Genomic DNA, 72,089 nt, shown 5'->3' with positions numbered 1-72,089 from the left:
TTAATATTTATCTGCATTTAATACCTCTTTTCTAATTTAAGCTCTCAAGCAGCAATTAAGGTAGCTGATGAAATGGACGACCCAATATCAGACTAACTTTCCTTTTAAGCCCAGAAAGTGTCCAGTGTGGTGAATATAAGCTGATAGCACTGTCAGCTGCAGTAACTGGCAAGGCTCTGGTCAGGAGCCCTGGTCACTGAGGATGTGGTGCCGTTGTGCAGCTGACCACACTCCTCCACAGCTTCGGCCAAGGACATCGCAGAAGTTTTTGGGCTGGGGCTTTGTGGAGCACAGAAGTAGCTGGGAGCCATGTACCAAGCCTAAACTTCTACTGCTGTAGGAGCTTTGCTTTGCTTCTGACACCTCGGGGTGCATCCAGGCCTGCTTTCAACTTGCTTCATTCAGAAGTGAGTGGTGAAGGCACTTCCCAGGGAGCACAGGTCATGCTGAGAAGGGAGCTGAATGCTGCCCTTGCCTCCTCTGAATCAGTCACCTCCTTGCTGGCAGCATGGTTATAAAATTTTGGCTTCCCCACAGAGGGGGGCTGTTCACTCTGCACTCTCCTGGGTGTTCATCACCATCCTGAATTGGACTCAGTAGCTGCAGAGAGGAGCAGGGCTCTAGATGCACCTGGCTGCAGCGTGCCTCCTGTCACCAAGCCCTGCACCTCCCTTGTTCACAATAGATACACCTGCTTATACTTGTGCTCTTGCATTTTCAACCCATAGCTATGCCTTGCTGTTTTGAGTAAAGTGATTACAGGGAGTTTGTTTAGCACTCCAAAAATAAAGTAAAAGTGAATATTGGTACGTTTAAAAGGTGCACTGGACAGTTTGAGTTGGGACAGCAAATGGTTGGCCCAATTTAAGCAGATTTCTTGCTACAATTATTTCATGAAGGTAAATTTAATTTGTTGTGTGAAATGGCTAAAAGATTATAGGGACCATTTAACAATTGTGTACAATCCCAGCAGATAAGTAGAACAGAGAGAGAGCTTTTCAAATCTCAAGGAATCATGGCATGCAACAATGGTAATTTGACACAGAGCTTACACAATACATTTCATTTTTTCTTTACTGGACAATAATTGAAAACTGACATAGCCCCTTAAATAAACCAGTGACAGCTGGGAAAATCAGCAGATTGGCCCTTTGTGCCTGTTTGTAGTAGATTTTGGCAGCAAGATAGTTGATGTAGTCTCTATAGGACACAGCTATTATATTTTCCAGATGTGCTTGACCTTTATCTTGGATAAAAAAGCATCTTGCCATAGAAACTATCAATTTATGTACTCTTAGCCCAAGTCATCGGCTCCTTTAAGATGCTGAAAAACCCCTCTTGTGATGGTGGTGCTTCCACTGACATTCAGTACAGACATCTAACTTGTGAGTGCCTAGATTTTTCAAATGTGAGTACTTATTTTAGATCAATGAACCTGTAGAACCTCTAATATGAAGAAGATCTATAACAGGGTAAGGGTTGTTCAGTGCTTGCAGAAGGACATTTGGGAGGTCCTTCCTTTGCTAGCTGCTCACCCTGGATGAAAGTAGAAAGAAAATGACAATGGCTTCTTCACAGGTTGCATTATTATTTATTTATGTGTGATGCTACCATTGTCTTTAGTTCTTTGGGGAAACCACATCAAACACAGGGAAGAGCTAAGCTGCAGACAGCTTAGTGCTCACCTGCCAGGCAGTGCAGAAGAGCACAGGCCACCTCATACCCTCTGATCAAGGGGACAATGGCACACCTGTGGCAATGTTAACTGTCCTGCTGGCAAAACCCCAGAGCCAGGAAAGGAAAAAAGAAGCCTCTGGCTGTAAATGCACTTGAGTCAAAGGAGGAGTTAAAGTATGTTAATTTGATTCAAATTTTGTGTCAAAAACTACAGCAGCACTCAGAGTGACACAAGAGGAGAGTGAATGTCAGACATCAGCGCTCAAAAGGAAGAGAAAAGGGGACATATTGGAGCAGAGGAAAATAGGGAAAACAGATTGTGGGATGAGAGGGAACCTGTGGGAGCCCTGGGCTTGGCTTGGAGGCACAGAGGAGAGGTTGAGAGCATCACATCATCTTGAAAAGAGGACTTGTTTTGATGGAAAACAAAGCAAGATGATGTGAAGTGTGTTGTACTTGCTGTCACATACTCAAGCCGCTGGGCTAGTAGTTGAAGAGTGTGACTACCTGCCTGCCAGTGGTTTTATAGCACCTGCTAACCCTATGGTGACTGAATTTCTTGCTTTTCTATTTCATATATGTCAGGCATGAGAACTCCTTAAACAAAACACAGGTTCAGTACAGGAATCCTGCTGACACACACTCAGAGGGATCTGTGCTCTGGTCAGTGCATCTCAGAAAACCTCAGTGCAGCATTGCAAACCTTCTGTAATGCCCTTTCCATCACATGATGTGATTTCTTGGTTCCCTGTGACTAGGCAGGCTCATGGGTGTGCTTATCACCTGCTCTGAGGCTTAGTGCTCCACCTCATTATGTGACTTTGCATGCAAAAGCCTTATATTAGCAATTTAGGGGTTTGAAGTGGGGTGTGACAGGATGGATTAAAGTTCCAGCAGAAGAAACCTTGCTGCAAGAAAGACTAGAGCCAAGCTGCATGGGCCTGTGGCTCACCAGTATGGACCACTGACAATTGGATGGAGACCACTCTGCCCTCTACATTGCTGTGGGGGAGGAGATGAGCTTACAGAAAGATGGGAGTATGCAAGTGATGAAGGGAAGAGAGAAGAAAGGGGCTGAACAACATTCTCTCATGTCCACATTTCACCTGGATGTAAAACCTTTGAGATCCTGTGACACAGCTGCAAGGCAGTTTCGAAGGAGTAGGAGGATTCTGGAACATAGTTTCTAGAGTAGCATGTAGCACTGTTTCTGCAGCTGATCTTCTGAGGAATTTTTTGTGGGAAATTAGAAAAGAAACAAACCCACAGTAACTGCTCAAATTGGATCTAAATTGAGCACAGATTAAAAAAAATCTTGATTTTCAGCCTTTTTTTCTGTCTTCTGGCTCTTCTACTGAATCAAAAATGCCAGCTGGCAACAGACGGATGGCACTTTCTGAGATGTGATTTCCTGGAGATAGGAATATTTTTAATAGGCAAGGCAGGACTTTGTTTCATCATATGGAGCCTCTGGTGTAATGTTGTTAGGGACACTGCTTAGTTTTGCAAAGTGGCAGCTCTAAACACAGCTTTCTTCCTGGTTCTGCAGAGCTTCCTGCAAAGGACATATTCTGCCTATAAATCCCTGTTGAGGAAGATGTCATGGTACACGTGCAAATTCATCCACATTTGGGCCTTAAGTCCCTTCACAGCACCTTTAAATCTTGAGGCAAAACAAGGGAGACAGTAAAGCGATATGGAAGAATGTATTTCATCAAAATGACCAAAATGTTGAAATAGCAAAAAGACAAAAAAGGAATTGGACTGGTAGGAGGAGGAAACAGCTGCGCCAGTTGTTACTTTGCTGTGTAAACAATTTAAAACAATTATAAATATGCTTCTGGTCATACTCTGTTGTAAATAAAAAGGTTTTTCATGTACGCTCTTCCTCTGCTTTCAGCTCTTGAGCCACGGGCTGCCTTGGCAGTTTGGTGAGCTGTGTTTGTGGAGTGACGCAGATGTTTCAGCTGGAGCCCGTGCAGATGCTCTGCTTGTCTGCACTGCTGGGGCAGGGCAGGTGCTGTCACACCCCAGGGCTGGGGAGCTGGGTTCAGGCCATGCCTTACACCTAGGCTTGGTGCCAGGCTGGAGCACAGCCCATCCTCTCAGTGCTCCCCTCGTGACCTCCAAAATGCTGCTCAGGTTTGACCCATACCTGTGATCTTCGACAGAATCAATCAGTTGTACTCAGACACCTGGTGGCATTTCAAGACAAAGCAACAAGAAATTTCCCAAACTGTAAGTCCAGGGGACTCACCAGCATGGCCTGCCCTATGCTATGGCCCAGCTGGGGGACACTTTGGTGGGGCTGTTTCCCTGGGTCTTCTGCCTGCGGGCTCCTGTGGCACCGGGTCAGGCAGCGCACACCCCTGGCGCTGTGGAGGCAGCTCCCCATGCACAGGGCACTGCCTGCTGCTGCTTCTCTCAGCTTCATGAGCTGAAACTCCCTGGCTCAGAGACCACTGCTTACTGCGGAGTATTCACAATTGGGTTTGGGTTTTTTTGGTGTGTTTAACCCCTGACTTACTTGCTGTGCCATAGACACACACCATAACCTGCATGAGACATGGCAGAGTTTGCATAGGTCACAAATTCAAGGAATGGATTTAGGCAGAGTTTGGCTTTGAAGTGTGGAAACAGTACAACGAAATAATTTAGAACACATTTTATTGCCTCAGTAATCAGAGAGGGTGTATGTGTTGACATGGAGTTTGCATGAAACCTTCAAGCTTTTCTAACCATTTATAGTTTACATAGCTATATGTTAATCCACAGCCAACCTATAGCTCTCAATAGCCTCATAGCAACCACAGATCAACAAATGATTTCCCTGGGCTCTTAGGCATACCACTGCCATTAGGTCCTCTGATTTTTAATTAAGAAGAAATGCCTCTAAACATCTTGAGGTAATTAAAGCGGTAATATCTTCTTTAAGATGCATTTGATAAAATAACAGGAATTCCCCTATGCGGCTCAAAAATATAGCTGAAACTTCATTACAAAAATTAGATTTACCAAATTATTTTTTTAGTATGAACCTAAAATGTAAAGTATGCTCACAGTTCTGCTGTAATTCTTGAATGTAATAAAAGAATTCCCTCTCCCACATTTTACAGTGTAACTCCTGATATAATGATCTTATTAACTTTTATTATGATTCTAATTAATATGCCATATTACAAATAGCTCCTTATTATCTCTTTGCCATTCATTACGCTCTCATAAGGAGATGATTACTGTGATAATATTATGACTCTTAAAAATTTATACATGCTGACCTACATTTAAACATTTATTTTTGGCCGAATTCTGAGAGAAAATAGCACCCAGAAAGAGAATGATTTTCATAATCTTGCTTAAAATTATTTCTGCTTCTGAACACTCCCATGGGTTGAGTTTTGTAAATAATTGTGTGTCTGTGTGTATATGAAATCTGTATCTGGAAATGTTGCAACATGCTGCAGTGAACCAGTGCATTTTAGAAGTTTTTAGAAAATAATATTATTCCAGGTGTTGCCTAGATACATATGGAAGCAAAAAAATAACTGAACAAAAATTTTAGCAGATGTAATTACTTAAAGCAGTGGTTTAAGGAGAGATTTCCAATGTGGATGAAAGCTCACCATCAGCCAGCCTTGTTCTTATGTCCAAACTGTCTCTAGACTTTAAAACTCTTGAGTTCTCTGTAAAAACTATTGACTTCCCTCTTAAAGAGTCAAACATACTTAAGAAGTATGTACCCATTATTTCTTTTTCTCTGTCCTTGGAAAATGCACCTCTGTCCTTATGATTTCCATGCCAATATGAGACATTATTTGTACTTAGCACAGGACTTGGCACTGTCCCTTGTTTTCTTTGTCAATCCACTGACTTCATTCCTACATTAAATGTAAATCCTTGCTCTTCATTCAGAATTCATCATAGTGCAATCCTAATTTTGAAATCTTTTATTTGCTGATAGGATATTTACTCCAGACTCCATGATGCCATTCTGGATGCTGAGCACTGGCTACCATTTTCCACATAAAGCTTCTTTTCCAAATTAGGAAAGCCTCAGAAAATTTTGGCTAAAAAAGGCAAATGAAGCTTTGAGATTGCTAGCACATATAGTGCTAGCCAGTACTGACATATTGATTTGTTCAAAGTGCATAATTTCTTGTCTTCTCTGTAAGTTGCAGTGTTTTGGAGATCTGTTTGTGTACAGCACTTAGGATGGTGGGACCCTGGGCTGTGATTTACTCTCTCATTCTTTACAAGTCCACCAAGAACCTACAAAAACATGACAAAGTATTAGATTTCTAAAACAAGATCTATGCCTGCCTGTTCCAAGAAGTTAATTACAATTTAACATTGGGTCTGTATTGAAGAAAATATGAGATTTCAGGACTAACACAGCTACTATTAATCTTGTTTTGAGGAACAGCACTTGACCATATGACACTTGAGTTTCTTCAGTTCCTATGATGTGGGAACATCTCTAAGTGAGTCTTTATTGGACCTGCTAATTGTTTATTTGGTTGCATCCCTGAATGGGAATTTGAATACACATGAGGGAATGTCTCTGCTAGTTCAGAGGTGAAGTGATGGTTCTGAGTAGTGGTGAGACACACCTCACTGCTAATGATGATGCCACCATATTCCTCCCCACTAAAACAATCTGCAATCAATCATGTTGCAGACTGACCTTCTAAGGAATGTGCCTTTCTGAAGAAGTTTTTTGCTTTCTACCTAATTAAAGCAAAATACAGCAAAATTATATTTGTTTTGACGTACATTTTTCTCCACTTCGGAGCAGCCTATAATACTGAAATTGCTCCAAATTTAAGCACCTCTTTGACATGCTAAACATTGAGTTTGTTCAGTTTCCTGTTGTACCACACCTTCCTCTGGCTTTGAATTCAGTATTTTGGCTCCTTTCTGTTACTTTGTGCCCTGTAAGGAAAGCAGGAGTTTGGCATATGGTTTCTGCAAGCACAGATGAATACTCACACACAATATAGTTTCCATTTTCCAGGCAGGCTGGCATTTGGAGCTGGCTGTTTTTAACAGGACTGGACAAGAATCAATTCTCTGATCACATTAAGGTTATAATGATCTTGCATTTTCTTACTCTTCCCATGACACTCCTGGGTCATTTAGAAAAAAATTCAATTCTCTCCCAAATAGATCAGAGAGAAAAGCGCTCACCTTCCCTCAGCTCTGTCTGGCCTAGGATGACAAAAATCTCTCCTTACCCCTACATTTTTGAAGAAGATGATGCACACTTGGGTCAGCAAAACCAATCTGGTTTAAATGTATTAAGCATTTCAGATTATATATGTTCTCACCTAATTTACCAGTCCACCAATTCTACACATTTTAATAGAAGAGGTCTTAAAATTATTTCCAGCTCCCAGAGGAAAATAATAAGCAGTGGCAGGTCTAGGATTATCCTTAACAACATGCCTAAAGCACAGAGAATGATTTCTCCACTGATTCTTCCTGAGTGTGTTTGCTGATAGACAGAATGCTGATCTTTTTCATCTCAGTGTCATATGACACTAAATATGGTGTGTTAGGGGTAAATGTGTATGTTGCATGTCACATATATGCAAAAAGCAGAGTTTGAGAATAAAACTCTGGAATGAAATCAGGTTTGTCTGAAAAACTGTATTTTCTGTAAAATTCTTGAGTGATATTTTTTGTATTGCTATATGCTAATTGTTTTATTAACTTAATTCCCCTTCATTAGTTTGTTTTTCGTAGAATCAAGTTTGTCACTTTTCATCCTTTTAAAATATTGGTAGAACAGCTAACTCTAGCTTGGTGGAATTTCTTTGATACTCTTAAATATAAGATAAATGCCTGTGCTTAGGCCAGTCAAGTCTTCACCATCTTTTGTTACATGGCTCTGCTGATTTTAGTGCTTACCATAGTATGTGTTGCTTAACAGCTTTCTGGGTTACTGAGGGATTGGAAAGTATTTCATCACATCTCAGAGATAAGAACACAAATACAGTGCAGAACCACTTGTTGAATACTACTTCTGCCTCTTTATAAACCATTTTGTTGCTGAAGCTTATATTTTTGCCATAGGAAATTATCACTGTGTATACATTTTTGTTTTGATCCTTACAGTTTACAAAAAAACCCCAAAACACTGTTAAAAGAGGTTTCATTCTCAGGCAATGGTTACCCATTGCTTGTGGACGGGCTGCCCCAAAAGCCCTGTGGAGTGGGAAGGAGGTGGTAAGTGCAGTATATGCTCTACAACACAGTGGCAGTATGGTGGCTTTCCTCTGGATGCTCTGGAAGCTGTCCTGGCCCATGGATCATGTGGAAAGCATGAGTGATGTTCCAGTCACAGCCACAGGACAAACTCCAGATCCATGCTGGTCCTTCCACAGGTTGTTTTCTAACTCCTGGCTATCATTCCATGGCAAATATGCTGCCCTTCTAAAAAAACCTGACGTTATGAATTGAGGCATTTTTTTCTATCCAAGAACATGTAGTTTAAAAATATACTTTGCTTAAAATGAGGAATAACACTGAATATTTTAAAAGTTTACAAAAATAAGTATTTAGCAAAGGTCTGAGTAGAGAGAAGATGACAAGTGAAATGAGTTGGGAAGGGCAGGAGTATGGAAGAACATGGGCAGGTGAAGGCAGCTAATGCCCAGTGATGCTGGGTCTTTGGAGACTGATGCAAATCTCAGATTCTCTACACTAAGGCTGACCAAACAAAAAAAGTAAAAATGTGGAAATTGCCTTCAGGAAATACACTGGGAATTCTTCTAGCTATGCACTAACTAGTCTATTATTTGACCAAAACACTGAAGAAACTCCTGATGGAACTTGAATTTATTAAAGAGGGATTCATGCTGAGGCAGTGCTGAACAATCACAACCAGGCAGCAAACATTTGAGAAAAAAACAAGGCAAGGTTGTCAGCAGAACTGCTGTCCTCAGCATTTACCTCTCTCTTTGCCTTAAAAGAAACTGATGTGAAATGCTCTGCTTGTATCTCACAAACCTGTGACTTGACTTGCTTGGAGAAGAAGGAAGCTTTGTGCTCCTGTTGCCAGTGCCAGTGCTGTGTGCAGCCCGCTGTGATCCAGCTGACCCCACCTGGCTCAGATTAGACCATCACATGGATGTCTCATGCAGCCAGCTCCCCTCGGTCTGCGGTGCTCCTCAGGCCATTGAACCGAGCTAAAATGATCTCACTGTGATCTCAGGCTAATGAGAAGTGGGAATAACAAAACCCTTGAGGCCTGTGAAGGTGTGGTGCCAGCAGAAGACACGCTGTGATGTCCATATGGCTGGAACAGAGAGACAGAGTGGTCACAGGGGCTGGTGTGAAATCACCACTCGCGTTTGAAAACACATTAAGTCAGTAAAGAAAATATAAGAACAAAGGCAAACAGAATAGGATCCCTGCAGACTGTGTGATAAATCATTAACTACAGTGGCGAGGAGGCTTTCAGACAGAAATAGCAGCATATCAGTTTACTTATTCCTGCAGAAAACAAGCACCTCTGAATCCACATCCACAGAAATGAAGATGTAAAGCATGGCAGGGCTTCCACCTGACCCACAAAGCATTTCTCCCGAAACTACCACTCCTAAAAAGGTGATGTGAAATATTCATGTATTTCTCTTGCCACAAAGGAGGCTGAGGCCTGTGCATTCAGTGTTCTAGCACACATAAACAATTTCAGTCTTTCTGTTAAAACCTTTTTGCTTTGAGTCACTTCAACAGTAGTATTTCACCACAGAAGACATACTTGGTTTGAACTACCCTGGGCAGGGAGGTGGTTTGACAGTCACAAAGCAGAAAAGTGCCACTCTCCAGGAGAACAGCAGGGTACAGGGCCCTTGGGAAGCAGTCTTAAGGCTCTTTCAGGCCTACTTGGATTCAGCTTTCTGATGCCTTCCAGTGGCAGCTTAAAAGGATGGATCCCTGAGGCCAAATTATTTTGGACTGAAGCTATTTGACTGACTTTGACCCAGCTCCCCAACCAAGATAAAATGACACATCCAACTTTATTTGGCATTTGAAGCAGGAGGGAAATGACTTCTCTGTTCTGCCAGAGGCCTCTTTTATTTAATGTTCCACAAAGAGGAAGAAACTGCATATAATAATGACATCTTGTGGTAGTTGTTGAATTATTGCCCTATGATTTAGTAGATAATTGGATGCCAAATTTCATGACATCTCTCTCTTTCCATGCTGCAGCTCTGCAAGTTCAAAGTAACGAATTCTCCTGCTCTGAGAAGCTGGATGTAGAAGACCTCTGGAACCTTTGGCTGTTGACTTCAGAGGAAATTTTTCTCATTTGATTACACAGATGTGGCTAAAAATACAGGTCAGAAATTCATAGTCATACCTGATTAAAGAATCTGATCACAGTTACCCAGGTATTCATACAGAGAACACTACTTTTGATAATATTGAGTGCAGAGTGGCTCTGGCTCATAGAATGAGCCTGCCTTTGCTGCACCACGGCTTTGTGCTGGGTGTCAGAGTAAAGAGTGACAGCCTTTGCTGCAGCATGCAAAGCCTGGCAGCTGCTGAACACCTGCACTGAGCTTGCAAACAGCCCTGGTGAGCAGCCACCAGCACCCAGTGGCTGGGGATGCAGGAGTTTTAAAGAGTAATACCCAAGGCCCCACAGTGCTTCTACTCATGTCAGCTTTGGTGCTCAGGTCTGTAACTCCTGCCATCAACCAGGTGTCCAAGGGTCTCATGAAGCTCTAAGCTTACTGCAGGCTGTGTGACATTTCATATTTAGGGTCCATAACCCTGCTATTTAACTGAGTATCCCACTTTGCCTGATCTTAATCATGTCCTTGCTGGTGCAGCCTCTGCTGTGCTTGCTCTAGTTGAATTTAGAAGCTTTTCAGAACAAACAGCACTTTTTCCTGCCAGTTTGTACAGTCCTTATCAGAGAGAGACACAGCTTGTATCAGAGAGTTTGGCTGTTGCCAGAATAGTCATAATAAATAAGACTAGCAGGAAGGGCTAGGGATATATTTTTACAGGGCATCTGTTTATCTTGTCATGTGTTTGGTGAGTATACTTGTGGTTCACCAGGTCTCCAGGCCTCTGCTACTGTGACACAGTTTTGCTATCGTTTTTTTTTATTGAGATGAAGCTGGCTTAAGTTATACGCCAAACACCTTTGTGTTTTCTTCTGGGCTACCAAGGCCTCATAAACAGACTTACAGTTTATACACAAGATTTACACACAGCTGTTTCCCAGCTGTGGGGAAGGAGGGAAGAAAAGACTGAGTCACTTATGAAGAGCTCAGAGGTGATAGCAAAATCACACATATGGAATGCTGTTGATCAGCATTGATAGTGCAGAATGGGGACTGACAGATCAATGCTACTACATTTAATGAAGCATGGCATCTCTTGCCCACATGCCTTTTTCACTGCCAGAGTTCCTGGTGTTCACATTGGATACTGGGCATTACAAGCTCTGCCTCTTTCCTTCAGAGACACTGGTTGGATTCCCCATTGATATGGAAAATTCCTAAAGATAATCATGAGACACCATGACTCCATAACATCTAATGATAGGTGTTTAGCTGTATTGATCTATTTTTTTATTCCACAGGATGATGCCACCTATTGGACTTTATTAAAAGAGGCAAAACAGTTCAAAGAAAATAAATACTTTATACTGGGTTGTTTTTTTTAGCAAAGAAGGTTAAACTTTCCTACAGTTCAACTGCAAGAAAAAGAGCTTCTATTAGGACATCTTGAGTTAAGGTATGTCATAAGAAAAGAAGAAAGAAGAGAGGCAGAAAAACCACAGGCAACACTGACTATATCTCTGGTGAAGAAAAAGAAATTAAGGAAAAAATATACAGTTTAACAGGATAGCTTTTATTCATTTTTCTAATGGGACTATAAACAACAGCCATAGAATTTCAAACTTTTTGTTTGACTTTTTTTTTTTAAATTGAAGTGTGTTGAGGGTGATCATTTTTAATTGACCTTGAACTCGTGATGGTAAAACTATTAACACTTAAAACTGCTCTCAGTCTGGCTAAGAAGTTATCTTTACTAAAAGAACATCCCTTTCAACTAAAAGCTAACAGTTTGATTGTTTCCAATTTCCCACTTCTGAGCTAAGACAACACAAGGTGTGCCACTAATCAGAGCCATCTTTCCACACTGCCACGTTACTGTTTGGTTCCTCAGAACTGGGGCAGCCAGCAAACTCCCGAAGGCATCCTGTGCCTTCCAGGACAGACACCACAGGATGCCTTTGCTAACACTGAAACCATTGCCTGTCCTTACCTCTTCCTTCCTTGTCTTCTGACATGCAATACAGGTTGGTTCTCTGCAATGAGAGGACAGGGGAGCAGAGGGAAAGATGCTCCCCCAATGTTCTCTCACTATAATCATAGTTAATACAGGTTTTGACCAGCCTGTCCCAATTTCTTTTTGCCTTTATTAGCTTATTCATAATCCCTGGTAGCAAATGTATTTTTAATTATTTACCTTCTGTAATATGAAAGCAAAAACAAGAGACTGATTGGAATTTTTTTTAATATAAACTTTGCAAAGCAGTGATTAAAATAAATCTTTATTTTTTAAAATTTAATTGAGTAAATATATATTGTGTGCAGATGTGTTGCTCTTGATCTTGTCATTATTATGTTAACAGTCCCTCAGATCAAGTTGGACTTGATTTCAAAGTTATTTTAAAACTTGGCACCTCTCAATGAAAATCCCTTCCATTTTCAGCGTTCATATGGTCTCATTTCCTCCTGATGTTTGGAACAAGGTATCCATCTCAGGCCCATCCAGACACTTAAAAGCTGTTTGGTTTACAATCTTGACCTCAGCCTGCCTATAACAGGTTTATTCATGCAAAATTCTGCCCACCATGAAGGTCTGTTCAGAGCTTTGTTGCCTTGAAGGATTTCTCCCCACATATTTTTGTATAACTGCAAAATAATAATAAAAAAGGATTAATGCACAGAGAAGAAACAAAACTTCTGCAAGATAAATTGTTAAGTTAGCTTATTGGCTGAAATGAGATTTTGATTGAATTTCTAGATAACAAATGTGAATAATTATGTACAGGCAAGAATAAACAGAACAATAAGCACAAAATTTCAAAGCACTGTAAACATCAGATTTCTGTGTAAATCATTCAGACCAACCTTGGCATAGCAGCAGGAAACCAGAAACCTTTATTATCTCTGGTTTTCAACTTGACAGGAGTTCTACTATCAAAGGTAGAAATTTGGAAACAAGATTATATTAAGCCAATCTCTGTTCTGTCCAAACCTGAGGACTGTGTCTGAAAGCACTCTTGGACAGCTGCTGTTATCTTTGTTTGAACACACTTCTGGAAAGTAACAGAACTTCTTTCCCAGTGTGAACTGTTTGATTTGAGCATAATAAATTCTTCTCTCAAGAGCAGATTGCTTATTTGTCATTTTACCAATTTGCAATTCGTTTGTAGAAGAGTTAAAAAGAAGCAAATTTTGCAAAAGTAGAATTTTAACAACATTTGTTAATTCATAATTAACAAAAGCTTAAAACTTTAAATAACTTTATAGAAAAATCAGGAAAGAAAGAACATATTTTCAGCAGTAAGAGAGCACAGAGTTAACAAAATAATAATGTAGTATAAAAGCAGCCAGTGAGGTAAAATGAAATGCCATTTTTCTTCATCAAAAGATGCTGTGGTCCTAAATATCTAGGATGACTTAAATAAATATTAAAATATAATATTTTTATATTAAATATATTTTACCTTGATTACATGGGCTAATGTTAACTACTTATTCCATTCTAATTTTGATTAAATATTGTCTAACAAGTTTTAATTAATCCTGAAATAAATGTGGCAATGCCTTCACAGACTTAGGCTGAGATTGTAAAAACTTTTATGGAGAAATTATCCACACCATCAAAGTTCCTTTTACAGAGAATCTGAATTCTTCTTTAGGGCTTAAATCTGCCAATAAAAATAATTTGAAACCTTTCCTCAGCTCCAATTATGATCTGTGGCTTACGGTGCAAGGCACTCCACTGCAGCACAACCCAACTTATCCTGAATTAAATTCACCTTTTTGTTATACATGGATAATCTAATCTTTATAATACCATAATTTTTACTAAAATGTTTGCCTTGGTTCTTAGAAGGTGCAAAGTAGCAATGAATAGAGGATTGAACACAGACAGTCAGGAGACAATGATCTTTAATAAGTATTTTGAGTGAGGGATTGGCAGCCTTTTTTGAATTTCAGTTGAAAATATTTACACAAGTTGAAAATCCCAGACTTACAGGCAGTTCAGGAAACCTTCCTGAATTCTACAGAACACGGGTTGAATAGCACTGATTAAAATTATTTTCTCAATGATTAGATGAATTTATAAAAAAATTAAGTACATGAGGCAGTGTTTAGATTCCTACATGCATTTCTCACATATTATACTCCTAATATTAGTATCTAATATTAACAAGTCTCTATGGCTTTTGCATTTGCAAGAGCTAAGAGGTACCCAAGGGGGAGCCAGCCAAATCCATCATGACAGCTTTATCAGCTACTGCTAAGAAATCTCCAGGTGACTGCTAGAGAGGGGATACTATTCTAGGAATGGATCACTGAGTAATTGTACCATATTTTATATTTCTGCCTCTAGCATCTGCTTACAGCTTCTTTTAGGGACAGAAAAATGTGTTAAAATGGGCTTTTGGCCAATACAGATACTCTTAACATTCTAACAAACTATGCTCTTTTCTGAAGAGTTACTTTTGGAACTTCCCTGCCATGACCTCTTGCATTAATTTAATCCTAAAAAAACCTATAGAAATGGAAACAAAGTTTCCAGTGATGATTACAGCCCCCTACGAGATGGCTGGATAGGTAGAGGCAGCCTTTCCTGCCTCATTTGTAAAGGCTGTGCCAACAAAGTAATCATTGTGTTAGGTCAGCTTAGAAACATCTGCTCTGCCCTCTGTATTGCCAGATCACCATGGGAACCAGGGGCAACTTCAGACAAGAATTCACATGAAATACCAAAAACCACCAAGTCTGATGCAGCATTCCTGTCAAACATCCTGGCAGGCTCCCCAGGCTCCAGGGATTGTCTGCAGCATCCATCCACAGCAACCCAAACTACTGTACTGTCACACTGGTCTCTACAGAACAATTATCCCACAGCTCAGCCCTGATGAATAGGTTTGGCTCAGTAAGCAAGAATTTTGGTTTGCTGAGATTTTGGAAAAAAGACAGATCTTGAAATATGTCAAAAAAAAGGGAGGGACCAGGAGCTGCTGTAGCCAACTCCATGGTGCACCTACATCCTGAGTCCTGCTTGTAGGCCTGGTTACGCCACTTCAGAGAGGATACGGCAGAAGCAGAAAATACACAGAGAAGGAAAGCAAGGTCTGTCAGAGGAATGAAAAGGCTCCCACAGATGGTAAATGGATATGAACTGGGACTAGGAAGTATTTTCTAACAGTACTCATAATTAAATCGTAGACATGATGGTGTGATATAAGCCAAATAGTTGAATTTGAAAATGGATGGGAAAAAACGGAGAATAGACACATCTGTGGCTACTAAACAGAATGATACAAACAGAACCTATGGCATGAGACATCTCTTAAACTGCCAACAGCTGAGATATCAGGAAAAGAAAACCTCACTATTTCATTTGTTTCCCAGTGTTCTCTTTGGCCATCCATCCCTGTCAGCCACAGAGAATTCTGTGAACTGAATCCATTATGGCCCTTCCTAAGCTCTTAACTCTAGCTTTGTGTAAGTACACCAAAAAATTTCTCTCCGCCCTTTCCCAGTTCAGTGCACAGATGCCCACAACAGCAAACTAGAGCAATACTATACAAGTTTCCCATTGAAGCTTATCTCCAGAAAAAGTTCATTTTCTGCTGACATCAATTTAACTCTGGTAGTATTTTCCACTGAAAAATTGTCTTTCTTCTCTTCTGTACTTGTGAAATGTCTTGACTATGTTAAGGCTAATTACAGGCAATAATCTTCTTCATGATTAAAGTTACAAAATTTACAATGGGTTTTCTTACCTCTCCACTTGCTTTACCAATGGTAGAGTTGAGAATGAAGTCAGAAGGAGCAAAGACATCAACCAAGGCAACTGCATCATCTTTCAACTGTTTAAAGCCAAAAGACATACATTTGACAACTTCTGTAATTGTCTAAGGCTGAACTACAGAGCAGCATAAAATTATTTTCATAAAGTAGCAGCTTTGATAATTTAAGAGAAATCCACAATAAGTAGCCTAGTTTTGATTTTTTTCCACTCCAGGGTAACTGACAAAAGAGACTGCATTTCAGATGTCTTCCTCCTTTACCTAGGGGGTTTTAAACACATTTAAACAATATGGTGCAACGCATATATTTTTGGACATTAAAAACATAATGACCAGATTCTTCTTTGAAATTTTGCTGACCTACAAAGAATATGTTGCAGATTGGAAAGCCTTTGTGCTAAGAAGAAAGAAAAAAAATCACACACTAACTCAACAATTAAATAAAAAGAACTGGATTGAAACATTTCACTGGCTTTCCAATGAAGATTGCAAGGCCACAAATGCTATGGTGTTATTTGGTAGGACATATTGTTTTCCACTTGTTGATAAATACATTAATACTAGGTTCAGGGTCAATGAGTTGCTAAACTTCACAGAAAATTATTCAGAAACCATTACTGTAATATCCTGCTAATTTATCCCACGAAGTACAGAATAATCTGATGACAATAAGCAATAGATCTCTTTTTTAGTGTTTATATACTATATATTTAATCACAATAAACAGGCTTACCCTGTAACAGAGCTTCAGAATAGCATCCTGAATAAATTTCCCAGGTTGTTCACCTGAAGCATAGCCACCTTAAAAATATTCAGAGAAGCTTATACGAGTTAAGATTACACTGATAAAAACTTTTTTCCAAGTTCATGAGTTCAGTAGTCAAGACTAAGTAGCTGCACGTGTGTAATTGAATTGACAGTTTTTCATTAATGAGCTAACTGCAAAACTCTTGATCTAAGCTATGTAGAGCCTTTTGCAGTGATGAGCAACACTACAGTGTCTTGTCTATCCCTCATCCTCTCACACAAGCACTGGATCACAGCAAAGCCTGTGATCTCTCCATCATCTCTGAGGTAAGAGAGAGACTTTTGGGTTAATTTTTTACTGCAGATTCCTGCTCCTGAAAATCTGGTCGAGAATGATTGTTTTGTATTAAACAAGAAGTAAGAAAATGCTGTAACAGAAATCGTCACTAGGATTCCCTGCCCCATCCAGGGAATACTTCTTGTACTTTTCATAAAAGTGACACACACAGCACATTCAGGGAGCTGATCTCACCTTGGTAGAGCACAGCCAGGTGTTTACTCAAGGACCAGAGCCCGTAGAGAGCACTGAGATCCCTAAGCACTGGCTGCAGAGCTGCTGGGACACTGGGATCGTGAGTGTAGTCGTGGTAGCGCTGCAAGGCTGTCTGCTCAATGAAAGCAATAGCCAGAGACCGACAGTAGTACACCTGAGGAGACAGGGAAGAAGAACACTGAGTAACAAAGCACAAAGAACCAGTCCTCAGCCTGTCCAGAATGGCATTGGTCTCGTGAAGTTAGTGGAGTTCTGCTGATTCAGGTGTGATGATCTAGTTTGAGAAATTCTAAAAGTAGGACAAAACACTTTCCACAATGTCTATGCAAAGGTTAGTTATGGAATGTCTCGTGAAATGCCTATTAGAAGTAAGATTGAATGCCTATTCCCAGTGTAATTTGGCAATTGCACCCAGGCTTTATGGGATCAAGAAGACAATTGTTTCTTAACAATTTTAGGACTGTTAAGAAACCTACAAGAATCTAGAAGGAAAAAGGTAGGTTTATATTTATTTAATATGATCCAGAGTTCTATAAAGAGGATAAAAATCTTCCTATTGAAAAATTATTACAGTCCCTTCAAATAATAAACAAAAATCTGATCATGTTAGCATGAGTGGATTCTGTTGATGGATTGCAATAGATTGCAGTATGTTTTGAAGGAACTATTCAACTAGTCCTAGTCAACTATCTGATGAGAAAGACAAGTCACTAGTTACTGTAAATGCAAAGTATATAGCCTTAAGTGATTGTATGTACTAACATAGGAACATTTCTCTACATTTATATGCTTCAGCTTTGCTATATGTGCTGCCATGGGATACACTGCTGACTGACAACATTCTAGCTGGTGAACAGCAGGGGAATATGATGCCATTGCTGTCCTGGCTGACTTGCTGCAATGATGTAACTCATGTTTGTTTTAAGTTTGTTTTGTTAAGGTTTGGGTGTTTAATTTTTTTAATGTAGAATTAGTGGATTAGTTTTAATTATTTTCCTTTAAATACTTGCAACATCCTTGCATTTAGATCCACTGCAGCCTGTAAAGAAGGCATATTCCAAAGATTACTGTCTCTCTCAACAGCAGCTGTCCAGTGGCACACTTATGTCCAAGCTCAGATACATATATGAACAGCAAAATACACATCCTCTGTTCTCTGTGCATTACAGAGGACTGCCCCCTTACTAGATGTTTTTTTGAGATATGCTAATTCCCTAGTCAGAATGAAATAAGTCTTAACATCACAAATGAAACATTAAGAATTATTTTCCTGTTGCTCTCCAATATAATTCTATTTTTCTCTTTTCCATTGCTTTCACTTCTGTATTGTTTTTATCAAGCTTCTCCCAAATCAAAGTAATGCAGGGATAGGCTAGGAATCTCTTTCAGATCCCCCACAGCATGAACAAATATTTTGTATTAGTCAACCACTGGGCTGACAGAAAAGTTTCTTCATGCCCAGAAAGTTTTAAATCAAATATGTACATGTCTTCAAAGCATAGCTTGTAAATAATTTTCAGATGTTTTTGAGGCATGACATTTAAAATAAAAAGTCCTGCTGTCCTGAGGATGAATTGTAGGGAGAAAAGAAAAACTAATGACCTAAAATATATCAACACATATCTCACAAGCAGCTGTGTGCCTGAACCACTCTGTATTTTAAATATAATAGATAAGACAATCTTCGTACTTCTGAGCTCACCATTCTAATGCATTGGCCCAAACACCAGCTTCACCAAAACCTGGCTAACTGAGAGGCAATCAGCCTGGAGTTTCTGGAAATTCCCATTGATTTGACCCTGAAGAATTTCTCTAATAAGCTGCTTCTAGGGTAAAAGCAGGAAAGATTTTCTCCCCTCTACCAGTGGTTTCACACATATCATCCATCCCCCGTTGAAGCCAGGCTGGCTCTAAGTGCAGAGTTGAATGTTGACTATCCCTTCCTGCTGTTTCTTAGCTTTGCAGATAAAGTAAATGACACTGACCATCTTCAGGGAACTGACCTTTCTCAGTGACAAATGACAAGTGCTCATTCCTTGGATGTGAGCCAATTTTTCTCATGGAGGTAGTAAAAGAATCTGGTGAGCTTGGGGATAAATACTGAAATTTGGAGTTAAGCCATTGCTAGCTGTTAAAACTCTCTAGTGAGAGAGTGGATCTGCTATATGTAAATAGTCAATGTTTCCTTTTCAGGTTCCAGTGCTGTCAGTCTGGTATCTTTCATGAGTACTTTGCACTACAGGAATTAGAGATGAAAAAGACCTATTAGGTCATCTAGTTTACCTACCTGCCAGAGCAAGATTCTTTCCTACACTATGTATTTGGCCACAAGTGCAGATGGAGAAGTAATAATCAGATGCTGCAGTGTATTTAATACTAACAGTTTTAGTCTTCAGAAGTTGTGCTATCAAAATTGCAGACATCACACAGCACATGCCTGAAACTTTTCTGAAGGGAAATATATCCTGAATATATCCTGGAAGGCTTCTGCTGATGTTAACTGTCCTCACGCTATCATGTTCTATGAAATGCACATGGTCAGGTATTAAGTTTTATTAGCTATTTGACTTGCTGCTTTACGGTTCAGGAAATTGTAGTTTACGACAAAAGAAGATAAAACTAATAGAAACTGAAAGACTTGGATGAAAAGAAATAAATAAAATAAGCAAGATTATTGAGTATTACCTGACAGTTGTTTTTTGCCTCAAAATCACTTTGTCCGGCCTGCTTCTCCTTATTCATTTTTAGGTCACTTTCTCGGAGCAGGTAGCAAACCAGCCATTTATAAGCTGCTAAAGGAACTATGGAAAAGAAAAAAGCAAAATTTTTAACATTCACAGTTATAATGCACGAAGTCACATGAAAATTCTGCTGCAGTCCCAGATTTTGTTACTTGAGATGAAAAGTGAAAGCATTAGTTAATCAATCCATTGACATGCCACTTTTTCCACTAATGTAGATACAATAAAAATCTGGGGATAACAGTCAGATTGTGAGGGTACAGTGAAGACTTAATCATGTCTGGCCATACTTCAAACTGACCCCAAGCTGGAAGACAAGGTGTATCCACAGCTCAGTTTAGACTTCTTACTTGAATAAATTTTTTAGGTTTTTTTTTTTTCATATGAAGACTCAGGCCTGCAAGGTACAAAGTCTCTTTTGAGAATACAAGAACAGAAGACAGTCCACAATTACAGAAAGCATGTGACTTGCAACATTGTTTTCACTGGTAGCTGGATGTAATCACATTTAAATTACCAGCTTTGTACATAATTTTGTCATATTTCTAAGAGCAGCCTAGAACTATTAAGATAAAAAGTTATTCAGCATGAAATCCTTGCAAGAATCCAGTTTGCTTGTTTCTTAGCTGAAGATTTAATGTAGAGCATACCTTAGGGTAGAGGGAGTGTTTACATAATACCTAAATTAAGGCATCTAGATTAACAGTCCTGTTTCTAACAGAATGGATCAAGAAAGAGAACCAGATTTTTTTTTTTAAACTATGGTCTGGTTCAGTAGGTATTATATGAGAGGAGAGAACATGTGTTGCTGCTCTCTCATTAGGTGTTGGCATTCTTTTTAACTTTTGTGTCCAAGGGCCAATCTGGGCTCAGTGATACATAAATGGGAACAGCATCTCATGTCATACTTGACTTAATTAGAGCAGAGTAAAGCAGGAAAACTACAAGGAATTCTTTTTCCATTATTACTTACTTTTCTCTGTATAACAAAAAGCATCTGTCAAATGCAGAAGAACTTCATGCCTTTTCAACATAGTTGTAAATACTTGTATGGTTTACTAAAAGAAGCTATTTTAGTGATAGAAGGTAGTGGCAATCAATCCTCTTAGAACTGGAAAACAGCAATACAGTGGTGAAAAACCCTAACTCAGAGGTGCTATTTTAAGGCAACAAAAGAGAAAAAATAGTATGTGATGCTAGCCTCCATTCCAGAAATGAATTTGGGAAAACAGAATGTATTTTGAAACGCAGACTATGTTCTTAGTAAATAAAAATGTATGCAATAAAAAAATGTCAAATATGATAAATATCTAATAAGCAGCAGAGGTTGAATCTCAGATCTCTGGATCCTTTCCATTGGAAAGGAATTTAAAATTCTAGAATCAGTTTAATAACAGCAGAAGCCTACCTGAGGAGTCCATGCAATCTTCCACACTAATGGCTGTGAATTTCCAGCCAAGAATATGATGGTAGTCTTGCAAAAAGTTTATTGTTCCCAAAGGGGATTCAAAAGGAGCTTTATCTGAAATACCACAGAAAATAAAAATGATTTATGAGAAAAGAAATCAGACTTTTTGGAACTAAAAGCCTATTACAAAGCCATGCATACACTTGACAGGCCAGATGCAATTAGACCATAATACTTATTTTATTATGGCCTGGTCCAGCCAAAAGAGGACTGGTAGACAAGTGTGGAAAAACTTGACATCATGGCCTATAATTATTCCCCAACTGCTGAGTTTTAATGCTCTGTAAGATGCTAGTGAAACTCATTGCTGGAAAACTGAAACAAAATCTAGAGAACTACAAGATGTGGTGATGGATATTGCTACCAAGTCAGGTGACAAGAATTGTTCCAAGTACAATAAACAGACTTATGATGACTTTACCAATACAGAGTCACAGAACCATAGAATGGCTTGGGCTCGAAGGGACCTTCAATGTCATCTTGTTCTAACCCTCCCATCCTGGACAAGGACACCTTCCACTAGACCAGGTTGCTCCAAGCCCTGGCCTTAAACAGTTCCAGGGATGGGGCATCCATAATTTCTCTAGCCAGCCTGTGCCAGTGTCTCAGCACCCTTGCAGAGAAGAATTTCTTCCTAACATCTAATCTAAATCTCTCATCTTTTAGTTTAAAACCACTCCCCTTTGGCTCATGATTATCTGCCCATGTAAAAAGCAGCTCTCCATCTTTTTTATAAGTACTGGAAGGCCACAATGAACCTTCTCTTCTCAAGGCTGAAGATACCCAACTCTCTCTGTGTCTTCACAGCAGAGGTGTTCCAGGCCTCTGAGCATCTTGCTGGCCTCCTCTGGACCCCCTCTAACAGGTCCCCATCTTTCTTTTGCTTAGGACCTCAGACCTGGATGCAGTGCTGAGGTAATTCAGTTGAACTAAACTGCACTTCTCAGGGAGTAAGATATGGCTCAACCTGATTAGGGATGGCAAAACATCTAGCTAGCTGCTGCAAGACAGGAGAAAGAATATTTCTTGCAGCAAATATTTCTGTATTGTGAATGTACCATATGATGGAGTCTGAAGCACGCTATTTATGCCCCACAAAATTATTAAATGACTGTCAATTGCTTTCAGTATGAAATTACCTCCTAATTCCATTAGCTACACACTGTTAGGTCCAGTAAGATTCCACAAGGAAAACATACCTTTTATGCAATTCATCCAGCTTAATAAGTAGTTGCTGGTTTGCTGGAGCAGGACGTTGTTATCTCCCTCATATGTGCAGTTTGGATCATTGTCATTTCGGATTTCACCCAGACGATTCACTTAAGAAGAACAAGTGCATGGTTTAATATATTGCAACATATTAATAGAAGCTAAGAGAGATTAAATAATTATTCTGTGACAAAATGCTGTCTATCCCTGTATGTAAAACTACTGCTACAAACAGATGAGCTTGAAAATTCACTGATTACCTTGTACAGTAAAGATTTTAGAAGTGTGGCATTAAACTTACAAGAGAAATTTTCATCTATAAAGTCTGCATCTTTATATTTGAAACTGAGACTGAATTATTTGTACAGTCTTTCCAAATGGTGGTGCAGATCCTATACAGGTTTAGGGAGGTTTTTTATGACTTCAAGTATGAAATAAAATTTAAAAATATAGATATGAGGATATAATACTTTCTAAAGTATTGCTAAACACATTGCTAAAATTCAGAAATCACAGCACAAAGGCAAAGAACACATCATTCTCTTTCTGGTCAGTGCATGCAGTGTCTGTAACTTACTGGCAAGGTAACCATGCCCTCCACAAGCTTCTCGGCACTCCTGGGCTGCCTGCTGAGCAGTCCAAGATGCCAGTGATTTGCTGGAAGCAGATAAAGCATGAATCTCACGTCCCAAATCAGCCTTTGTGAAAAACAAATGATAAATGAGGAATAACTTTTACAGGAATTAAGCTGGTGACCAGCTAAAGCCATAGATACATGTACTGCTTTATAACGAACAGTAACTGGCAATGCAGACATAAAACTCTGAGATCTATGTAAATGCAAAGCATATTCTTTGGTGCCACAGAAAAATCCCGCCACAACTGAGGAACCTTCAGCACCAACTTTCCTATATGAGACAGCAATAATTTGTGTCAGGTAAGGGGCACATGAGTGCATCTTAGTTCAGCTGTACCAGCAGGCACAGCATTGAGTGAGTTAATTCACCACCTGCCAAGCTTTCCCTCCCAAAAATGGAGAAGCAGGTGGCTGAGGGTGGCCTGTCCAGAAAAAGCTTCTATTCCCTCTGTGACATAAGCAGTATCTCTCTCCCCAAGCAGCAATAGGATAGTTATAATGTTTATTGCCTTACACAGTTCTCACTGATCTTTTAAGCATCAGTTTTGCAAAGAGGAGGAAAATTTTTATGTACACCCTCAGAGACTCCAGAGAATCACAGTAGCCTGCATTTACACAACTGTGTTGACCTTCCTCTGAAAATGCATTTGGAATTCTGGTTTCTGGAGATAGGGGCTTGAAACAACCAAAGCTTATTTAAGAGCACCTCCCTGACTGTTGTTTAAGATCTCCTGTAGAACAAAAGGAATCCATAAGAATTACATTGTTAAAATTTTCAACAATGAGATTCTTTCCTATCATGACTTTTTCCTGATAGCCACTGCTTTCCCTAAGATTCGTGACTTCACTGCAGACCTCCAGAGATGAAGTATCAGGTAAAACCTGCTATCAAACCTGAATCAAATAGATTCTTCTGCTTTGTACAAAGAGGAGAAATTAAAATACCCCACCATTAGTACAAATTATTTTGTGAGCTTTACTTTAGCTGAAAAAAGCTTGAGGACTTAAGAAAGACCTGAGCAATACACAGCCAATATGCAGGCCTTAAAATTTTTATTACCAAAAAATTATAAAAATAAATAAAATTTATATGCTGTAAAAGCACAATACTGCAGTTAATTTGACAAGAATCAGTCCTTGCAGAGAGGATCATAGATGAAACTATTTCCTCTGTAAAGGGATGACTTCCAGTGGGCTGACTCTGGATGAAAAATTCAGTGCTAAGGCTCAGATGTCAACTTTATTCACTAAAAATATTTATTTTAATGCATGAATTTGAATTTCAAACTGAAGTCAAACTCAGTGAGTCTGTGCAGGAATTAAGACATTTTCAGAAAATCTTTGATATATGCTCTCTGTAGAATCATTTACAACAGTTATAAGCTGAATTTACACCACCATAATATATTTATGATAAATTCTGCAAGAGAACCTAACCTACAATCCCACAGAAATCAATAAAATGTTAATCATACCATCAAAACTAATCTGAATGCTTTTCTAATGCAACTTTAATCAGTACTTTGAATGCCCCATATTTCTGATACATTGCTCTATCATTCTTGATCATAAGAGAGCATAAGACTTCTTAATTGGTCTTCCATGTAACAGTTAGCAGATTATTATAGTAAGAACTCAGTGAAGAGGAAATATGTATATATCTCACCTGTCTCTGATTCCTTTGCTTTGTCAAAACACCTGCAAAATACTCTACAAAGTTCCCAAACAGGGACTTTGAGAAATAATCTAAGGCATATGCAGCAGCCAGATAAGGTAAAAGACGCCATTGCTGAAAAAAAAGAAATTAAATTGATTTGATTACAAATTGATATATGTTTTTAGCAGTTATTATATTGAACCAACTCATTAATTTTTACTGTGTTCAAAATGGAAAACTACTTAATGGAGAACAACAGCCACCTATAATGTATTTTAACTACATTTAATTATGTTATAGGTAGTTATTATTCTCTTTATACAAGTTATGGTTATATTGTTTTAGTTCTCACATTTCATGAATTTGTGATAAGCATTCTGTTAAACCACGAAAAAAGTTCACTGAAGCTTTGGGGACCAAAGACACATTTTTACCATGTGTTTATAAAATGTCTGGCATGCCAGGGTCAGTCATGATTCGTAAGTTTCCTCAGTACAAACACACAGAGGTTGTAACCATTCCATGGGGCTCACGAAGGAAAAGAAAAACTGCTTGAAAGTCTTTGTGGTAAAGGAAGAACGGAATGAGAGTTTCAGCAAGCAGAACCCACAGAACAAGTCAAAAAAACAGACCCTGGCTTATTCAGAAATGGTGGAAGGAAGGCACCTTCTGCCAGTTTGTAGAAACTCAAGAAATCTTTCAACATTGCAAGGTAAGTGTCAACCTGGAAAAAGGCCCCCACACTGCAAGGACCAACTGGGCAGGTTTGTTTTCAGCACTTCTTATATAATAACCTCTGTCATTCAGCAGATCTGAGTTTTCCCCTTTTCCCAGTTATTCTACATATAGTTTTTTGTTTTTTTTCAGAGCAAAAATGTTTCTTGTTGGCATTAACTGCAGGTAAACCTTGGCTATAATCCTCTTAAATCACTATTAGCTTGAGAGTTTTCCACAGTGAATGTCATTGAGTTCTATACTTTTAAAGCATACAGGCTACAAATGAGAAACTTAGCATAACAACAAAAGAAGCACTCATATTTTGAGACAAATGCTACTTTCTACATCTGCAGTACTTCTGCATGTGCATGTAAGACAGTCTTTCTCTTACTATTTTAGAAGACAAATGTTTCTAGCTACTTCAGAGAAACATGAATTTTTTTGGTTTTGCTCTTCCAAGAAATTGTTCTAAAACAAGTCATGCCATTCTTGGTCATGCCAGGAGAAGGTTTTGAATTGGAATGAACCCCCACAGCTGTACCAGAATGATACTTCTGGTGACACAGACAACTTGAATTTCACTAACTTCAGAGTCCCTACTGTGATCTGCAGTAGCTCGGAATGTGAGTTTGGTGATATAGAAGTCTGTAGATTGAATTCCAAAGTATTTACCTGTGTTTGGTATTCAAGGACAGGTATTTCTTCATCCTCAGCTGGTCCAAACTGACAGCGAGCTGCTGAGAAGCGAATGGCTATTGCCAGGGCAAGCTTTAAGTTGGTTGTGGAAAGTCCTGTGATTATAATTCTGCCACTGGACAAAGACCCCAGAGCTGCACTGAAACGTTCTTTAACCTCCTGAAAGAATAGAAGGCACAGAATGAATGCTGAGGCTAACATTTCATTTTACCCCCACAAAGATGTGACTGGGTAGCATGATCAGAAGCAATTTTTTCAATTTTGTCTCTTGACTCATTCAGATGAGGCATTCAGGTGAGAGCAAGAATAGTCTTGCCTGAGCACAGACATACTCTAAACTCTTTGGGATCAGTGGGGTCATGCTAAAACCACGAAGTTCAGTAAAGTCAGCAAGGTGAGTTGAGACATCTCTGAAATGCAATTAAAAAAAACCAACATTCATACTTCATGAGAAATTGCCAACAGCCTGCTTAAGTTCAGGTATCCAGTACTTCCTGACATAAGAGGCCCATTGCTCTGCCTGTCAGCCTACTTACACCTCTCTATATTTAATGATACAAGACCTTGTTTCATACCTTGATAGAACTTGAGTACTTCCCCTCAGCTGTGACATCTCCAGCTATATTCAAGATGTTTTCTTTTGGTATCCTGACATTGTGGAACATGGCAAATCTGTTTAAACAAATACACAAACAGTATAAAATCTAAGTCTACGTAGACTGAGGTGTTTCTATTACAGAAAAATGGTCACAAGAAATAAGGGATTGCAAAATTATCTCAGGCATGTCAGTGAACTGAAAGCAGAGCCCATCAGGCCAGGTAGGCAATTTTAGGGAAGTATGCCTGGGACAACAAAGACTTTCAGATTCAGAGCAGTACAATAAATTCAAGAAGAGAAATTATTTGTTGTAACTCTTCTGATTTTTTTTTTTTTGTTGTTGTTGTTTTTTTGGTTTTTTTTTAAAGATGATGTTTACAAAACCAAAAAAAACCCACTTAATTGACTCTAGGAGACCATTTTAGCAGCTGTGTAAGGAAAGAAGTAGAAAAGAATGGAAGGATGAGCAATGTATTCTGGTTGAGGGAAGAGACAAATAAAGTCACTTATTAGAGACCTTGTACACAGGCAGTTTCTGTTTGACAGGTACTTTCACTGACACCTCAGAAAGCAGAACTGAACTCTCAGGCTGCATTAGGTTGCTCAGGTTGGTATCAGCAGTCAAAAATTGTGGGAAGACAAACAACTTCCTTCTGCCACCTAGAACAGGACTGGGCCATTCTCATTCCAAATAATTCCCTGCCTCAAACAATTCTGCAGAACTGTATTCTTAACTGAGGTGCTGTTTAGTCCAGTCTGGAGACTGCTTTGGAATAGAGACACGATATATTTTTATACGTCTCAAATATGCGTGAGGATCACTCATTCTACTGCAATACAAATAAGGACATAGCTGAAATAGCGCCCTGAGAAGGAAATTAAGAGAAAATTTTCCTTGATTTAAACTCAAATTAGGAATTCTATTCCCTGAAATGTGGCATCTTAGAAAAGGAAGATCAGGATAACCTTTTCTAAACGGCAGCACTCCAGCAGCAATAAAGAGGGACATTTTTAAGACAGGGAGAATGTCCTGAGTATTCATATCCTTCAGGAAGAAAGTGATTGAATTGTTTCACCCAAATGGGCAACACAATTTGGCACAATAGCAGCAGTATCAACCCCACTCACGAATATCTCACTATCTAATAGCACTTGAAAAGCTGTATTTGTAATCAAAGAAAATTCCTTTTTCCTGCCAATACAGGCTGATCTATTTAATATGGCTCACGAGAGCCAGGTCTTTCACATTAATAAATTACATAAGGGCTGCATTGCTGCATGTGCTTTTAAATTATGAGTTGTTTCCAAGGAAACATATCTGAATACTGAATTTATTCAGCCTTAGAGATACACAGTATTTTCAGACTTAGACACAGAGAAAGGCGTGCTATCCTAACCAAGAACCAGCTGCCTCGACAACTCTAGTAAGTGCTTTGTTAAATGCCAATTTCAGTGAGACTACACTACTTTGTAATAGAAGCAAATTCAGATTTTCCAAAAATCTGACTTCCATCTACGTTAATATTTTTTTCATATCACTGAAAATAAAAAAAACCTTTTTTCTAGAAAGATCTTTTGGCTAAATTCACATTCTCTGCTCCCTATACCCCAAAGAGAATCACAACTAAAACTGTACAACAACCGATATTTTTAAGCAATAGCATGCACCTTAGAAAGAACTCGAGCTTTAAAATTATTATTACTCATTACTTTAATTACAGAAGTGTGGGTGTGGCAAGGTTTAGGTTTCTAGTTTACACTCTTTTTTCACAGTTGCTGTCCATCCATAGAATTCCAAGAAGGTGCTTCCTCCTAGGACCTTACAATGCAAGCATAAGGCAGGAAGGGACAAATATGTTCAAACAGTGAAGCAGACACTAATTACTGAAGAGCATTTTCCTGACAGGATGCCTGACAGTCACAGCACACCAGCAGCTCATCAATGTCATTTTTACAAGTCATTAGAGCAAATGAGAATTTTAAGAAAAAAATCAGAGTAATGAAAGTAAGGGAGCTCCATGGAAGTTTATAAGGATCCCTCCCAAGTAGGAAGGGATGCATGGAAGGAAGCAATGAAATGTTATCTTAAAAAGCTATTGAATGGGTGATAAAAACTGGAATTATAAACCAGACTAAAGGAAAAGCTGACCTAACAGAGAGATGATACAATCTTTGGTGCACATATCAGGACCACATTTCAAAGGGCTCCAGTTCTCAGGCCTTCTCTCTGCAAATACATATCTGGAACATGCTTAGCCTCGTATGTGATGAATGGTAAGATTTCTTGGCAGCATTCATAGAGGCATGAGGCTGGAAAACACCTCCAGTACCAGAGTCCAACCATTACCCAAGCAGCACCATGTTCACCACTAAACTACCAAGTATGACATCCACACATCTAAACTCTTCCAGGGATGATGATTCCACTCCTTTTCCCTGGGCAGCCTGTCTCAATGTCTTAACACTCTTTTAGTGAAGAAATTTTCCCCAGTATCTAACCTTGCCTGGTGCAACCTGAAGACACTTCCTTTTGTTCTGTCATTTGTTACCTGGGAGATAACAACAATGAATAAAATAGTAAATTATCCTCTTATGTGTTGTGCTTTACACTGCAGTGATTGGTTCAATTCACTGAGCTAAGTTGTGCAGTTGTAGAAATTTTTTTATGTTGACCTGTGCTTGAGACTCAAGTGTTCATAAAAAGCAAACTGAAAGCTACTACTTTATAAATCTATATACCAATTGCCTACTTTCAGGAATTCCAAGCCTACTCATAATAAACATGTGACAGATGTATGCTGAACAAAACAGCTCCCAAAATGACCAAAACAATTTTACCCACTTTCACTTGCTGTAATACAATCCCTAACCATTAACTCTAACGGAAGTCTTCAGTTGGAAAAAGTGAAAAACCTTCAAGAAAGTTTTATTATAATCTATCTGACACAAATATAAGGAAGCTAATTCTGTACCACATAAAAGAGGACCAAAAAATATTATGACTAAAAACAACAAGCACACCCTTCTTTAATAACTTCTTTCACAGCTAATGAACCAGGATAGTGAATTTCCTAACAGTATATGATAGTCTATTTTCTTAAAATCAAAATGAATTCAAGTAACAGGTTTTTAAATTTTAGATTTTTTCCCTTGCTATTATCCATCACAGATATATTACATAAAGATATGTGGATATGCATATCAGATGGCAAAGACTTTAAGAAGCAAAGCAGAGCAGCAGAACTAGCAATTAAATATTCAACAGAAAATTTCCATGTGTAAAGGAATAAGATATTTTGCCTATAAGCACAAGTGTGAAAATAAAAGCAGAACCTCACAGGACTGGTGGGTTAAGTGACCTTGTGAGATTGCTGCCAACTGCTGTTATGCTCCTTCTCCAAGAACTTTGCTATTGGGAATTGTTAGACCTGCTGGCCAATTGGAACTTGATATTGGAACATATTAAAAATAAATAGTAAGATTTAATGAAGTCAATGATCACGTTTTTAATGGTTATTAGCCTAGAAAGCATGGACTTGGCTCACATCTGTCAACGCATTTAGGGGAAAAATCTCCTTAAAGAATTGAAGAAATATCTTACAATAATGGAACTGTATACACAGTCATGGGGATATCATGTACCAGCAAGTTTGGAAAATGGCTAAATTTCACACAGTGATGACAAGACCAGAGGTTTAAAAGCTGCCCTACTTAGGGCCTCTTCAGCACAGCAGATAGCGTGACTGAGATTAAAACCTCTCAGTAAGACAGACAGACAGCTGTCACTTTAAATAGATATCACAGGCCTCTACAGCACTGTGCAATTTTGCATCATGTAGACACATTTTTTTACCACAGATTAAAAAAAAACTGTATCACACAGATTTCTACCAAGAGCAGCTAAGCAGAGTAAAGTGCCATTCCAATAGCAGCATTCTTGTTTGGGTTCTTTGGCCAGTAGTTTAGGGAACATTTCAAACTAAGTTAATCTCACTGACTTTAAATCACGCAATAGTAATTCATCTGGTGTGCAGTAATGCTGATAAAAGAGGAGCAGCTGGGAAAGCTACAAGCTCCTTTTGCCAGTACTAAAGTAATAAACTGTTACCTATAGTACAAATAGCTCAGACATGCTTTGGTGAACTTCAGACTCACTAAAATGCCTTTTCTGCCAGCTTTTGTTACTGACTACATTAGAGATGGTGCAATCATCTCTAACGGCAGACTTCCAGCCAGAAACAGAAAACAGGTGAATGGTATTGGAAGGCTGAGAGTCAGGTGGTATCAGGGCTGTTTATGGGATACAGTAAACCTTGGGAAGAATAACATTTCAGAGATTTGATGAAAAACTTGCAGAAGAAAACTGCCACATATGCTAGACTGATGCTCACAGAAATGTTAGAGCTGAAAAGACTAACAGTGAAACTGGAGAAAACTGCATGGTAGTATTTTAGTTTTATTTTCTACAATCAAGGATCCAGTCTAAGAATGCAGCTCTTGTACAGTAATGCTCAATAACAATGATAAAACAACACAGTTTGTAGGCCTCCTAATCCTAACCTAATGGACTTCACAGGCTCACAAGGACCCACTCACACTAAAGCTCTTACAGTCCAAGTGCCAGTGGTATGAGAAGCTCTGGATGTGCAGACTTCTGCAGCTCCTTCTGCTAAGGAACAAAAATGGCTGGTTGAAGTCCACTGCAGATGGGAGGCTGTATTTCTGTGCATCAAAAAACAAATGTGTGACCAGATTTAAATCCACCTTTCTCCATTTTCACCCACATCAAGTGCCTTTCAGTGTGAAGTAGCTATGGCTGTAGAATTTTGAGGCACATGAGCATGACAAAAATGAGGGGATAAGGCAGCACTCTGCAGTAATGTGACCACAGCCTAGGGACACGTGCAGCACTGTAGGTACCCACATAGTGTCCAACCCTGACTGCAGAAACCACATGAGTGGGGCAAAGCAGCCAAATGTCAATGATTCTGCTACAAAAAGCACAGCTTTAAGTTAAACTGTAAACATGCAAGATGTGTTTGCAAAACACCTAGCTCTAACTGTGGTAGAGGCACTTTTCACAAAGACTAAAGTGTTCATGGTGTATTCAGATAACATAAACACAGGCACAAGCATTTTAACATTCTTTTTTCATCTATAGCAACTTCATTGCTATTGCTATTACAATTGTTTGAATCTTACATCAGAGGCTGTAAGTCAATAAAAAATATTAAACAAGCCAAAGCTTGTTTATTTGGGAAGCAGGACTGATTTTTAGATTTGATTTCAAGTATCTCTGTTCTTTTTCCTGTACCAAAACAGCCACTCCTAAGGCCTTGCAGTGAACCACACCTGACAAATTATCTGACTTAAAACTACAAAAATTGGTAGGGTTTTTTTATTAGTTTTCAGGCAGTTCCAGTTCCCCTACAGCTACATAAATGTTCATTAGAGCAGAAAGAAAAAGGCAGAGCGGGAGTAGAAGCAAATAACCAAAGAAGCTGATTATGGATGTTATCTTCACGGAACTACTGCTTCAGATTGAAAAATGAAGTTCCAAAGACTATTTAGGCTTCAACTATGTATAAGAGCTCCTATCTTCCTGGTGAAATAACTGCAACAGTTGCAAAATCTAAATGCCATTTGTAAAGGCTTAGAAGTCATGTGATATATCCCATCTTTGTCAACATACAAGGGATTATAGTGAGGGCTTTCTGAGCCATCGCTTTCCAGAAGAGATCCTTTTACACAATTTATTGCTTTTTTGTCAAATAAATCCCCTTTACCCATTTCTTCTTGGGCATTCTGTTTTGTTTTTGGTATCCAGAAACTGAATCTGGCCTCACTGATTGCTAGAGAACACGCTGAACATCTTAGTGTGTTCTATGTGTGCAAAGATTGATCACATTTTAATTGTAAATGAAAAGCTGTTAAACAGTTCATAAACCCCATCAGTTTTCCCAAGCCCACAATTATCATTAGATCCAGTTAACAATTCTTCCTCCAGAAAGACCCTTTTCTTCCCTACAAAGGCTTAAGGTAAAATGAGTTTCATTTCTCTAGTTCTTCCCTTACAAAGGGTTTTATCTGCTCAGCAAACTGTATACATGTTATCAGTGGGACACAGCCAAACTCAGAACATGTTTTACAAAGACAGGGATACTAAGCACTATTTCAGAAATACAATTATAGCTGATTTTCACTCTTCCCCATGCAGATTCAGTTGGGCATCATTTCCATCTCTGGAGAGGGGAAAGCAGAAATTTGCTGCTAGTTAAAACTGGACATGAAACTGGTTCACCACCAACTCAGTGTCCATCATTTACTGATGTGCACTGAAGTAATGGGTAATCTGGGCAATGTTCTGTAGCTATGATATTGGAGAGTTCGTCGCAACAATGTTCCAGTAGCTAAGGTACGTTCTTCCTCACCTCCCCCCACAAAATAACCCATCAAAAAAAGCCCCACACCAAAGGAAGGAAACAGAAATGCACCTCAACACATAGCCCAGCTCTTCATTTATATGTGTGTCACCCCCCTACTCCTTATGCCTACCACGCATTTTACGGAAAAGCCCCTGAAATCCCAAATACTCAGGGATCTTTTCAGTAGGTTTTTTTTCCCTCACTACTACCATTTCGGGTCCTCAGTGAGCAGCATATTTCAAAGACTGCCAGAGCACCAGCAACAGGTGGACATTTTAATATTATAAAATAAATACTGAAGCATTTGCATCCCCTGGTGGCAGTCTGATGTAACTTTGGTAAGAAAACACAAACCCAGTCTAAACTCTCCATAAGAAATGGTTCTATTTTTACTCCTCTATGCATTGATCACACAAATTATTGCAAATTTCCTAGAGAAATAAAAATATTTTAAAATATTTTACGGTGATTTTGCCTTTTTTTTTGGTCAGGGCAGCTAAAGTTACAAAGACCTGCCAACACCATATGATTTTTGGACATTCAAATTATGAAACTATGAGAATTACTTGGAAAGATGATTCCAGAAATGGATTTACACTGCAAAAATTCCCACATTAGTTCTGACATTCTTTCTCTTACTAAAAAAATTATACTCTGCATCAGCAGGAAACCAGCTTTCAGCCAAAAAACTCAAGAGATTGTTTTTCAAAGCCAGAATGCACAACTACAATCAACTACTCTGTTTTCTTACATAGCATAAATCAATAGCATTTTCTAAGGAGGCTCTGGAATTTCTTTCCCATGACCCTCATTAGTGCTCAGGAACGTAACTCTCTGTATCCATACTGAAAATTATTAGCATAAATTTCTTGAAGCACAGGACAAAATCAAACATCTCTGTCAGACATGTCAGACTCTGATCCCCACTGTGACCACATATCCTGAGTGTAACTACATGGAAATAGACCTGATTTACTAAGTGTTCATGGTAGCTGAACCAGACTTCACACACACATTCAAACACCTGGCAGTGCATGTAGTGGAGACTAACAGCAGTCCATGCTTTCTCTGGGACAAACGAGTATGTAAGATTGCTAAATGGCCAAGGAGAACACCTTCACAAGGCTGTATCTGGTGAAATACCTCCCTGTGGCTCCTGGCATTTTGCAGATCATGCAACCAACAGTCCATTTTCTAGGGTGGCATGGCTTGTTGTCTCTGCAAACAAATGCAGAACTCCCTCTCCAGTCCCCATCCAGACCTTCATATACCTCTGAGAGCCGACATCTCCATGCCCTGACGCTTCTGACATCTCAGTGTGAGCAGGAAGGTTGCAGAACAAAACTTGGTTCCCTGGTTCTTGAGAACAATGTTGGCCTGCCTCCAATCTTAGACCTCTCCAAAGAAAAAAGTAGCTAAAGTAGTTCAGGAACACAGGGACCTGGAGTTTTTAGCTAAATAAGGGGTATCCATGGGTAACCTTGGGCTCCCCCGTACTTCTTTCTTAATCTGCAAGTGCTGCCCTAAGGTTTCTAATGCAGGGACTACCTTAATGCATATTTAAGAGATCTATATCCATGACTGGGGCTCTTTGGGAACTACTGTTTGAACATAATTTTTTTAAAACAACATGAACAAAGTAAAGAGGAATGCCCTATGACTGCTTTAAATGACATATGATGTCAGCTTAGATAAGGGACTTCATCTGACATTAAGATAAGAAGTCACTGGTATCTCACTTAAAGGGTATTTTATGGATCATAATTTCAAATTATTCAGTTATTACCTGTATTTTAATAGATACTCTTATTTTTTCTCAGTAGATAATGGAGAAATGGATTCAAAATTATGTACATTTTAAAGTCACATAACAAGCAAACTCTTCATTCTGGTGTTGCACATAAATCTATATTGCAATATAAGAATGAACAGCAGAATTTAAATACTTCTATAGAAATATGAAGTTGAGTAACATTTAGATTACTCAGGCCCATGCTGCTGTGCCATCTGGTGGCTACTGGTCTGTAATGCAGAAGCAGGAAAAAATACCCACCTAACTTTAAACATCTCTCTTTTCCAAGTCTTTCTTAAGTTTTCCTCTGTAAATTACTTTTGGGTTCTTTAAGGTTTTTAAAATTTATTTATTCTGTGTCTTCAGGAAACAGATAATCAATGATAATGAGCTAAATAACCATAAAATTCCTACAACCTTCTGGAAAGACAGTCAAAGCCATAATATTTGAAACCAGGATACTTTCAGATGCCTATACTGCATTTACTGCCATGGCCTGTTTTGAAGGACAATACATAAACCTGTAATGAACTGAATCAAAAGAAAGAAGTAAATTTGAGGCATAAGGAAGTGAAACCCTTCTGTACCATTTAAAGTTTATGTCTTTACACAGACCTACGTAATTATTCCAAGGCTTTAAATAATTTTTACATAATGACTATTTTAAAGCAGAAATCTGCCTCAGTTTCCTCACTGTATCTCCTCCCCATCAGACACCCTTGGTTATTAAAGCAGACACAGAAAGGCCCTTGGATCCATAACTAAGAAATGGAGCTAGGCATTTTTATTTCAACTGTACACACATAACACAGAAGAAAATAACTAGCCTTCTCTTTCTTGGCTGCAGTCTAGAAATCCTGTGGTTTAAACAAGATACATACTTTCTCTCTTTGGCCTCATTTATCTTAATCTTTACTGAAAATAAACCTTGTCTGGGGACCACCCCCAGCCTTCCTGTGGGCTGGAAATCAACAGAGAAAATAATTAAAGTCTTACATGCAGACCTGTGCAGAGGCTGATAAACTTACTCAATCAGAACTTACTTGATTTTTTTTACCATTATTATTGTTGAAGAGTCTATAACTGCAAGACTGCCTGGGGATATTCACAGAATACCAGGAGCACTTCACATTTTAAAGAGTGAGAAAGGCTGAAAGGCTGTTTATTCAGACAGAAAATACTGAAAATCAAGATCTTTCAATCTGGGCTTTTTTTCAAAATATCAACAATTTTAAACCACTAGTGAACACTTCAGGAGTAAGGACAGAACAGATACAGGAGAATCTTCGCAGCACCACATTGTGATATAACCTAGAATGTTTTCTCTTTCAAATGTATTGACTTACCCATTATCCAACCCATTCAGCCCAATTTTCTTTCCTATGTCTCCTACCATCACACCTGGCATTGGTAGGAGAGTTTTTGTATCTCGAATCTGTGCAGAAGTGAAACAAAACATTTCAGTAACAGAGCAATGAAAGTTATTGGCTGAATTTTTCAAAGGCTGAAAATATTCCCAACTTGTACCCTGTTATTAATGATAAAGAGATCTCTATGTTTTTCTCAAGCACATAATCCTGCACAGAACTTGTACTCATGCATCCTCTCATTCAGAACATAGATACTTTAATAAAAATTACTTTGGAAGATGACACTAATTACATCACTGTTTTAAATATCACTTAACACTGATGACTGCTCTCATCAGATTAGCACTGAAATCTCCTTCAGGTGTACACAGATGAAGCAGAAACCATTGGAATTTTTATCAGCTTTGAAATATTAGTTCTGTAATAAATTTTGCTCAGTCTGCAACTAGTCTAGTACATTTTACTATGTACGAGTTTTGTACTGCACTGACATATTTTCTAATGCCTTTAATTTTATAAAATGATTTCGGTGGTCTTGCAGATTCATGCAGATCAGCCTGAAGCATTGGCAGACATAAATCATCTTAAGTCCCGTGCAAGATTTTCAGCAATTCACACGAAACAGATGAGTTCTATCTATATAAGTACCATGATTGTCTGGAGACTTTTCAGCTCTTTTGTATTTTCTGAAGTTTTTGCAGAAAACTGAGAGTATAAAACCAGCTCTATAACCTCCATTAAATCAGTGAACATTTAAAAAAGTATCCTGCTTACAATTCCAATAAAACATGAAGGTATTAAATAAGGAATCTGGTCAGGTATAAATAACAGCATAATAAAGTCTTTAATTTGAATGCACTCTTCACCAAAATAATAAAACAATTAAAAATATTTCTACCCTACCTGTACAATAAAGGGATGTAATCCTTGGCACTGACCATCGGGAGTATAGAGCTGGGCATACAAAACTGCATGAGTGGCATGTTTCCCCATGTTACCAACCCAGAACTTTGCAGCTTCAAAGTCAGGTGTATTGATGACAAATTCCTGTAAACAGGAAATAAAAAGAATATTAGAAATAAAAAAAAAAATCAAGTCACAGATTTTTTTTTTTCACCACCTGGCAATGTTCTGAAAACAACTGCCAGGATTTATTCTATATTGCATTCCAGCACCTGAAATCACTCTTATTGTGTTCAATTATAGAGGGAACACATGTAGTAAGGAAAAAACAATTAGAGCTTAAAAAGCTCATTATCTCATTGTAAAGACTGAAACTCAGCTTTTTAAGTTGCTCATTTAAGCAGTTTAAAATGCAGATTAATGGACTAGGAAGCATTTCCTAGATCTTAAGTTAAACTGAGCTGTGAGTTCAAGTAAAGAACTGAGAGAGTTGTTTCAGCTGTGAGAGCTGAAGCCTATGCAGGGACCAACTCCTTCTTACACAGTTTAGTATGGAAAGGAAGCCTGGCTGACAGTGTGCATCAAGGACTAACCTGAGCGCTGGGATCAAATGTGGCCGTAGTCCGTAAGCCTTTGGTGTTACTTCCATGGCTGAGTTCAGTCAGAGCAAAACATCCAAAAATCTAAATAAGGAGATACAGGGCACAGTTCAAGACCACTTTATTACACCAATTGAAACTGCAATACTTTCAAATTCAGCTGTTGGAGAGTAGATTGGCAAAAAACCAAACCAAACCAAACCAGGAAGTTATAAAGAGCAACAAAAGAAGCACAAGGCTCAGTTAAAGCACAATCAAAATATTTATCTTGCAAAATCAGAGGGTCCAGTCAGATAGTGAATGCTGCTCAGATGGCCTAGACTGCAGAAAATGTTTAGCATTGGCACTTTCTGTATCAGACAGGCTGCATTTATTCTGCAGAGTGCTTGGTCCCAAGTCCCCACTGCACTCCATGTGGTGTTTCTTTGGCATTAAGACATTATTATTGTCCATTTTATAGCATTATAATGGAATTTTTATGGCAACACATCAAGGTTAAGAGTATCATAGCAAGATACTCTTAAATGTCTCTGGACGGAGCCTGAACTGGTGCAATGTCATCTATACTGCCTTTAGGGAAAAGTTCCCAAATTTTGTCTGCATGTTAACTTGTACAGTCTAAAACATATCCAAGAAGTGGTTTATGAGCTAGTAGTGAGAACAGTCAGAGCTCAATGCTTGAATTTGCTCCATGGCCTTCTCTTTTGCTATTTAGAGGTACCTAGGTATGTAAAGAGATCAGAAATAACACTAAAACTGCAAATAGTGCAAACACAGTTCTAATAGTGTCCATTTCTCAAAAATTATGAGGAAAAAAAATTACCTCCATGCTATAAGTTTGTTTCAAAATGTGTGCAAATCTCTTAGAAGCACTCATAATTGAACCTGCAAACGTCTGCAAAAACAAAATAAAGAATTAAATCAGTGCCCTGTGATGAAAAGCACAAATTGCACATGACTTTTAATAGTGATGTCCAGTAAAGAGACCAGGGAAAGTGGGCTGCACTGTAAACTATAATAAGACTATAATTGGGGGAGGTAAGTCAGGATTCAATCTTGTCAAGGTCCCTTTACAGATGACTGAACTTGTCCCAGCTCTAACCTGTTCAAGCCTTCATTGCAATTGGTTAGAAATACTTTCCACTTGTCTTTAGTGACATTCCCTTGAGCAAAGGAAACCTTAAATACTATTTTAGTTCATTTTACTGCAAACACATTGGGAACTGAAAGTAGCTGCTTCAGGATCAAACAAGAATGCAGATTTGAAACCTTCAGTTTTTCTACATGGATATTCACACAACAAAACTCTAATTCCTTGATGGTCCCCAGCTGTGTGAATAGTAATAATTAATTAATTTATTCAACTGCTAATATTTGACCAGCTATGTTGAGCATTCTTTGTGAGAGACCCATCTGGGAAACAACTGATTTACAGCATTCAGCCACTGATGCCAGTGAGAAATTTTAAACTGCTTTCCATTCCTTCTGGATTCTGCCCTCCATTAAGACTGGGGCTCAAGCAGATAAGTTTCTGATACTTGCAAATTTTTAGCAACCACACAGCCAGCAACAACCAAGTTCTTTGGCTGCCCTAGAGAGGAAGCAGAGGAGTAAACAAAAGAAGGCATAAATTTTTTTTCTGTATCTCTGTCTGTACTGTTTCACCTTTACTTTGGAGGTGGGATTCCAGGGGAGACAGGGGTTTAACAACAAAGATTACCCACAGCTCTCTGACTGTTCTAAACAGTTAAAACTCAATACCATTCTTGAAAAGAAAGGACAAGGAAAACATCAAGTTTAAATAAAATAGGCATAAAGCAACAGAATTATGGTATTAGAAGTTACTTAAATTCAAACATAGATCACTACAGTCATTGAACTGTACTTACACCAGAATGTAAGAAAAACTTGAGACATAGAGACCAATCATACATTCCTACACAGAGCACCATATTAAAAAGCCTTAATGGGTTCTCCATCATCTCTTGCTGAGTGAGAAACTCATACTCAAAGAGCCTTTTGCAGCGCAGGAAGGTCAGCTCCTGGTATTTCTCACGGCACAAATCTTCTCCAGGATGATGTGCAAAGAGAGGATCATTTTCCAGAGAGGAGAAGATTCTGTTCTTGGAGGGGAAAAAACTGACATGAGAATATTGACTTAAAATCATTTTAAAAACCTGTTAACTTCCTTCTAGAATAACACTGGGTCTCAAACTACAATAATTTGCTGGAAGGTATAAACTTAAAAAGCAAAAATTCCAGAGAATTTGAAATATATTTAAATTATCTGTCATATATACAGCTCGTGCAGCTGAATTTTATGACATCTCCTTCACCATGAAGCAATTCACTCTGAATCTGCGAGAGCAGTATGGTAAAACCTACTTGCTTTGTGTAGCAGCTTTACTACCTCAATATATGAAGCTGCTGGCAGAACCTAAGGGGCAAAAGTCCCTCAGTCTGAGGATAAAGGTAAAACTCCAGGGTTACACTCAGAAATATGCCATGATGGTAAAACCATTAAGCTACCACAACTGCTCTGCTCCCAGATGAAAATTAAAAAAGGCTCCATTTAATGGAATCACCATATGCAGCCCTGCAATGTGGGGATGTGCATCTTTTAATATTGTAATTTGGATCCTTTTTGTATTAGGTACTATATTATGGCATTTTTTTATCCCAGACCTGTATGTTCAGGATATCCACATCTTCTTGATTGTGTTTCACATAAGAAGGAAGAAACCCAGACTTCCTGTGCTTTCCTTTGGAAGGCAGTCATTCCCTTTCTCTGTGTAAACAACTCTACATGCCCACACAGCTTTGAAACTCCTTCAGACACAGAACACTTGAGGTTTTTTCTCTGCTCTAACACACACCAGTCAGATGCAGAATAAGGCCTTCTTGATTTCTCTGATCTACCTGCTAGGATTTTTATAATTATGGCGAAGATTCAAGATTACTTAAATCTATGTAAATCTGCACCACCTTCAGAAATGTAGTTCTTTCTCCTCCTTTATCTCCAAGTCATGCATTTCCACACCATCTCTTGTGCTGCAGTTAATCTCTTTTCTTGGTAGGTTTAGATTTCAGCAAGGTTCATATGCTAATCTCCAATTGCAATGCCACAGAAGCATTAATGCAAGCACAGAACATTGTAGGAAATTAGGTCAAAGTAAGACAGAAATACTGTTTGACAGTGACTTAAACTTAGCTCTGTATAAGTGCCTTGCAAAACCATGTGGTCTATGATTTCATGCAAACAGTAAAGAAATATGGTAGAACATAGCTATTTCTCAGTTTGAAATGAACACTCAAATTCTTAAATGTAGCACCTGCTGGTCTCCCCTATACTGATGTTCAGTAATTAAATGAGTCTTATGACACAGCAGAGTAGATTGCTTAAAAATTCAGCTGTCTTCTGAAAATTGGCTGTGCAAATCAAATTTCTTCATGCTCCATATTTACAGATCATTATTAACTATACTCCCTTTAAAAAACCATCCTTAGTTCTACTGGTATCTCCACAATTACAACACGCTTACAGTTCTTGCAAAGTTTACCTTCAGCTGGATGGTATCTTCACCATCTGTGAACAGTGCCATCTCCTTCCAGTTGAAGGAAGCTTTCTTTCGATATCTGGAAAGCGGGCCTTTAGGGAAATCTGCTAGCAAATCATCCCGTGAATTTTGGCTGCCGTGAATTTCCTTCTGATTCATTGTTAGCTAAACTGCAGCAAACAAGAAAAGATAAAACACAAAATGAAGCACCACAGATGCCTGTTTTTTAATTACAAAAAGAAGTTAAAAGAGTTGTTTAATTTAATCCATGGACTAGTTTAAATGTATGAGTACAGCACTGCAGAGTGCTCTTCCCTTTTTCTAATTCAACTGGCTTGATACAAAGAAAAAAAAATGCCTTTGATCCAATGTAAATGAATTACATTGTCTTTGTTATTAAAATATGAGCTAAATACGAAACAGGGACACCACTGGTTATCACCTTATTGTGTGTTAAGAAAGTAGGCGGTAAAAGACCCAGGTGAGAAAATACCACATCTTAAACAACAAATGGAGTAAGGCCCCACAAAGTCTGCTGGCAACTTTGTGTGCATCTATGGGTCAGCTGAGAGCACTACAAAACTGCACAGACCCTGCAGGGTTTCCCTGTCAGGAGGTACAACTGCACTGGTTCGGGAGAGAGAGAAGAATCTTGCATTTCAATAGAACCTGGCCCAGAGAAATAGAGGCTGATCCAAGCTGGGGTTGGAGAGCCCTCTGCTGCTCAGGGCACCCCCAGCGATCCCTGCCACCACACCGGGCAGAGATCTCTGCTGCGCCTGGAGGGTACAAAACCCATGGGACAGGGCAGCAGCAGCTGGCCACGACTTAACGGGACTGGCTGAAAGAAGCAACTCAAAGGCATAGCTAGGACATCCTGGCCCAGGGCTGGCCAAGGGCTCACTACAGATTTGAACATAATGAAGTACAGAAACTACTTCAGCAGTCGGCTTTTTCCACCCCTTTTTTCCCCGTCATCATCTTGATATGTCTTCTTAATACCTCTCTTTTCTTTCAACCTTATCTTTTTATGGAGGTCATGCTCTAGTTCTGAACTGTACAAACACAGTAGAAGGGAACAACAGGATAGTATTTCTGCATGTGACTTTCAAATCAGTTCTAGGAAGATGCAGCTCCTATACTGAATAACAGATTTGGAAAGGGAGAATTTTTTTTTTTTAAAAAAGGACATTGAGAAGCTGTTTCAACCTCCAGCCAAATAAACAGATACTACACTTGTAATTGGAAAATAGGTAAATCAGGCAGCAGTTAGATAGGCAAATCAGGCAGCTTTTCACTCATAAAAGAGAAAAAAATTACACTGTAATATTGCAGCTATTGCATCTAACTTGATTTACATTGCAAATCAGTGATATTACTCAAATGAGAAAACCTCATTAAAAACAAAGCGTTCTGTACTTAAAATAGAGCACAAATTCTCTGACTTCACACAATGTTTTAATATAATTTGGCTCCAAGTCAACAGTTTCAAAACTAATTAAGAAATCAAAACAGGTGGTTGCAATAGGAAAGTAACAACGGGCTGTCCTAAAGAATAACTTCAGTGTTAATTTCAGCCTTCCTCTGAAATTCTGAAACGTGTGCGAAGGTGGAAATAAAAACCACATTATTTTCAATTTGCAAAGAACTGCTGCAGTTTCTCTGCGAAATGTTGAGTTGGAAACCTTTTTCCGTGCAAAGCGCTCCTGCCAGTAATTCAATTTCATAGCCGGGCACCAAAAACGGGTCAGAAATCACAAGGGCAAAGGACAGCTTGCAGGATACCATCCACAACTATCTCACGTAATAATGACACAGCTCAGACACTTAGTTGTCAAGAATAATGATACTGTACCCTTATGGCTAAGACATGACATAACCAGTGTTTTATTTTATATTATATCCTATTTATACATTTTATGTCTATATATATTTTTAAAAATGTATTTATTTAATTTTCTATGTATATCCTATATCCGAGCAATCTGCTGCTGGCAGTGGCCCAGAGCAGGACAACCACGGGCAGGGCAAGGGCCGGGCTCGAACCGCTTCTGTGCGGGTTCGCTTCCTTCTGCTCAGACATGACAAAACCAGACTACATAACATACTGCAATTTGCTAAAACAGGTGTACCGAGAAGTCTCCCTGATGGGCCGGGCTGACTGTCCTGTGTCAGTCAGCCGTCCCGGTCTGGAGTTTGCTCTCCGGAGGCGTTTTCACGCAGCTGTTCTGCGCCCGCTGTCACAGCGGCACAGACCTTCCCCAAACAGAGCAGCACACGCCGTGACGACCCTCCAGCCGAACGCTCTACTAGGAGCTGGCGGCTCCCCGTCTTTTCAGCCCTAGAACGGCACCGCAGCAGCCTCTTTCGGCGCTTGGAGCCTCGGAGGCACAGGCGGGGGCGAGGGGACCCGGTACGTACCTGCGGCCGCCGCCGTCTCCGCCTCGGGAACTGACGGGAGCAGCCTGCGACGCGCTCCGCCTCCTGGCGCGGCGGCAGCGGGCGGTGGATGGGGCCGGTGGGAGCGGCGGCCGTGCGGGATCCCGGCGGCGCCGCGCTGCCCCGCGGCTTCTGGGCGGCCGTACGCGTGTGGCTGGAGAAGCCGCAGGTGGCCAACAGGCGACTGAGCGGCGCCGCGGTCCAGGCGGAGGGGACGGTGCCTCTCGGAGAGAGCGGGGATATACCGCCATCCTTCGCTACCGCGGGGGCAGGCGGGGGCGGCGGCGAGCAGGAGGGGCGAGCGGCGGGGGCCGCGGAGCTGGGCCGGCTCTGGAGGGAGGTGCGGGGCCAGCTGGCTCTGCCGCCGCCCCTCACGGCCTGGGGCGGGCCCGGCGAGCTCCGCGCCGTGCTGAGGACGCTGCTGCCCCGGGGCCGCCCCGCCGCGCCCCCCGCCCGGGAGCTGGTGGTGCAAGGTGAGCGGAGACGGCGCTGAGGGCGGCGGGAGGCCGGGCCCGGAGCGCGGCTGTGAGGGGCCGGGACTGTCGCGGACCTGTCCCCTCACAGATTGCCTCGCAGAGGAGAGAAATACCATTTTTTCTCCCCTTTTTGTGGGAACCAGGATGGCTTTTTCTCCCTGTCGCGTGCTTAGGGTTTATTTTTACCTTTCGTTGTTGCACCAGGAAGCACTGAAATTTCAGCAGTTGAAATAGAAATTACAGAGCCAGGGAGCTGGGGCACTCAGGAGCTCCTGGCAGGAGCAGGAGCTGCCCACGCGGACCTAATGAGGGGCTGGCCGGGAGTGACTGTAGTGTTGGGAAATGCGGAATTACTGAAGAGAGCAGGCAGCTGTGGCACCTGCCCGGCCAAGGAGAAGTGCTTGTTTCGGCTTTCTTAATGCTTAGCATTGCTTAAGAAAGAATCTCAACTTGTTGTGTTTTTTTTTAATTGTTGTTATTGTGTGTGGGGGGGTTTGTTTTGTTTTTGTTTTGCTTTGTGGTTTTTTTTTACACTGTATGGTGGTTATACGCTGCAATAAATCCTGCTAATATAAAGAAATTTACATAGGGTAGAACTTGACACAGTTTTCAAGATAAATTTTGGGAAAATGTTGATATGGATTAAATTCTAGTAGTAATGTTTTGGAAAGAATAAGAATTCCAGAAACAGCTCGACTTACAATTCAGACTGATTGTCATTTATGGGGCACACTTGGGGTGTTCTTGAGGCCTTTGAGTCTTACCTGAAGCCTTAAAAAATTGGTGCCTTCAAAAAGCAAATTATATGTTGCAGTTTTATTTTTTCTTTTGATGCTAAGAGAAGATGCTCCTGAGCTGCATCTATAGAGTGTATCTCTAAGAAAAAAGCTAGGAGATTTTTTTAAATTATTTTTTTTTACAATTAAAAATGTTAGAAGTGGAATTGCTGAGGATGGGACGAGATAGAAAGACTTAACATTTACTCTATTGCTAATTAATTCTTTCATGTCTAACTCAGAAAATTTTGGAGTCTATTGAAAATTGATTATGTAGCCAGTGTCACATTTTTACTTGCAAGAACATGTGTTTTGATGGTAATTAAAAAAAAATTTTTCAAAACTGAGAACTTAATAATAATCATAACAAGTTATTCTGAAGAAGTCACTCTGGATAAACAATAGCTCAAAAGATTTTTTAATTTTTAGAGGAAGTAGTACTGCATATACACCTGCTTCCCAGGACTCTGGATTTGCTGTGGGATATGGAAAAGCAGCAGTTGTATACTAGAAAAATCTTATTGTTTAGTTTTTACTTTACTAAAATAGTTAGGTGTGATGAAAATGAATACTTCTGGTCAGCCCTAGATAGTTTGGAAACATCATGCCATAGAATGCTAAATTTGGAAAATTCAAATCATCTGCTAGTTTCAGATGTCAGGAACACCAAGAAACAGATCCATTCCTGGCATTGTGGTCCTTTCTCTATTGTCTTAGCTCTTGCCTCACGGTTTTGCAGACAGAAGTTCATGTTGGTATTAACCAGGATGGGTTGCACTGTGAAATAATAACTCTTATTTGCATGTCTTTTCAGATGTTTACAATGGAACTGTGACCTTTCTGCCTTTGGAGGAAAACAACGAAGGAAAATACCTAGTTAAAAAGTGCAATATTTATCAAATTCAACTTAAACACGTAAAAGATGAGGAATGGTAAGTGTGGGAGTGAGGATGCAAGCAGTAAGTTATTGCAAGAGTCACACAATGGTTTAGTATTGGTATGTAGGCAGTTTAGATTTTATAATTTTCTGCTTGATTAGTAAATTACAGTAGTGGTGTGATATGAGTGCACAGTGTTCTCTAAAAAGAAACATATACAGTACCCAGAATAATGTAAAACAAATCTGTTTCACTTTTGAGTGTAAAGATTGACTGTACCTTTGTGTGGTCTAGAAAAAATATGCCTCTTCTGATCACAAGGATGTAGCAGTGCCTGTGAGAAAGGGCCTGTGGATGTTAGTAAGGATGAGGGTCAAACCAGAGTTGCTGTGAATGACTGAGCTTTAGTCATTGAAATGTAGACCATTCAGTTTGGTCCTGAGCATCTGGGGGTGCTCTAATAAAATCTGAATAAAGTTAGAGATGATGAAATAACGAGTTGTGACAATGGATATATTGTTCTCTTAATTTTGTCTGCTATTTTTCAGAAATTTGAAAAGTTGACTTTCACTGTTTAGTGTTTGGCTGCCTTGTGAAACCAGGTTGCTCATCATCTGCGTGTCCTCATTTATTGTGTTAAATACAGCATGGAGTCTTATGTACTGTGTTTGAATTGAGAGACAGTGAACTAACAAAATTCAGGGGAAAGTGTTCCATTATTCAGTAATTTCACTGGTTTATTTTCCTATTGTTTCTCTACATATTTACTTATTCTTCAGCCTAGTTTTATATCTCTGATCTGCTGGTTTTCTCCAGTTCATCCTTGTTTTCTCTGTCCTTGAGATAGCTGAAATGAAGAAATGCTGTGTTTTTACCAGGTTATTTGTTTGTTTTTAAGGTCTGTATCTGTTGTAGCTCCATTTCCAGAAGATTGGTTTTCAGATGGAATTGTGTACCCCAAACTAGCATGGCTTGGAAATGAACTTTTGTCCAAACTGGCTAAATGGTCTGTGGAGCAAAAGCCCAGTGGATTTAAAAATACACTCTCACTCATTTCAGTAGCAAAATACAGCAAGGTTTATCAGGACCTCAAAGAAAAGTACAAAGAGATGGTGAAGGTAAGTTTAGCAGTAAATGCAGTAATGTTATCATTCCTTTTATTTTTTTTGTTTTGTGTAATGAAGCTGCTTCTTTTAATAAATTCTTAAAAAAAAAAAAAAAAAAAAGAAATTGATTTATAATTTATATTTTTTTTTTTTTTTGGTGTTTTTTTTTTGGGGGGGTGGGGTTTTTTGGCATATATAGAGAATAAAACAGTTCAGTACTTGGAAGAAATTAGTTGGAAAAGTAGGATTTAGAGCCAAATTCAAAAAAATACTTGGAGGAATTAGGCATTTTCCAGGATGTATCACTTGTGATGAAGAGGAAGCAGTAGGTTAGTGGAAAGTCATCCACGTTTTGGAAGGCATAAATAAAACACCTCCTTCTCCAAAACCTTTGGATACTATCTTAAATATATTTGAGTTAGAGGAGCATTGTTGTAATTTTTTTTCTTATCCTGGACATCCTGAAGAGCAACAGAGTGCCATATGAAGTAATGTCTCTATTCTTGTAACCTTGGCTCTAGCTGCAAACAGAAAAATTGGTAAATGCTTTTGTAAAACACACAGTGAAAATGCTGAAAGGTTTTACTGTTAATACTTCTGTACTAGCAGGAAGAAACAAAGGAGAGGAGAATTAGAGTTTTGGGTAAGGCAACAATTCAGTCTGTAGTTCTGCAGTAGAATTGCTGGTGTTGAACATTTCAGTCTTTGTTTCAATTCTTCATTTACAAAGTAACACTAGGTAATAATACTTGCACTTTCTGTCTTCCTACTTCAGATTTTGATTCTTCGTGTTCTGTTGTGCCAGGATAATTCTAGGTCTGTTCCCTTGTAAAAAGAAATTTACAAATGTTCATGTCCTCAGTGTTGCAGAGGTGTAGATAAGATTTTTATTTTTTTTTTTCTTGTGAGAAAGTTAAGCAAAAGATACATGGTCTGTTACAGAACAGATGCAGCTGTTTGCTTGTGACCTGCACATGTAAAGCCAAAATATTCTTAGAAACTTTATTGCTTGGTTGAATCAAGCAGTCTTTATGTTCTCTGGGTATATTTTAATGAGGTTAAAGCAAAATCTGTGAAGTCCAGAAACTTACTGAAGTGAATAAGTATCCAGATTGCTGTGTCTGAGCATTTTTGAGGTTATTTCAGATGATGCAGATAATACATTTTTATATACTTTTTCATTCTATTTTTTTTTTCCTGAAGGTGTGGCCTGAAGTGACAGATCCTGAGAAATTTGTTTATGAAGATGTTGCCATTGCCACTTACTTGCTGGTAGGAAATTGTTTTACCTAATAATACACTGTAAGGTTATATTTCTTAGTAATAGAACCTCTCTAAAGAAGATCATTTTAGAGGTAAACAAACAGTTCTTTGTGAAGATATGATGAAGATTTGCAGTCTTCTCTCACAGGAAATTTATCATCTACATACACAAGATTTATTTATTTCTAAGTGAGAAAGCCAAAAGCACTGATGTAGAAGTGATAAGATGGATCAATTCGAGATTAGGATTGATTGTTTTATAATTTTTTCTATTACTTGTTCATTTTATACTATGAACAAGTAAAAAGTTATGGTTTTTCACTGCTATTTTATTTCTTAATAAAATATCAGCTCAAATCCCATCTTCAAGTGTAATAAGGTCAACTGCATATGCTATGAGTGCAGATAAATGCCTGGTGCAGTTTTCTCAGGTATCTGTCTACTTAAGAAACTATGAAAGGTCTGCCACCTGCAGTTCTTGGAAACTTCAGGTTTTTAAAAGGCAGGCACGTATGTATTTTTGTTTTCCATCCAGGGTGTGGTAAGAGCATGTCTACATTGAACTGTACTTGTAGCATCTTACCTAAATCAGTATTTCTGAGTAAGTTAGCTCATTTACAATACTTATTGAGGACTAATTTATTTTGTTAATTGTTTAACCTTGTAGAACCTTAGATACTGGCTTGTGGAAAGCACTATGTAATAGACTCATCTTTACCATCTTTACCACCATCTTAATATTCAGTGTTGAAAATTAGGAATTTAGTTGTAGCCACAAGAAAATTCTGGAGTGATAGCATTTTTATACATGTGAGTGTTGGTTTACAGTGATTATGTTTTGGCTAATATAGCAGTAATATTCAGAAAGTTATTGAAGTCATTCAATATGCAGCTTAAGTAAATGAAAACTTAAAGTATGCTATTTATAACCTAACCTGCTGCAAAATGTTCAGGTATCTGTATGATGGTGTATGAAAGTCATTGTTTAGAAGTACATTACACAGGTGATTAAGAAAAAGTAGGTCCATTGTTAAGTTTTTATGGGTTAGTGGCATCTGCATGTGACCTCATTTTATTTTCCAATCATATTGAGATCACCCACTGTCCAGGGGCGTGGCCAAGGACGTAGCTGTTGTGAAAAACTCTGCAGGAATTGGAGGATAGGTAGGATCTGTGAAGGAGGTAATTAGGGATTTCTGGGATGCTGCCTAGAGTGACAAAATGCAATGATTGGTAAATCTAAAAACATAATCCATGAGATTAGCAGACTATGTTTATCTTCAGCTTCTTTCCTTCTGGCAAAACTGACAACGTTACAAATACTAATTTTCATAGTTAAATACTCTTCAAGATTTTTGTAGTCATAGTGAAAAATCTGAGTGCAGAGTTATAAATGTGTGGTCTCTAACTTCTCAGTGAAGGGAAAAGAGTTGGAAAATTGTAAAGGTTAATCCATGCTTTGCAGAGAAACTGACACTTATTAATTATAGATTATATGTCTGTGTAAAAGTATCTACTTATGTACTCATCAGGGACTGACTAGAATTTGGCTAAAAGCTTTGGGGTCCCTTAGCTGGTGTAGAATTTGGGGCAGTTAACTTGCTAGGTAACACAGTTGGTTTGTTCAGTAAAAGGGATGTTACATGTACCAGTATATCACCAAGTGATTACAAAGAATATTTTGGTGTTTATTTTCGGCTCTGCCATCAATGCTTTCTTTAATACAGTGGATGTAAATGCATCTGTGGTGTTACTTACAGAGACACTGATGAAGTTTATTTGATAGTTGCCTTGCTTTCCACTATTCTTCTCTTGCACCCATTGTTTTAGCAACTTATTTTACATTTATGTTCATTCTAGCCCAGAGTTGTAAAGCCCTGATTAATTTCAACTCCCAGTGACTCAAAACAGAGTGGAGGATGTGCTTAGCACTTAGAAAACTAATAATATTTTGCAAAATAATTCTTGTTTCACTCCATAAACAGTGGTTTTCTGATTTGGTGGGTTTTTTTTAGATTTTCCTTTTTTTTTTCTCTAAATTTGTTTTACCTGTGAGTGCTGTGAATGTTTTCTGTCAAGTCTGCATTTCCAGGTTTCCTCTTTCATCTCCAACAACCTTTGATGGTTTCTTATAGGGAAACTTGAGAGCAGAAGTCTAATATGTTCTATTTTCTTATCTTAGATTCTTTGGGAAGAAGAGAGAAAAGAAAAAGCGTTGACCAAGAAACAGTCATTTGTAGATCTTGGATGTGGAAATGGTTTGCTGGTTCATATTCTAAACAATGAAGGGGTAAATAGAATGCTTTTTAAAATAATTGTTAAAAACTAGTGTCAGTATTCTTGTTGTGCTTTCCTTTTATCTGGCGTGCAAATAACCAAGATAAATAAATTCATGTTGCTAAAACAGGATTTTGTCACTTTAGTTACTAACAGAAAATCTTACCAGAGGATTAGACCATTCATTTATTTGTCTTAATTAGTGTATTTCATTTAAATTCAGGGCTATTTTTTCTCAGGTAAGAAACTAAGAGGAAAAAAAAAAAAAGGTAATGGAGTACTTTTAGTTATGCAAAAAGGAATGTGGAATTTTGAATAGGTTCTCTCTCACAAGATGTGTTCATGAACTTATTTTTATCCAAACTGAATTCTACTTTTGATGTCATAAAATGTTTTTCTATATCTTTGAAAACAGTAGTGAGATTTCTTAATTAAAAGTGCCTAACAGCATGTACTTTTTGGAGTAAAAATGTGGCAACAGCATAATTCAGTTTGTTGAGGCATAGTTTCTGAAATAGCAATGAAAGAACAGTGAGACTAGCAAAACCCATTGAAGCTGGGTCTGTCTGTTTCAGAAAATTGAATTTTCCACTTTTGGGAGAACATGGGGAAATTTGTAGAGGAAATCAATGTCTCTTATTAGATAAAGAGATCTACTGGGGGAGTAGGGAGATGTTCCAAGTTCTCCTAGCACAAGGTTTCTATTCTTGTGTGGCCAGAAAACCTTTGTGTAACATAAGCTGCTGTTTTCTGTGTGAATTTTTCAATCAGTGAGTCATTCATTCAGTGCTGACAAACACTGACTGTCAAAAATGTAATGTATGAGAATTTTTGAGACTTTTTTTAGGAATCGATTTTTCTTAGTTTTGCATAGGGTTTTTGGATTTCAAATACTACACGTTCTTCATTTCTTGCTTTAGTTTCCAGTCTATTTCCTCTTCCCTTTAATTCAGACAGGGAAAAAAGTGTTTGGGTATCAGTAGCTGAAAGGTGGTTCTCACTAAGGACTGCTTAGAGTAGCATTCTTCTTAGAGCCCTGGGGGTGCTGCAGTAGTACTCATCTTGTGAAAGGTTTTGATATTTTAAAAACAAACAAACCAAAAACCAACACCTGTTTTCACATTAGTAGAGATACAGATTTTCAAGAGCAGTAGGTGTGCCCAGGTAAAATTTTGAGCCAGATACATTCTTAAGGTCTCCTAGTTATTCCCTTCATATTTCAAAGGGAAGAAAGGGAATAAAAGTGTTCCATTTCAGTGGCAAAGCTGGTTTTTGTTATGTGTCTAAATTTTAGCATGAATGGAATAATTGAAGTTAATATGTGCATTTACTGAACCTATTTGAAATTTCTGAAAAAAGTAGTACTTAAGTTGAATATTTTTGTTGTTCAAATATTTCAGCATCCAGGAAGAGGAATCGATGTGAGGAGAAGAAAAATATGGGACATGTATGGACCAGAGACACATTTAGAGGTATTATGCAAATGTATGTCAATCTTACTGCTCGGTACATTTATTCATTTGTTCACTGTTTCAGGATGTATTGATGCAAGTGTAAGGAAGCATGCTGGTTACACACAGCTGTCTAAAGGGACCCATGGGTTTGTTATGCTGCTACCCATACCCCTTGGGGGTAAAGTAAGTTGGAAAGGGAATTACGAGAAAAATATTGTATTGTACCCTTGCATATTTGCAACTTGCTTGTTTCTCAGCCAAGAACCACTGGCATGATTTCTTACTGCATGTACAGATATGCACACCATGAAACAAGCTTTCTTTTTACCAGATGGTCAATATTAAGTAGCTTCATTTGCACCACCAGTTCCTAAAAGATAATAAAGCCACTCATAATTTGGGATAATTACTTGAAAGTGATTCTGACCTTCTAGTGCTATGTTCTGTTTTGGGAGAAAAATTGTTGTTGAACCTCAAGGAGCCAACATAAATAATTGCAATAAAAGCCTTCAAAAATGAACAGGAAAATGAGTCTGCAAAAGAGATTATATTTCAAGTTTCATGTTATCATTTTTATAAGCAATTTGAGCACAGGAACATTCACTTTGATTCCAAGCATTCTTAATATGATACTCACTAAAGCGTGGTGCCAGTGAGCAGTTGCGCTTTAGAGGTGAGGTGTTCCTGGTTTTTTGTTCTGAAGGTCTAAAATTTCTTACTCTTTTCGTCAAAAAATTGTCAGCTCCCAATATAGTAAAATAATTTTCCACCTGTGGTTATTCTTTAGTAGTTTTTTTTTAAAATTCATTCAACGTATGAATTGTTCATTCAACAGTGAGGATGCTAACTCGTTAAATTAGGAAAGAACCTCAACTTTCACAGATGGGAGGTCACTGATTTCTGTGTTGTGTAGCCTTTCTCTTTGCCACCCTGCTGTTTTGGGTACACATTGCCAAAACTGCCATATTCCTTTACTGCAGTCTGCAAGCAGATATTGCTGAAAAGCTTCAACAAACAACCCAAAACATTAAGCTGTGGTGCTCCATCATTCCTGTTGTACTGTATTAAGTCACATCTGATCGTGATGAACAGTATTGTCTCTTTATCTTTGTGTTACATGTTCCTTTTTCTACCATAATATATTCTGAAAGAATTTCTTATATTACATATTCTGAAATAATAAAATATATGCTGAAGAAAGTGATTATTTATGCTGGAAGGAGTTAGGCAGTGAACAGGAAGGGTGAAATGATTTTGCAAGGCTTCTGTAGCCATAGGAGCCACAGAAGGAAAAAGCACCTGCTCACAGCCTGTTGTTACCCCTGAAGCTAATTTTGTTTTGATCTTTACTTACAGCACAGGTTGCAGGGTAGATGTTGCCACCTGTGTGGTTCAGTGCAGTTCTGACAAATGGGTGTAACAGGTGGCACTCTGTGTTTCCAAAGTGCCATCAGACACTATGAATACAAATTTGATTAGGGGTGACTGTCAGAATGGGCAGTGGGGCACTGATAACTCATGCTATGCCTAAATTGAATGATCAAAACTGAAATGTTAAGTATGAGTAATGTGTGTCATCAGCCTTAAGCAAACACCAAACACTTGGTAATTTAACATCCAGTGATCTGCAAAACAATACTTGTTGCATTCATTATCTAGAAATGTTTATACATGCCTAAAAATGAGCTGTAGTATTTAAAGTGAACAATTTTAAGTGAACAATCACCATATTGATCCTTAAGAGGGATTTGGAAAGTAACCAAGGTTGTTTGAAATTCCCTAATTAGTGGTTTTGTTTTATTTTATTATTTAATTCTTATACAGATAGTGCTTTGCATGTACATGTGAATTTTAAGCTCTTAAAACATATCTTTTCTATATAAAAAGAGATTATGGGTGTCATTTCCAGAACTTTTCCTAAAGGACTGTGGAAATTGAAATCTAAAACTTTTTCCAAATTTGCCCAATAATTCTTTTAATGTGCATACATATTTTCAGGGAAGAGTGTCTGCTTGCGTGGTGTCAACATCTTTCAGTACTTTCTCTGCTGAACTTAGTTCAAAGTGAGAAAATGTGTTTGTGAGGCACAATCATTATAGCCACTGTAGAATATTTGAATTTAGCCTGTATAAAGAATTCATGCTCTTGGTTTTATTTGGGGTTTCTTTTGTGAACTTAGTTCAAAGTGAGAAAATGTGTTTGTGAGGCACAAACATTATAGCCACTGTAGAACATTTTAATTTAGCCTGTATGAAGAATTCTTGGTTTTATTTGGGGTTTCTTTTGCTTGTTAGTGTTTTATTGCATGTGAATGATAGCATGTGAAGAGTGGTGTACTGTATGCTAGGATTTGATTTGGGCAGCATCTGTGAAGAAGGAGAAAATAACAATGAAGCTGTGTTCTGATTAATTGCTCTGTGAGACCTTCCGGCTACAGGACAGCAAATTGAGTGCCTTTCTGAAAAACTGAGTTCAGGCATACAAGTGACAGAAGGAAATTGGCAAGAAATCATAATTTAGTGTATGATATTTGTTTATGTATATTTAAATGCTAGATATCTTAATCAGAGTTGCTATTCCAATGTTTTTCTGACCCATGTTTTGTGGGTGTTTTTTGCTTAATTACTTCTCTGTAGCTATAAAAATTGCTAACTGAGGAAAATGTTGGTGTCTGTGGTGCTCACTCACCTTGTATTTGTCAGCTGGTATTACTTTATGTTATTGCTTAGTGCTTTAAATAAAATGCTTTAAAGAAACCTGTAATAGAATTCACTTGCTGTATTGTTCTGTTTTTTAGGAAGCTACGATCATTCCAGGTGATAGTCATCTCTTTCCAGACACTGACTGGCTCATAGGAAACCATTCAGATGAATTAACACCATGGATACCTGTAATTGCAGCTAGGTATTTTTGCAGAGGGAGGGGAGTGGGATGTAAGGAATTAAAAGAAAAAAAGGCAGAAAAACCACACCCCCCCATAATTACCCATGTAGGCTTGATTAAAAACTGTCAGCTTTGGTTCCACACCTGTTGTTTTTTTAAGACTGGCTTTTTTTGATGTGAGTTGATTATTTTTACAGTGTTTCTCTCTGTGGAGAAGCACAGATGCAGTATTCACTTTCTTGTAGAATGTAATGCGGCATTTTGCTTTTGAAATTCAAAAACCAAAACTGTTTTTTATTCCTTATATGTGAAGCTGTTTGGTTTTTTTGCTGTTTTTTCTTCTTGCAAATACAAGCTTATGGTTCTACCTTCCCTTGAGCTGTTTTTCTCTTTAAAACCAGCAACAGTAATTTAGAGTTTTACTTCTGCAAACTAAGTTGGCAAAGTAGGTTGCTGCATGAAATACTTTGAGATGGTATTTTTGACTAAATTAATCATTTGATTGAAAACGGAAGTTAAAAATATTATTGCATGAAGCTGTGTAGTTTAATAAAATTGCCATTGTTGCTTTTATGTGATAGGTTGCTTGTTAAATTTTTGTGTTTTCTGAAATGACTTACTGTTCAGCAGTTTGTTATCCTTCTTGTAGGTCTTCCTATTCATGTTGTTACTTCGTGCTGCCATGCTGCTTCTTTGATTTCCATGGAAAATACAGCCGAAGACAAAGCAAGAAAACTCAGTACAGAGAATATCTTGATTTTGTTGCCCAAGTGGGATTTGTATGTGGCTTTTATGTGGAAGAAGATTGCCTTAGAATTCCGTCAACAAAAAGGGTAATTTTGGCCTCTGTAGGGCTTTTGTCTTTTATTCTTCTTTATCTGCTCTGTTTGAAGCATATCGATGTTTGTTCATTGTTATTGTTGTAAGATAAGACTATAGTCAGCTTCATTACTTGATACAGTATGCTCTGAAAAGAGATTAAAAATACTCATTGTTTTCTTGGGAATTCTGGTCTTAATGTTATAGGTATAGAAAAAAAACCAGGAAAAAATGAAATGTTTCGTGATTTTCTCTTATGTCACTCTACATGATGGAAAACTTAAAAAACCCTTAATTTTTCTAGCTGCCTGTCTTACTTTTTTGTACTTAATTTTGCTGTTTTTCTTGTCCAGTGAAATTTAAAGTGAAATGTTCTGAGCAGGAAGAGGTGTCCAGCTTTACATAATCTGAGGGTCAGGAACAATATTTTTGCTGTGTGATTGTGTATTATGGATTATGATTTGTTTACTGGATTTCTTCTGGGGCACCAATATTCAAAGACTGGAATTAAAAACCCCTCAGATGTTACTGAGCATTGAGTTGATACTGGATTTTATTGTAGGTAGTAAGAAGCCTGCATGAACACGTGGAGGTTGTGGGTCTGAGTGGAAGTACAGGACTCTGACAGTGATTTACTTGTTTCTGCCAACATAGGTCAGCTTTATTGGGAAAAGCAGGACCTATCCAGCTGCAGAACGTGCTCTGATTGACAGGCAGATAACACAGTTCATTAACAGTCGTCGGAACTGTGCCGTGGCCACGTGTGACAGAAGGATTGGATTTAACCATGAGCATCACTGTGGTGGTCTGTGCAAAGAGGCAGGTTCAGAACCTCCTGAAGATGAGACTCAGACAGCTGGTACAATTTGGATGCCTGGATTTCAACCCAGAGAAAAAGTAGAGCAAGTCAGAAATTGTGCTTCCCTCCCTCGGGACTTTGTAGATGAAGTGGTTCTCAGTGTGGCGAACTTGCTGTTAAATGCAGCCCCCCTGAAATCATGTTCTGATAAGCAGGGGGGAAATATGAATACCTGGAATCAAGGAGGTGAGGTTATCTTTCCTTTATACTATCTTTAACTGGTACAACATGTCTTTTCCAGCAAGTTTACGTGTTTGTGAACAGATTTCTGGGAAACACAGAACAATACAGTTGCAATCAAAGGTGCTTTTTTTCCCACTATGTTTTGTTGCATGTAGAAGAATATTTTGAAATTGGTGTGAGTTTTTTTCCTGGTTTGCACTTAAATACTATTACATAATCATTTTTTATTAAACCAAACCCAACTAAACTCACAACTCTATCCTGTTTAGGAAGAATATTATGGTTTAGAATATTAACATAATAATTAGCTATACTTCCGTAAGAGTTTGTAAGAAGTCCTTTGAAGTGCCGTTAGGTTACAACATGATTAGGAATTTTTAGTTTAGTTTTAGGAACAAAAAGAATGTTAAGCTGCTGTTCATTGTATAAGCAGTCAGTTCTCACTATTACCATTGTTCCATTTTCTTCCATTTGTTTTTATTAGTTAGTCATATGTTACTGACTTCTAACTACATGCTTATGAACAGTGCTTATTGCAATGAGGGTTACATGCTACTGTAAAAAAAGCAGAGCAAATAAAAAGTGTGTCTTACTATGGAAATTCTGACCTGAGTCCTGTAAAATGAAAGCTGCTGTTTTACAGACAATATGCATATAAAATATATACCATACATCATATTGTGAGAAAAAAGTTGCTTCAGTCCTGGTAGATAATTCTGACATTCCGCTCATAATCATTACCTTATATAGAAGTTGAATTGTGTTAAGGTTTTATAGAGAAAAGTGTCTAATAATTCTACCATTTTTTATTGCAGAAAGCCTTTCCTTGAGAGAAGTGGCAGAACACTTGGATAAAGAGATTTTAAAAAAGCTGAAAAGTGAATATGGAGGCCTGCAGACACTACTCAAGAACAATCATCAAGTATTTGAAGGTAAAGGAATTTTGACTTTCGGGGTTTTTTCTCCTTAATTACTTATTTTATCTCCTCTATATGCAGTTAAGCTTAACTGAAAAATTACTATGGTGGTGGTTTTTTAACTGCTTTTTGTATCTTTGTGGAAAACTGAATATTCCGTATGTATCCATTGCTCCAAGATATTGTTAGTCAAGCTCTTATGAATTGAGATTAGTAAGGCATCTGTCAGCAGAATGTTCTACACTGACTGTATCTGAAAAGACAAGCCTTTAGTTTAAGTTGCTGATTTGATGCTATTCTTTGACCTTTTATTTTTGTTTCTTCCTATGAAATACTGATGGTTTTGAGGCTGTCAAATACAGAGCAATTTTACTAAAGCATTTAGCTGAGGCTTAGTCTGACCGCACCAAGCCCCGAAGTGTAAATGCTGACATGAAACAAAATTAGCCTCCTTAAGAACCTATAACTGTGAGGCTTGATGTGTTTATAAAGCTTGTGTTTGTGTAGCTTGTGGTAGCATGGCAGAAAGAACTCAGTAGCAAATCTCCATGACTAGCTAGATTTGTTGATAGCAGTTTTTTGAGTTTGACATTTTTTTTCCCCTGTTGTAATCTGTGGTGACAGTGTGCTTTATGAAATTTGTGCTTTGAGGCTTTTTTGTCAGTGTGAAGTTTTGCAGAACTAAAATGTAGCTTTGCAGTAATAAGAGATCTTCAAGGTTTTATCAGTATTAAAGCTGCTTCAAATTTCAAAGTGTGTTATGTCCTAACAGTTCTATGCCTGCTGTAAAATACTGCTCAACTAATCCATGGCAAGTAATCCTGAGTATGCAACCTGTTGCCAGTGGTCAACTTAAGCAAGTTTAGCATCCACTAAATATTTTTGTATACTTGGCTGATAAAATCCTCCAGAATTATCATCTATTAAAAAGAGTTGGTCACATGGAGTTTATTGTGTGTCTGAATTTGGTTCCCTATCATTAGGAATAGCTGAAATAGGTTTTGCAATGTGTTACTTTGTAAATGGAATTTTAAATTGGCTGGGGGGCTGTGTGCACATTACCTATGAAGAAAGGTTTGACTTAATCCTAGTCTGTGTCAGTAATTTGTATCACAGGGCCTGGGGAGAGACCATGTAATTCCTCCCTCAGTGGCATGTCACCATAGCAAGAAACTTCTGCTGGTCTCCAAGGACATTGCTCCTGTCCAGGAGGACAGAGAAGAGCATAGCTACAGCTCTGTTGTAACTTTGTCCTCTTTACTGATTTTTTTTTTCTTTTAAAACACGGAAATGGATGGATGTACACAAACACACCAAACAGAAAGTGGGTCTTAGAATAACTGATCAGTAGCAGTTTGTTTAGATCAGGTATCTTGACCATTACAAGAGTGATTTTCTAGGGAAAAATCATGTTTGATAATAAATAGCTGCTAATTTTTCTTTGTCTTTTGTGAGGGATTTTAAAGCTCAGCTGAAATTACTTCTTGATTGGCTTGGTATGAGTTCAGATCTGTGTATCACAAGGAAACCTGGAGACATTAATTCATCCAGGGCAGACTGTGTGATATTCAGCTTTCACTGGACTTGTAACTTTTTGAATAGCAACGATCAGGATGCAGAAAGGTATTGGTTAACTACCCCAAGCTACAAGTGTCTGAGACAGAAGGTGTGATTGAAGCAGAATATGAAAATAGACCATGGCAACTTAAAAGTGGCAGATTCTTCCCTCTTCATTTTCAGTGTAGTTTGTAGTCTGTTTGTTTCTTCTTCACTGGCTACCTTCCTTTCATCTGTTTTGTTTACTCATTTAAGGAGTTGACAGAGATTCACAAGTGTGTGCATGTGCAGTTTATGGTCCTAACAGAGTAAATGAATTTGAAAAACCCAAAGTGCTGAATCCTTGTTAACCAATGATAATTCAGTATTGGTTCACATGAAGGATTAGACTTGTCATCTCCTTGGTGCAGTGTGTTTTTGGGTCAGTGAATTATGAAAGTAGTAGAAGAAAATGTGCTGATAATCACATTTTAGATGTGGAATCATAAAGTTACAAACATGGGAAGAATTACAGTTTTTGAAGTTGAAACTTCTTTTGTTAGGACTTGCAATCTAAGTTCAGATGATTTTAGCCTAAATGATCCCAACTGCTATATTTAAAATGAACTAACAAACCTCTACAAAGATGATGCAAAAGTGCCTCAAACTGTTCAGCATCCCAGTGAAACATCTCTCAGGGAAATCAATCAAGTCTTCTTTTTACTGTGTCTACACTGTCTTTGTAGTGGTTTGTTGTGTACTTCTTTCTGTTTCTGTACAAATTGCTCAGATGGTTTTGCCTGAGTGATCCATTTGTAGAATGTTTTTTATTCACTGAATGTCACTACAATTTTTTCCAGTATAATTGCCATGGATGTCTATTAACAGCTGCGTTTTTGTTTGTTTTTAAATCTTAGTTCTGAATGGGAGAGTTCATATTCGTGACTGGAGAAAAGAGAAACCACCAAGTAAAACTAAACCTGAAGTGAAACGGCGCCTTTCAGCTGAAGCATTTAAAACACGCCTCTGTTGGTTTTTTATTCATCATCCTGATGGATGTTCTTTACCTTCTGAAGCTTGCCCATATGCCCATGGGACTGAGGAGCTAAGGCAGTCTCAGATGATTAAAAAGAAAAAACATATACAGTAATAAAATGTTGCAACTTGTGTTTAGGTTTATGTGCATAACAGAATCTATGATGGACATTGGGACTGCCTAGTTTGTGAACATCTGTACAATATGGAGGGATTTTCCTCATTTCTGTGCATCTTATTTTGCAGTTGGTTTACAAGTTCTCCTGTATTTCTAATTCTTTATTTTTTTATTAACAGGTAATAGGTATAGTAAAGTACATGTATATTTTTGGATTTGTCACAGCTTGTCTAGCATGCATTTGTAGAACTAGAAAAGTTCAAAAACTTAATTTCCTGGGAAACTCCTCATGATCCTTAATCAGATCAAAAGTACATGATGCAGCATTTTCAAACCCCGAAAATTAGTCTGTTTTGTTCCACATTTTCAAAGAGTGTTAAGGAGACTTCTCTGTCCAGCTGTCCAGGTGCCACTCTGGCAGCCACACCTGCAGCACCTGAGCTGGGGCTGAAGCCCTGCAGGCAGCTCCAGTGAGCCCAGGGTTGCCCTGCTTGTCTCCCTACACCCCCCTCACTCACACAGTCAGGCAAGGTTCCTTTACTCCTTGGCCCCAGGATTCCCATAGCACAGTCTCACGTGTCTCAATCCTGAAAATAATTTGAACTTGGTGTAACATCAAAATAACAGCTCAAGCTGCTGCCTTTGATGAGGGACCTTGTACAAAGGAACTCCTGGGCTTTTATACCCTCACAGGCCCAGCACACAAAGTCTGGGGCTCCTCAGCTCCTGCCTCATCTCTGCATGTCCAGTGCTTCCACAAGTCCCAGGCCCTTTCCTGTGGGAAGGGGGACATTTCTCAGCCTCTTGCCTGGGGCTCCCACCACTCAGAGCTCAACCTGCAGCTCACACTGCAGCTCCTGCACTTGCTACCTGCATTGAATGTGTTCCTCAACTTGAGAATTTATGGCTCATAGTGGTTCTTGGGAGTCTTGGAGTCAGAAATGAGAGAGATTTCACTCTTTCCTGGCTTGATAGCTTCCTTTCCATGTTACTATGCAGTAATATTATATAATACCTTCATCGTCCTTTCCTTGCATTTTATTTTGATTCAAAGTAATTGGTTTGCAAGAATAACTTTCTGGGAAATTACTGTGGAAGCCTTCAGGTGTAGGTTTTTAGGGGTTTGTAGGCCATACTGTCACAGATTCATAGAAGGAGTTGTGTTGGAAGCAACCTTAAAGATCATCTAGTTCCAACTCCTCTGCCATGGGCAGGGACATCTTTCACTAGATCAGATTCCTCAAAGCTTCATCCAACCTGGCCTTTTCTTATTTTCAAAGTAAGAAGTAAAAACAGAAAATCTGTTTAATAATATTAGTATGATGGGGTTTCTGTGTCAGATAACAAAGGAATGTTTAGCACCTTGAGCAACTTTTAGCACCTTTGGTAGACTATTATTTTCTTGAAAAGGTTTAACTTTTAAATGCACATCCTAAGAAGAATAATGAAGTTGATGAAGGGTGTAGAGAACATGTCCTGTGAGGAGCAACTCAGGAAACGGGCTTGTTTCTGGTGAAAAAGAAGCTCAGAGGGCTCTTATTACTCTCTACAGCCTGAAAGGAGGTTGTAGCCCAGTGGGGATCATTCTCCCAAGTAACAAGTGACTGGTTGAAAGAAAATTACTTAAATTTGAACCAGAGGAGGTTTAGATTGGATATTAGGGAAAACATCTTCACCAAAAGACTTGCCAAGCATTGCAACAGGCTGCCTAGGGAGAGTGGAATCACTCTGCCATGCCTGGAGGTGTTTAAAAGACATGTAGGTGTGGCATTTAGGGACAGGGTGGTGAAACTGACAATGCTGGGCAAATGGTTGGAGTCAATGACCTTAGAAATCTTGCCCAATTCTATGATTCTATCAACTTACCAGTGAGCCTAATTACTACTCAGTGATAGTCATTGAACTGTGTCATAGTTCATACCTGTTAAGTACTTGTAAAGTTCAATATGTGCTGTACAAGTTGTGACAAGGACTTGTGTTTTGGCCCAGTTTGTACATTGATAGTGTGGAAACTCTGCTCTGATCTACTGAGACAAGACTTTGATTGCAAAAAACCTACTGAAGAAAGGGCAAGATGAAGATCACAGAAGAAAGTTACTAAAGAAGAAATGTGGAGGTGGGAGCAATGACACAGAAGGTGAGTGCAGGTGAGATCTAGGGGTAAGAGTGAATAAGCCATGTGAGGACTCTGTAAGAGTTCAGGGAATCTGGAGAAGAAAGGAAGGAAACAATTGAATACAAAGCAGAGGATAAATGAAAAATGACACTGGAAACACTTTTCAAAATGGTTCCACGCACCCTAACTTCAAGTAGCAGGGTTCAGTCCATTGCATGAAGGTGAAACAGGCTCCAAATCTATTGGCAGGATAGGACCAAAGAACTGACTGAAGTGTTGCATATTCTCCTTTCTTCCTTTGAATTTTACTTCTGATCTTGAAAGAAGCAGCACTTGCTAGATCACAATGACCCTGATAAATGCAGCAGCATCTTGCTCATGGATCGTGTACCACGTTATCCAATATGCTAAGTAGTACACATACCTGTCCTGCCACTGCCAGGAGCTGTTGTGGGCTCTGAGCCTTTCCCATGGCTCTGGTTTGCAGTGCTGTGTTGGGTATCACATCCTGAGTTCAGCTCCTATCAGTGCTGTGTTACAGACAGTAAGAATTTGTGCATTTCAGGGAAAAAAAAAAAAAAAAAAGTACCCTGTGGTGGATTATCTCCTAAAAGGCAGATTGAATGCTATTTGGTGAAGGTTGTTGGACTAAGGGAAAGAATAGAATAACTCAGGGAAACTGCAACTGCCATGAAACAGGACAGCACAGAAAAGGAACACAGCTGATAAAGTAGTTACTGTTGTAAGAATCAGAAAAGCTTTTTGCCTATTGAGAGGGAAAGAGTTGAGAAAAGAGAGGAAATTGTGTGAACTTGAATGTAATCAAAGGATGAGGTTGCCTGAGTTAGCCTTTGTTTGGCTATGCGCAGAGTAAGAAGAATCTCATTTATTGTGGTAAGCATACTGGTATGTTTGTTGAGGAGGAGGCCCCTGTAAAATTAAGTTTGTGCTGTCTCCAGATGGAGATTGTTTCCAAATGGTGCAAAGAGGAAAAACAGACTTTGAGTTATTTTCCAGTCATAGGTGTTTACCCTGATAATTCACCTTCAGGTAGGGTATGTTTACTTGAAAAGGGTGATTTCCTGAGCTTGAATATGCAGCCTTTTAGGTAGGCTTGGAGGAAGTCAGGGTTAAGCTGGAAAAAAGATTGGTTTTAAGAGTTTTTTTTCTTTACACTAAAAGGGGAATGAAATATGTGCTTGACTCATTGAAGTTGCAAATATACACGTGATAAGACTAGTGAATTAGTTTTTTAAACTACTTTTTTTTTTTTATTTGTGCAATGCTGTGATTACTAAAATAGCTGCTGTAGCACACTGCCTCCTCTGTATAGGCTTTGTTTCTGAACTCACCAGCAGTCAGCTCTGTCACAGATGTGTAAGGGCTGTTCCCCTCCGCTGTGGCTTCCCTGCAGGTGGAGAGCCAGCCAGCAAATCTCCTGGAATTACAGACACTTCCCTGTTGTTTGCAGAAATGGTAAGAGAACATTTTTGCATCCAAATTCCAACCTTATATAATTCTACATTTGTATGTGAAAGTAACTGCTGAAAGCATAAAGTGGCTCTGGTTTATGTAAATTCTCTATCTTGTTGCTTCCTGTGCAATCCTCAGCCTTAAAATGGCATTAATCCAGCTTTGGCAATGGATGAAATACTATGTGGAGTAAGAATCAGCTCAACTCTATAAAAAACTCTTGCTCCACAAGGACTTGAAGCATAAAATTTCAATTGTTCATGTGATGCAGTCATTATACTCCTTAGTTATTTACCATCACTACCCATTAGTTAATTCAGCTTTATTTGAAGCCTATTTTATAGAGACTAAATACTTGCTGTGTAGATATCTCATATGAGTGAGAGTATAAAGAGAAGTTAAATATCAATTTGCAGTCAAAAATTCTGGGATTTAGAGATTTTGTCTTTCCATCTGTAGATTAGCTACAATTTCATTAAGGCTGAAGAAATATTCTAAATTAAATAACAAAGAAATATGTGTTTGCCTTTGTCCTTAAACATCAGTAAAGGATCGTATTTATTTGCTCATCCCTAAACTGACAGCAAATTCCAAGACTATATTGTTACTTATGGGATATATATGTATAGCCTCAGAACAGTTGATTTTTTAATACACCTTAAACCAGAAAATTTTCTCTGTGTTTGTTATTTGGGTTGTCTGTTTACAATATTACTGTCAGTACTTCAATTATTAGCCCACATTTAGAGCAATTTCTAGAGGAAGTCTTACAGCTTGCTGACAGTAAATACAGGTTTCTAGCTATGCTTTGTAATAAAATTAGGCTGCTTCTTATGGGTTTTGGGGCTTTTTTTCAGATTTTAAGTTTTAAATGCTAGTTTGAATAGACTGTACTTGTTGAATTTCATGAGGTCTGAACAGGTTCAGCTCTCAAGCCTCGTAAGATACGTCTCCCTTTAGTCTTTGGAGATCTTACCATATTTTTATGAGCTGGAATCTTGCTTTAATTGTATAAAATAGGCAAGAGTGAGCAATCAATAGCCTTCCTTAGGACATAGTAAAATGGTAGATATTTGAGAATCAACAGAGACGAATTATAAAATCTGTAACAATCCTAGCAAGTCACAGCTAAAACAAATAATGAGGCAGGTATCCACTAAAATGTCTGAACATTTGGCATCAACTGATGTCAGACAATATGTTTTGTTATTGCTCATTACTTCTGTTTATATCACTAAAAGTGTATTTATTAATGTGCACTGGCACATTTCTCTTTGGGAGCCTGGTGCAGCAGCTCTGTGCTCACATGGCAGTAGTTTCCTGGTGGGCTTTGTGTGCTGGGAGCAGGTTTCAGTGAACACTGTTCCAACCTGAGTGTGTGTGTTAGTGCTCATTTACCATCTCATAAACGCTGCTGTAGGCCAGTTCTAACTGGGTGCTCTTACAATACTGCTAGATGAAAACTGCTTAGCAATTGCAGCACAGCTCCTCTCTTTCCTCTGCAATTTTATTGTAACAGGTTTTAGCAGCTCTGAATAGGCGAGTGTAACTTCGGTTCCCTTTGTGGCAGGAGCAGCACAGCAAATTTTTGTTCTGAGATCAGTGGATCCACCTGCATTGATTTCTCTGTGAGCCCTCCTGTGCTTGGCTCAGAGCTGTGCATCCAGCCTTGCTGAGGTGTGGGGAGCTGTGGAGGGATGCCCAGGGAGCAGCACTTGGCTGCTGAAGCTGGATGTGCCTGTCACACAGTGCAAACACCCTCCTTCAAGCTGCCAGTCAGTCTCGTTGTCTGACAGCTGGCCAGACACTGCACACAAAATCCAAACAGTCTTCTCCTGGAAAGCCTGTCCTGAATAAGCAAAAAGGGAAGTGCTCTCGCTGTTAATTTATATTATGAGTGGGGTATACACAGAGATACAACTGTTGTGAAATTACAACCTTTTTGTTTGCTTTTTTGTTTTGCGTTAGAAGTTTTTAATCCAGTGGTAAAAAAAATGGAGCTGGGAGGGGAAGGGAAAATTGCTTGCCCTTTTCTCAGGTACAAAATATTGAGAGAGCAGAGATTTTTCAAGATGTCTGTCTTTTGTCAGACCATCATGTGTTTTCTTTCCTTTGACTGTGTAGCCTTCCTAGGAGCAATGCTTTTACTTTCCACCAGCATGGTGTATCTTCACTGGCCTTTGGTGCATTGTGAGAAAATCCATCTGGTAGTGTCATTGTTATCTCTGCTTTGCTGTGGAACAGTATAGACATAGTAATTTTAGGTGTGGTTTTTTGTTTGTTTTGTTTGTTTATTTGTTTGGCTTTTTTGTTTTGTTTTCTTTTTATTTAATGTTTGTTTTGGCAGATTATTTCAGTGACTTTACATCCCATAGTGAACACATCACCTGTTAGCTGTGATCTGACAGTGCTGTGAATATAATTACAGAGTTTAGCCCAGCAGCCATATTCCTTCTCGTGTCTGGAACTGAAGCAGATGGGGAATGCTTTCAAGTGGAAGGAGTCTTCTCTTCTCTGAAAAGCTTCAATGATCAGAATTTTGCGCTTTTTAATTTATTTTTTTTTTTTTACTCTGCTGTCTCCTCAGGGATTCTAATCTCAATTTTAACAGTAAAAAAAAAAAAAAAAATAGCAGAACAATTTTATTAGTGGCCCGTGGAAGTAGCTGGGTGTGAGGACAGGATCACTTGAGCTGGATGTTTTCCTATTAGAGTACGCTGGTGCTGTGCCGCTTTCCAGCGTGACCGGCAGGTGGGGAAAGGGACAAGGCAGCGGAGACAGCGCAGCAGGAGCTGCGCATCCCGAGCTCCGCGGCTCCGGGGCTGCTTCTGCAGCTGCCGAAACTGGGCTGGTTGGCTGCGCTGCGTTTCTTTCGGTGATGTAGAAATCGGGTGCTGAATCTTTCTTTCGAATTCTTCCTGTATTTCTCCCTTTAAAATATAACCTGCATTTACTTCTCTCTAGGATCTTCCTTCTGAATAAACATGAGTATCTGAAGTATATTACCAAGTGAAGTAGCTCAAGTACACCACAAGTGGCATTGTTTTGATAATTGGCCTAATCACATGAAGGAGACTAGTCAAGTCATTGTTCGACAAGCTGAAATGCAAATTATTATTAAGAAGGTGGGTGTTTAATGTTGCATCTTTTTTTTTCCTCCCTCTGAAACATGGCCTTACTTTTTAAAAATGCCTGTGGTGTTCCAGGTGTTGCAGTAGATAGATAGGAAATAATGGTACTTTTTGCCAGCATTCTTCTGGTGAGCTTGTAATTCCTGAATGCCTCCTGATAAACAGAGAGCTGTCAAAATCTTTATTTTTAAAGACTTCTTGGAATCTCTTTGACTGTAGTGGCCAAAACAAATAATGAAAATGCTTTGCACTGGTACAAATTAGTGTATGTGGGGGTCCCTCTGTGGAGAAGTGTCTTTATGGTGCAATTAACTGCCTTTGTGAACTCAGGGGTTTTTTTGTTTGTTTGTTTTGTTTGTTTGTTTGTTTGTTTTATTTTTTTTGTTTGTTTCCTTGCTGTGCAGATTTTGGAGGTAAAATTATCATTATGATAGGAAAAGGTGTTTCAAAGATGTTTTTAAACCTTGTGCCATCAAAAGAATACTATAAAACTAAATTAATAACCAACTTAAAGTGTCTCAGTAAAAATAATAATAATAAATGTACCTTATGGGCATTCAACAAGAAAGGATGATCAGCAAGATGCCAGCTGAGCACAGCCAGTTACACTCTTAAAATGTGTCTCAGGCAGGTAATTACTTGTAGCTCAAGTTCCCAAATAAAAGAGCTTGTCATGTTTCTTGCTCTTTGCCACCAGATATTTAGCATCAATTTGCATCTGACACAGGGTGTCAGATTGCAAAGCTGATCTGCGAGGTGTCTCAGTCACTGAAGCACTCTCTCTGTTTAAACATTGATGCTTTCCTCAGAAAATATTTATTCTTTGGATTAAGGGGGGTCCTTCCGTTTGTACTACCATGGTTTTTTTATCTCTTTGATGATACTATGTCATATTGGAATCCTGCTAAAGCTTTGGAAATGTCCATAAAAACACTCAGCAGCATTAGCTTGATGAGGAAAGTGAAAGGAAATGAGTAGTGTTGGTGTTGGCTACTGTAAGACTAGCCAACCAAGCAGTAGCAACCCCTCTCCTGGGCAAATGGAGGAGGAACTTCCCTGGACAGCAATTTAGTGAGAGTGACTTTTAGGTAGAGAGATTCTAACTTTAATAATAATAAGAAATACACTGGGCCATATAAATGGCACTTGATGTTCATGAAAGAAAGTTCCAATGCTGATCTATCACACACCACTGTCAACCTGGAGGCAGGTCCATGGAGCCACACCAGTGCATCACAGCTGGACTTGGACACTTTGATCACAGAGCAGAGGAACCTTTGCGGCTGCACAGGAAGCCCCACCACTATGCCTCCTTTATTTACAACCAGATTCTGGTGTTATGGAAAAAGAGAAAATCACCTCTCTTCTCCTCCAAAAAAGGACCCTTTATTAAGGCCCTGCGAAGATCATGAGTTATTTTCTGTTAATTTTTTGAGATACAGGACCAAGCCTTGATCAGTTTCAGGTTCCTTTGAACACCTTTGCTGCCATTACTCATCCATCACAGCACTGCATCTCTGTACTTAGTAGCTTATGGGCTTAATTTTGGAAAATCCAGAAGTATTGTAATTTTGGCAATCAGCTTTGGCTGCAAATACTGTTCCTAAATGTGTGCTCTGATGGAAAATGACTTTTTATGTGTGTTTTCTCCTTTGACTTCTCAAAGCTTAATCAGTGGTCGATTCTGATGAATAGGGCACTGATGTTTCTGATGAAAGAAACAGGTTATGCTCCAGCTGCTTCTTTGAAGTACTTTTCTCTCTGGATTATTGTCAGACCTTCTGTCGGGTCAGGACAAGTTTTGCTGCTCTTTGCAGAGTAACTAAGTTCTGCCAAGCACTGTGACATGTTACAGAAAGCAGTGTTTACATCTGTGGAGAGTCATATGGTGAATCAGCTGTATGTTCTTGACAGAGAAACCTATAGGTTGTGTTTCCTTCTCCAAGTGGGTGTTGAAGAGAAAGGAAGGTAAGATAAATCCCAGTAGGAGAGCACAACCAATGGTTTTTAGAGGATGAAAAGCAGGATAGCACTTGTGTTCCTTGGATACTTCTGAAAGAAATAATTGCTGCCTGCATTTCATAGCATATATCCACAAGATTAGTTCTGGTTGTTGGCTGTCTGACACTGAAAATAGACTGTACCTTTTGTTACTGAGTGTGTCAACCATTTCTGCATTTTCTCTGAACAAGTAGAAGGTGTTTAGGCAGAGATGAGATCTGTGTATGCTCAGTTCTTTTTAAGGTTTTTTTTTTTAGCATAAGTCAGGCAGCTTTGAGCAATTCTCCTTTGACTCATTAGCTGTCAAAAGCAAATGGAAGGCATAAAACTGTTTCTTTCAGAAGAGGGGAGTGTAGCTGCAATACAACCTTCCTCCATATGGCAGCATCCTTCTCATCAATCCAGGCTTATGCATGAGCAAGCACTGACACATAGCATGACATGTTCACCTTGAGTCCTGGGGGCAGTTTTGGGCACCACAATACAAGAAAGACACTAAACTATTACAGAGTGTCCAAAGGAGGGCACAAAGCTGGTGAAGGGCCTCGAGGGAAGCTGTGTGAGGAGTCGCTGAGGTCTCTTTGTGTGTTCAGCCTGGAGGAGACTGAGGGGAGAGCTCACTGCAGTTACAGCTTCAACCTGAGAGGAAGAGGGAGGGCAGACACTGAACTCTGTGGTGACAGTGACAGGACCTGAGGGAGTGGTCTGAAAATGTGTCAGGGTTCAGGTAGAATACTAGGAGAAGGTTTTTTGCTCAGAGGGTGGCTGGGGAGTGGAACAGGCTCCCCAGAGAAGTGGTCACAGCACCGAGCCTGACAGAGTTCAAGAAGAGTTTGGGCAATATTCCTGGGAACATGGTGTGATTCTTGGGGATGGAGCTGTGCAGGGCCAGGAGTACAACTTGATGATCCCTGTGGATCCCTTCCAACTCAGCTTATTCTGTGATGTTTATAATAAGACAGGTAAATATATGAAGAATAATAAAGTTGTGTAAACATGATGTGCTGTGTTGGTTTCAGCTGGGCTCATTTTTAATTTAATTATAAAAGACATTTGAGATCATCCAATTCAACCATGCTAAATAAAGTAGCTTTATTATACACAATGCAGTGATAGGTATATTATGAAAGAGGAAAGTCTATCTTTGTGTTTGAGCTTTGGTGTGGCAGGTCCTAAGGTGGCTCTATAGCCAGCAGCATGCCAGTGTTGCTACTTGTTACATTGCTGGAATGAAATTATTTTGATGCAGAACGAGTTTGGAGCTAAAAAAGACAAGTCTCGGGCTGGCAGGAGGCAGTTCCTGGGGGAAAAATGAAAGGGAGAGACACAATTACAATTTAAAATTGTCTTGATTAGTTGCATAAGTGATTTGAGATCAGTGAGATGAAATTGAGTTAAATTCAGGTGCTCAATATATGGGGGTAGATGTGTGTTTGTAGGCAGGCAGGGAGTATTAAAAATACAACATGTTGAGTTACTGACTGGGTGAGGATCTTATAATAGATCACAAACTAAATAAGAATCTGTAAAAGAGGGATAAATCTAATTCTGGGATTTATGAACAAGAAGATGAGGCATAGGAAACAGGAGGTGAAGCCACAGGTGAAGCAGATGTACATTATGGTTCTGTACACTATGATTTAAAAAAGAAGGCTGCAGGAGATCCATAAAAATTATTAGATATTTAAAGATCAAAGGGCATGATCTTCAGGTGATATAAATCATTTCATACTCAAAACCTCCCAAAGAACTGAACTGATTGACACCAGCTGAGGAGCTGATTAAATGACTTATTTTTTACATTTTCTTTCTAATCTAACCTTAACAGTAGCAATTTACATTAAGTTCTCAGTGACATCAGGTTTCCCTCAGGGCTTGCAGGAAAGAATTATTTGAGTGTCATAATTTAACCCTCTCTTCTTTAATTTGTATTTTAAACTGCGCCATAGATTTTTTTTTTTTTTTACTTTCTATTTTAGCATCATTTAAAAATGAACACAGTTAAAATGGAAAAAGGAAATACTTCTCAAATACAAAACACAATTAACCTCTGAACCTCACTGCCTCTTGATATCATTGCTGCCAGAAGCTTAATAGGATCAAAAGAAGGGTAATAGATAATGAGAAAATCTCCTGATGTATCAGAGGAGATTAAAATGAAAAAAGACTGCAGAAAAAAAAAAGTACAAAAAGCTATGTGTTTCAAGAAAGAAGGCACCCTTCATATATCTGGATGGAGGAAGCTGGTTTCTCAAAGCTCTTGTGGTCCTGTGGCTGCCCTTAGTGGGCTTGTCTGACTTTGAAAGATCTCCTGCTAACCCTTGTCAGGTGGAGGATGTTGGAGCAGATGGACTCAGCTCTCAATGAGTCTGTCAATGGTGCTTTTTCCTAATCTGAGTTCTGTGCTCCTGCAGCTAACCCCTGTAAAGGTGGCTTGAAAGGGCTATTTAAAAAAACCCAAACAAAAAAAAAAAAACCAACCAAAAACCAACAAAAAAAAAAAAACCAACCAAAAACCAACAAAAAAAAAAAAACCAACCAAAAACCAACAAAAAAAAAAAAACCAACCAAAAACCAACAAAAAAAAAAACCAGAAAAAATCAAACCAAAAATCCCCCCAAAAAACAAAAACAAACAAACAAAAACAAAACAGCAAAGGAAAGCTTCTATTTTTGTCTGTGTATTCATGTCTCTCTGCTGAACATGGTCTGTTGTTTCAACATTCTTTATGTAGCCATGTGTTTAATTTCCCTTAGAGGCTGAATTAAGGAAAGGTTTCTCCAAGGTTTGATCTAGGAAAAGGTGGACATCAATGAAGAAAAATGGCAAAAGAAGAATGCAAAAGCATTGCTTGGGTACTTAGGTACAAAATTATAAATGATAATGCCTAGCTACAGCTAAAACCAGCAGGGAACAT

General features: G+C 38.7%; 2 protein-coding genes across 4 annotated transcripts; one reads left to right on the top strand and one right to left on the bottom strand.

The window, feature by feature from the left end:
- Positions 1-12,205: 12,205 nt before the first annotated feature.
- Positions 12,206-43,971, bottom strand: ACOX3 (acyl-CoA oxidase 3, pristanoyl). Of its 3 annotated transcripts, none has more exons than XM_041489572.1 (18): positions 43,854-43,971; positions 41,436-41,602; positions 39,765-39,998; positions 38,699-38,770; positions 37,870-37,959; positions 37,277-37,420; positions 36,350-36,438; positions 26,764-26,860; positions 26,165-26,347; positions 24,785-24,907; positions 23,059-23,179; positions 22,472-22,591; positions 21,213-21,326; positions 19,749-19,864; positions 17,043-17,217; positions 16,497-16,564; positions 15,737-15,823; positions 12,206-12,623 (listed from the first exon to the last, which is right to left on the bottom strand). In XM_041489572.1, exons 2-18 carry the CDS (start codon positions 41,589-41,591, stop codon positions 12,504-12,506), a joined length of 2,109 nt encoding a protein of 702 aa, XP_041345506.1. In that variant the 5' UTR covers positions 41,592-41,602; positions 43,854-43,971; the 3' UTR covers positions 12,206-12,503. The 3 variants fall into 3 exon arrangements, with proteins under 3 accessions (XP_041345506.1, XP_041345421.1, XP_041345589.1); XM_041489487.1 differs by lacking the exon at positions 43,854-43,971 and adding an exon at positions 43,565-43,846; XM_041489655.1 differs by lacking the exon at positions 43,854-43,971 and having other exon boundaries at positions 39,765-39,993; positions 41,436-41,573.
- TRMT44 (tRNA methyltransferase 44 homolog) lies at positions 43,904-60,785 on the top strand. The gene is made up of 11 exons (XM_041489785.1): positions 43,904-44,344; positions 45,938-46,055; positions 46,900-47,119; positions 48,311-48,379; positions 50,553-50,660; positions 52,048-52,119; positions 54,899-55,005; positions 55,634-55,817; positions 56,458-56,848; positions 57,661-57,777; positions 60,216-60,785. The coding sequence occupies exons 1-11, from the start codon at positions 43,942-43,944 to the stop codon at positions 60,446-60,448; spliced, it is 2,022 nt and encodes a 673-aa protein (XP_041345719.1). The 5' UTR covers positions 43,904-43,941; the 3' UTR covers positions 60,449-60,785.
- Positions 60,786-72,089: the final 11,304 nt, after the last annotated feature.

This window comes from Pyrgilauda ruficollis, unplaced genomic scaffold (genome assembly GCF_017590135.1).
Source record: "Pyrgilauda ruficollis isolate IOZ18807 unplaced genomic scaffold, ASM1759013v1 scaffold1, whole genome shotgun sequence".
Lineage (NCBI taxonomy): Eukaryota > Metazoa > Chordata > Aves > Passeriformes > Passeridae > Pyrgilauda > Pyrgilauda ruficollis.
Note: the sequence above shows the minus strand (reverse complement) of the source record. Positions and strands in the feature narration are given on the sequence as shown.

Bases quoted from the DNA above. Each gene is read 5' to 3' on its own strand.
- TRMT44 (XM_041489785.1), top strand. From the start codon at position 43,942: ATGGGGCCGGTGGGAGCGGCGGCCGTGCGGGATCCCGGCGGCGCCGCG. The intron at 47,120-48,310 runs GTAAGTTTAGCA...TTTTTCCTGAAG, and splicing joins AGTACAAAGAGATGGTGAAG to GTGTGGCCTGAAGTGACAGA. The intron at 57,778-60,215 runs GTAAAGGAATTT...TTTAAATCTTAG, and splicing joins CAATCATCAAGTATTTGAAG to TTCTGAATGGGAGAGTTCAT.
- ACOX3 (XM_041489572.1), bottom strand. From the start codon at position 41,591: ATGAATCAGAAGGAAATTCACGGCAGCCAAAATTCACGGGATGATTTG. The intron at 37,960-38,698 runs GTAATTTTTTTT...CTCCTTATTTAG, and splicing joins AACAAACTTATAGCATGGAG to ATTTTTGGATGTTTTGCTCT. The intron at 26,348-26,763 runs GTATGAAACAAG...CTATTCTTTCAG, and splicing joins AGTACTCAAGTTCTATCAAG to GAGGTTAAAGAACGTTTCAG.